Below are 72,089 nucleotides of genomic sequence, written 5' to 3'. Positions count from 1 at the left end.
CTAGGGGTCCTTCTGACTTTTGATATGCCCAAATATTAGCCATTTAGTCTCAGTCGTCCATCTGCAGGATGATAGAGATAGATTAATAAGATAAGGCACGCATGTTTCTACGACTTGCCTTGCATCCAATCCGCAGTCCTTTCCCAAGTATAGGCCTCCCACGTAAGGCTAGACTATACCTCCAGGTTAAGAAGATATGGCTTGTAGAGCCGTAGCCTTTCAGATGGAGTGTGGGCTTTTACATATGACAATGCTACCCACTGAACGTTTGTTATCCTTGAAAGCACGTATGTTCGCATAGGTCTTGTCCTTGACCATTACTCAGTGGCTTGTACCTCGCCTTTCATCCAAGCAACCACCCTCTACAGCTTCTCTTTCTCGGATTGTACTCTAGCCTTTCTTGCCTTTGTGTTTGCTCATCTGACACTAGATGAAAAGTCCGTTCTTACACCCTGTGCTGAGATGATTCTGTCAGGCTTTCTATATGGTGTCGTTCATCCTTTCTTTAGACTAACTATACTTTGTAGACCTCTCCTCCTCATTTTTCACCAAACTGTTGAGAGAAGATCATCTTTGCCTTCTATTTACCGAGGAAAGGCTCTATTATTCGCCTCCCCTTTGCCCTCAAAAGGCTGTCTATCCTCATACACTAGCATGATCCTCACATCCTCCCCTCCTTAGAATTTCATCCCCAAATTTCGGTGAAGACCATCCCTCGATATGGCATACAAAGGGAGGTCATCTCTCACATCCCAAAATTTGGTGAAGACCAAAAGCCCTTTGCTGTTCTCAGTCGACTCTGACTGAGGAGGAGACCTACCCTCACCTAGATTCCTCAGTGGACCCACATTATCTACGACTAGCATAAGAGCTTCCTCCTCTTGTCTCCTCTGTGGGCTACTTCTGACACACTCATCAGTTGTGCTCTCTCACATCCTAGCTCCTTCACTGGATTCAACACTGTAGGTCTTTTGTGAATCCCCACCTTGTCCTTTTCTCGCTCATCACGCTCTGACACTGTCCGTTTCTCCACCTTCATGTTGTGGTTGTGATGTTGTGGCCCAGCATCTCTGTTATTAGAGTTCTAGCTGTGACACCAATATATTCCACTTTGTATTTGACGGACTCTAAAGCATTAAGACATGCAACACAAGGTTACATGCCCTTGTTCATGACAAGTAAAGATGCAACGAATCTAGCATGCATTTAACAACATGTAATATTTGCAACTAATATTTTTTTTTAAACCATACTATGTACCAGAAGAGACATCTCCCAAAAACATAAGCATACTTCATAAAATCCACATAATAGATGTTCAAAAGTTACAGTGTATGTCCAAAAGATCTGTAACATCACCATTACTAGAGACAGTGCTCCTTAAGCAAATGTAAATACTACTAATATAGATTAGGCTAGTTCTTCGAGTAGCTCACACAACTCGGCCAAGGAAGTCAACATACTATCGATGAAATGGAGCATCGAGGTTATAAGCTCTACGTTGTTATGTTGACGCCTAATCGACCTCCTCCAATTGATTGTCGGTAGTGTTTTCGGAGGGAATGATAGTTGGGACTACTAGGTGAGATTTGATTATAAATCTCAATAAGTTAACAATTAACTTTAACTAACAAGTGTACAAATGCATGCAAGATAGTAAAAACGTGAATGCTAACATGAACACAATTAAACATGATGTGACTTCGCAAATAATGTGACGTGAACAGATATAAAATGGAACTAACGTGACTGAACTGACATGACATGAACTGGACTATATGTGAAATAATGTGACAAGAAAACTTAACATGATGTGAACTGAGACTAAACCAAGCTTGAAACTGATCATGAACTTGGAATCTTTTTTCCAAAATAACTACTTGATTAAACATGAACTGTGAATGTTACACAGGTCACCTTGAGTCATGTGCTCCTGTCAATACTGCATCACATCACTGGTATTATGCATCAAACCATGGGTATCTTCACCCGCTGCGAGTATGTAATGTACACATTCCGTGACAAGTATCTGCACCTGTATAGTACGTATAACATGAACGTGAACTGTGATTGACATCATCAATGTTGGTGTAAAAGCCTACTAGAAATTCAATGGTGGAACTTCTATAGGTTTTAGGAACCTCAAGAAAACTCTATAAGTTTTCATGAATCAACCAATAGCGTAGGTTTTGGTTTGTCAGCATAGTTAGTATTGCCACTCACTATGGGGCCAAAAATGTAGTTTTATTTAGTTTAGGTAGTTAGAAGTGTCAAAATTAGATACGATCTACTCCATTACTCGCATTTGAATATTTAGGATTTTATGGCGTAATAAACTCATTTTCAGTTTTCAGACAAAATGCTTATTTGAAAATGCATTTTAATTATTTCGAGGCACTTCAGAGTTGAATTACAATAAAAAAAATTTGTTCTATTAAATTTGTATGTATATTTAGGATTTTACAGTGCAAAGTTTATTTTCACTTTTTTCGGAGTCGCTCACTAGTAGCACCTAGTGCAGTGTTTTCAAAATCACAGTGTAGAATGTCTAAATTAGGTTAAAGAAGTTTTATTTGAGCACTTAAAAAGATCTTAGCCACATTTGATTAATAGTATTGGACACTTGTAAAGATTTTAGCCACACCTGATTAATAGTGTTGGACACTTGGCACTAAGAGGAACCATGAGATGGAAATGTGAAAGAAATCAAGGTGTGAGATCATGCCACTTAAGTAAAACCCTATTCTATCCGACTACCCAAATTGTGCCAAACCAAAAAGGGTTTCAACCCTAGTGAAACCCTAAATATTTAGAATTCAATTAAAATCCCAAAAGCTTGAAGGAAACCGAAACCCTAAACGGTTACCTCAAACCCTAAAGTTTGCCTCCAAACTCTAAATGGATCCAATTTTTAGCATTGTGTTTAATCACTTGCTTAAATCACTTACACATGCTATTAATCCCTCAAATTTATGATATGACATAATTATTAAACCCTTTAAATCTTTAATTTTTAATTGGACCCAGAAAAATTAGATTTGGGCTTGATAGCATCTCAAACCCTAACCAAACCCTCTTTCAACTCCAAAATGAAGCCCATTAAGTTAAGGCCCATTACACCCATGAATTTTGGCCACCTTGGCATTGTTTCTTGAGGAATTTTCCACCCAGTCAAGGCTGACCACCCTCTTCTCATAGTCATTTGGTTGGTCAAAAGTTATTTTAATCATGGAAAGGTCAATCCAAGTGATAAACGAGATAGTATGTTGTATTTTGGAGTTTGTGACCAAGCTAATGGATAGGTCCAAAAGTTCTATGGAATGTTGCTAAAATTTTTATATGAATATGTTTTAAGGATTTGTTACATGATAAAAGCTTTTGATGGAAGGTTTTCTCAAATCTAAAACTTAGAAACTGGAAGGAGTCAAATCGTTTTTGTTTTATTAAAGTTTGGATCTTTTGTGGTTTAATCTTACTCTAATGACTTTGATAATTTTATTTGATGATCCTAAGACTTTGATCTACATTTTAGGATGTTATTTTGAAGATTTTAGGTGTTGATATAGGAAGATATGATTTTTATGCAAGAGAATACTTGGTTAGGTCAAAAGTTCGATGATTTCGGCTAGATCCCTATTTAGGTTTATTTTTGGCCCTGTGGTTTTAGGTTTAATACTTGGATCTACTTTAGGTCATATTTCTAAGCCATATGATGTTGTTGGTTTGAAGTCTTTATCAAGGTATGTCTTAGATCAAGTGTTTGATCAAATCAAAGTTGAGAAAACAATTATGCTTTAGTCTAAGTGTTGGAGTTGAGTACTTCAAGTGAGATTTTTTATTTTTTATTTTTGGTGACTTGTATGTGTTGATTCAAAGCAAGATAATTCTTAGGAGTTTGTTATGAACATGTAAGAAGAAATTTTTGAATTTTTTGGAATTCTTGGAGATGTTTTGAAAAGAAAACCTTGAGATTTAAGGATTTGTATTTTAGCTTAAAAGTTTGGATCTTTTTACTAAAGCTTTTTATGTTTATGTGAAGTAGATTTTATTGGATGTTTTAAGCATGATTTTAAGCTTACAATTAGGGGTGTAACCGGTCCGGTTCGCTCCAGTTTTGGACAAAATCTAAGACCGAACCGGTATGTACCGGTTTTTCATTTTTCAAAACCAATTACGCTCCGGTTACCCTCCTAAACCGGTACATCTGGTTTTACCGGTTTCTGGTCCAGTCCGATCCGGTTTTCCAGTTTTTTTTAAATGTAAAAAAAATATAATAAATTGTTACTTTTTATAATAAAATATTATTAATAATTTAATATATATATATTATGTTTAAAGCATAAGATCAATTAAATTTTCATCTTTAAGATTAAACTTTTATTTTATAAATTATAATAACATTATCTTAGATATAAATATATTAATAACATATGATCAAACAAAATACAAATGTTCATATTTAAGATTAACATTTTATGTTATAATTTATAAATTATATTATGAAATTATTTCATATATGATATATAATATATAATTATATATTATATGTAAAACTTATATATATATAAATGTTTTGTATAATATATAAAATTAATTAATTTATATATATTTTTCAATTGGTCCGGTTCGGTCCGGTCCGGAAACTACGGAACCGAAATCGGACCGGTTCCGGCCGGTTTTCATAATATAGGAACCGGTTCCGGACCGGACCGGTTCAAAATCGGACCACCCGGTCTGGTCCGGTTTTCTGGTTTAAATTTACACCCCTACTTACAATATGAGGATCTTTCTTGCAATTTTTCGATTTGAGCATAAGTTTTGAAGTCAGATGAAATTGCAACGAAATAAAGATAGATGACTTTTGGAGTGTTTCGGCCTGATGGTGTTTTTCATAGTTGTGATTGGTTTTAAATTTTTCTAAGTTGATATTTGAGTTTACGATAAGATTTACATGAGGAAAGTAACTTTTGGTATTTTTGGAGTTAGGATGTGAAATCCTAAAGTTAGAGGTAAAATTGTCATTTTTACACATGTAGAGAATAAAATGGTCATTTTACTCTAAGCTAGAATTTGTTCATGTTACTAAGTTATTAGTGTTGAAGTTTCTAACATTTAAAATCTCTACTTACAGTTTCTAGTGCTTTGTGCTTTTTCCAGTAAACGTAATAATCACAGTAAGTTAGCTTCTAACTTACTGTCAAGTTACTATTTATGCATGTTGGTAAGAAAACTATTGTTTATGTAATTATGTTATTATATATGCCATGTTACTACATGTTTATTTCTTATACATAATATTCTATCACGCAATTTTTATCTATTACACATTATGATATGAACCCGCAGAAATGGAGTCCTTTGAACCCACAATCAATTTGAAAAGTCACCCAAGAAAGTCAATAGATGGTGAATCTAGACCCAATGAGAACTCATTTCAAGAACCTAGATTATATTAAAATCTAGACCCATTGACTGTCTCAAGAACCCAGATTACAAGGAGGAACGCCACAAAGGTTGTGATTTACCTTTGATAAATTCAAAAGTTCAATCAAGAACAAGAGGAGTAAAACTCAACTCACAATTAATAAATTCATCAAATTTCATAAACTGCTTAACATGATGCTACAAAGAGTATTTAAAGCAAAACCTAATTAAAACCCTAACCAAAATAAATCTCCTTCTTCCAAAAATGTCCCTTGAGTGAATTGTGCCACATCTATAGTGCGGCTACAATATTCACTACAGTAACTTCTTGAAACTCTAGTTCAATAAAATAATAACTTTCCCAACATGCCCTTGCATAAGCCTCTTAAGTCCTTCCTATAATAAACCCATTTATTCTAAACTAATAAAATAAGTCATTTAAATGAATAAAACAAGTTGAAAGCCTTCAAGTGCCCAAAGCCTTTAGGTCATGTTGTTGCCCTCTTCCATAGCTTATCAAATGAATCAAAACTTGATCTTTATCCTTCATACCCATCTGGAATGTTGGGCTCTTGCTAAACTTGTCTTAAGTAGATTGCATCAATCATTGCATTGCCGCCTTGATCTTTTTGGCTTTTGACCTTGTAATTGGCCCATTTGGAAGTTGCAAATGATCTTTAAGACTAGGTCCATCTTGGTTCCTATCATTCCCCCTCTCCTCAAAAGGATTCGACCTCAAATCTCAACCTGGATCAAAGGGAAAAATGTTAGTAACATTGAAAATAGCAGAAACATAATACTTACCTGGAAGATCCACTTGATATGCATTATCATTAATTTGTTTAAGAATTTGAAATAGTCCATCCAAGCTACTCCTATCATCAATTGGTAAAGGCATTAAATCTAAAGGAGTAAATGAATTAAGTCTATAAACAATTTCAAAAAGTGAAAATTTAGTAGTAGCATGAACACTCTAATTATACGTAAACTTAATGAATGACAAACAATACTCCCACAAATGTTCATAAAACACATCTAAAGTCTTCCTCAAACTTAATGAATGGCAAATGATAGTCCCACAAACGTTCATGCAACATGTCTAAAATCTTATTTACACCAAGATGACCACTCCGATTATATGCAAACTCAATGAAAGGCAAATGATAGTCCCACAAACGTTCATGCAACATGTCAATGAATGGCGAATGATACTCCCACAAGCATTCACACAATATGTCTAAAATCTTCTTCACACCAAAATGTCCATCAAACCAAATCTATGCACGAGCAACTTATGCAAAAGACTAGTAGGCTCACAAAGACGATTCTCTTTTAACAAATACCAATCTAGTTTATAAAACTGATCAAACGATGCTTTCTCACGTACTCCATACACACTAGCTAAGTCATCATCATTAACATACAATTTCTTATCATATTCAAGTCTCAATAACTTTGCATCTAAAATGATGACAATGACATATCTTATTGTTAAAGCATCAACCACAAAATTTTTCTTTCATTATGTGTACTTGATTACACGAGGAAATGTCTCAATGAATTGCACCCACTTGGCATGCATTCTATTCAACTTAACTTGTCCCTTCAAGTGCGTTAAGGACTTATGTTCTCCAAAGAAAGGTCAGGTAGGGATTGTCACACCTGGCACAAAATCAACATAATGCTCTATCTCTCTAATAGATGGCAATCCACTAAACACACTGCTAAGAAACACGACCTCATATCCCCACAACAAAGAGACAACACTAGGTAAAGATACGTCAAGTTTGTTAGTATTAAGACTCGCCTTGGCGTAAAAATTCACTTTTCTCTTTGTTTTCCTCTCACTTTCTTCACTCTCTCTTTTCTTACCACACTCTTTTATCTTTTTCACTCTCTTTTCCCCTTTCACTCTTTTTTCTTTTCACTCCTTTTTTTTGTCACTCTATTTTCCTTTTCATCTTTTTTTGAACTCTCGATCTGACAATTGTTTTTTAACTTATCCTCTCTTTTTCTTGAGGTCTCAGCCTTAACTTCATCTTTTTTCTCTCTCTCTCTCTTTTTTCGGCCTCACTATTTCTTTTTTTTCTCAATCTCACATTCACTCCTGCTTTTTAGCTCAATCTCTTTTTTTACTTTTTCTTTTCTGATCACTCTCACTTTCACTCTTTCTTTTTTTATCACTTTCATTTTCACTCTTTCTTTTTTGAGCAACCTCACTTTTTAGTTTCAATTGGTCCCCATGGACTTGTGTTGGAGTTAAAGGAGCAAGTTTGATTTTTTTCCATCCATTTCAAAACTATACATGTTCCTTAATCCATCATGCTTCACTTTTTGGTCATACTGCCACGGTTTTCCCAACAAAATATGGCTAGCATGCATAGGCACTATATCACAAAGAACCATATCCTTGTATTTCCCAATTGAAAAAGAAACTAGCACTTGTTTACTTACCCTAATCTCCCTAAAATCAGTCAACCACTGTAATATGTATGGTCTATGGTGTTTCAATGTAGATAAATTCAATTTTTCAACTAAAGTATTGTTAGCCAAATTAATACAACTCCTTAAATCAATGACCATACTACATACCTTGTTATTGATGTGGCATCTAGTATGAAAAATATTCTCGCTATGTTGCTCTTTATCATTCATTTTAATATGTGTATTGAGTGTACGCCTAGTAACAAGAGAATCACCATACTCTTCTTTCTCATTCCCATTTTCAACACTAGACTCACATCACCTCCTATCTCTCCTGCCCTGTACATTTCTAATTACTGCATCTTGATGATCCATTCTATCCCTCACTTCACCCAAGACCAAGTTCAACCACTCAAACTGTTGTTGCATGGCTTGCAACACAAAGGATGAGTTATCTATTACTTTTGGTGATGAGTCACTTCTATGAGACATCGTAATGTGTTGCACAAAAAGAATGTTAGTGAACAACCCCACACACTCCCTTACGTTTTTACACTCGAATAATGGCACTCCACTCATGTTTCACTCTTAATTGATTTTTTCTCGATAATAGTCTCACACCCTCTTGCCTTTTACCTCAATAGTTTTCCCACTCAAGTTCTTTGAGAACTAGTTGAACTAAAATCAAGACAATACAACCTTATATTATTCCAACCAGTAATATAAATCCAAGAAAGAAGAACAAGAAACAATGAATGAATAAAATGACACGAGACTCAAGGAATTTACACGAGGGAAAGAGTAATTATAAAATAAGATACCAACTAGAAAAATGTATTCAACCCCTTTGATGACTAAGCTTAATCAATAAATATATTTCCTTCTCTTTGTTGTATCTATGTAGCAACCTTTGAATAAGCTACCTTTCTTCATCTTCTTCATCTTGTTCTTCTTCTTCTTTTTTCCATTTTTTTCTTTTCTTTTTCCTTTCTTTTCTTTTCTTTTCTTTTCTCTTTTTCCCTCTAATTAAATCACAAACATCGATACTCAATTGTGAAAATCAAGCAATTGAATTCAAGCACACAAGAATTGACAATGAAATAGAAGAGAATCAATGGAACGACACTCCAAGCAAATTGACAAACTTAGAGATGCAAGGAACCCTAGAATTTTGAAATCCTAGGTGATGCAAATTTCAGCCAAACCAAAAATCCTAAGAATTTCAGCAGCCTACTTTTTTTCTTTTCTTTTTGCAACCCTAGAACAACGAAGCCCTAGAATCAAAATTAAAGATGCAAGAATTAAAAGATTGAATCAGACCTGATTGGAAACCTTGCTCTGAATATCAAATTATATGAACCCGCAGAAATGGAATCCCTTGAACCCACAATCAATTTAAAAACTCATCTAAGAAAGCCAAAATCAAGTCAATGGATAGCGAATCTAGATCCGATGAGAACTCATTTCAAAAACCTAGATTATTAAAATCTAGATCCATTGAAAAACATATCTCAAGAACCCATATTATAAGGAGGAATGCCACAAAGGTTGCGATTTACCTTTGATAAGTTCAAAAGTTCAATCAAGAACAAGAGGAGTAAAACTCAACTCACAATAAATAAATTTATCAAATTTCATAAACTCCTTAACATGAGGCTACAAAGAGTATTTCAAGTAAAACCTAATTAAAACCCTAGGCAAAATAAATCCCCCTTCCAAAAATGCCCCTTGAGTGAATAGTGCCTCGTCTATAGTGCGGCTACAGTATTCACTACAGTAACTTCTTGAAACTCTGGTTCAATAAAATAATAACTTTCCCAACATGCCATTGCATAGGCCCCTTAAGTCTTTCCTATAATAAACTCATTTATTCTAAACTAATAAAATAAGTCCTTTAAATAAATTAAACAAGTTGAAAGCCTTCAAGTGCCCAAAGCCTTTAAGTCATGTTGTTGCCCTCTTCCATAGCTTATCAAATGAATCAAAACTTGATCTTCATCCTTTATACCCATCTTGAATGTTGGGCTCTTGCTAAACTCGTCTCAAGTGGATTGCATCAATCATTGCATTACCGCCTTAATCTTCTTGGCTCTTGACCTTATAATTGGCCCATCCGGAACTTGCAAAGGATCTTCAAGACTGGTTCCATCTTGATGCCCATCACATTATATTTTGTCACGTAATGTTTATCTGTCACATATTATGTCATGTCATGTAATGTTATCTGTTACACTTTATGACATGCCATAAAATATTCATCTATTACACATTATGCCATATTACAAAATATTTGGCTAATTCATGCTATGTAATGTCATTCATCTCATGTACATGTCACGTTACGTTACGTCAGTCTATCTATCTTTTTGTTCCATGTCACGACATGTCTCAAGTTCAAAGTATGTCTCCCAAAATAGTATATTCTAAGTCTAGTCATGTTACGTCTACGTACTGTCATGTTATTGTTCAAGACATTATTATTAAATCGTGGTAACCCCATGATACAAGACTACTCTATTATGGTAACCCCATGAGATAAACACATCATTATCGTAACCCATGAAATAAGAACATTGTGGCAACTTCATGAGACAAGGACATCACGGTATCTCCATAAGAATATAATTCTATGTTCAATTTCACGTTAAGTTCAAGTTCAGTTTCAATTCACGTTTAGTTCAAGTTTCAGTTCAGTTCACATTCAGCTTTATATCATGTTTATGTTCACGTTAGTTCAACTCTTCTCATGTCAATTTATGCCATGTCGAGTCTCAAGTTTAGTCCATGCTCTATTTAAGTCATGTTAGTTCATGCCATGTTATATGTCAAGTCACGTCATGCTTATTTATTTATGATTTTGATTATGCATTCATGTTTTTACTGTCATGCATGCGCATCTGTAAACTGTATATCAAGTTTCTTGTAAACTTGTTGAGATTTATAATCAAATCTCACCGTGTTAGTCCTAATTACCATTCCCCTAGAATGGTAGATTATGTGCCAGGATTAGGAGATGCAACAGGTGATCAACTAGAGGCGATCGACTAGACAGCTACAACACGACACAAAGCTCAACACTTCGATGCCCCTATTCATCGATAGTATTATGGCGTCCTTGTCCAAGTTGCGTGAGCTACTCGATGGATTAGCCTAGTAGTTACCGTAGTTTTGGATGTACTTAGGGAGCTCTATCTGCAGTACTATTTATGTTACAGATCTATTGCACAGGTATTGTAACCTTTTGGATATCAGTTATCATGTGAATTACATAAAGTATGTTTATATTTTCGGAATACATTACTTCTAGTACATAATATTGCTCAAAGAAAAAAATATATGTTGCGAATATTGGATATTCTTAGTTGCATGCTAGGTGCATTGCACTTTATCTGTCAAGAATGGCAGTAGGTAACATTGTGATTCTTGTCCCAATGCCTCAAGTTCTGTCAAATCCCAAGCGAAATTTGTGGGCGTCACAGTTGGCACTTAACTTCGCTTCGGCGACCAATCACTTAGGCTCCATTCAAAATCTATTGACTATACTTTGTCAACCCAGGAAATTTCACACAATTTTAGACACTCTAGTGTGAACATTGAAGTTCCATTAAGATGTTACCTCATCGTAGCACTTAGAGTCATGATAAATATAAAAGACTCAACTGACTTCAAAATACTGTTTTTCGTGAAGAACTCTAAACTCGTGACATGACGTGGCATGAAATGAGATGACAGATGACACAACTTGACATGACGTGATGTGTACATGAGACTAGTGATATGACATAACAATGATGCGTAACAAATGAACATGGCATATTGGTGACGTGCAATAGTTAAGCATGGCGTCTTAATGTGGCATAATGTGCAACAGATAAATGTGTAGTGAAAATAAATCATGGCATGTACATAGGCATAGATAACATAAATGATGGTCTCTCTTACCGTCAGACGCACATAAATACCTTGAAAGTAAGTTAGAGGCTAACATATAGCGACTGAAGCATGACGAAAATTAAGTGTGAATAACAAGAACTGTAAGGAGACATTTCTAAAGGTTAGAAACTCCTTACTAGTGTACTTAGAAAACTTAAAAAACTATTGATTAAGAGTAAAATGACCATTTTACCAATACTTGTTGGAAAATGACCATTTTATCCCTAACTTAAGGATTTCACATCCTAACTCCAAAACGCACCAAAATTTATATTTCTCATGTAAATTTTGTCTTAAATCTAAATATCTAATTAAAAAAGTTTAAAACACAACATAACTACAAGAAACCAAGCATGGGCCGAAACATACTAAGACTAAAATCCTTGATTTTTGATGCAGTTCTTTTAAACTCCAACTTTCATGCTAAAACCAAATCATGCAACATACAAAATCATATCTTATGCTTTAATATCATGCTAGGACATTAACAGAACACAAAACCATAAAAACCATAATTCCTTCATGCTAAAATATCAAGTCTTTTAACCATAAAGAACAACTCTTGATGTTCTTGGTCTATCCTTTTTCAAATCAACTCCAAGAACTCCAAAATTTCAAAAACATATTCATAACAGAACCATAAATCAGTCCTAAGAAATAGCATGTTTGAACAAATAAGGGAAAAATCACAAAATGTCAACCAACACTATCGGCTTGCACATTTTCTCCAAAACTAAGTACCACATGTTTTGGTCTTTGATCAAACCAACACATCTGACTTTTTCATGAAGTAAACCATCAATAAACAACATCATATGCTTCATATTCAAATACTAAGATTTATTAAAGTATTAAACTCAAGATCACATGCCGAAAATTGCATAGAAACACATCACAACCCGTGAGCCTCAAGTTTGTGTTTCAATCGAACCTCAAAATGCATAAAAATTCATTTCCTCAAGATCACAACCATAAATCTTAAAAATAAATTTATAACACATATATCATAGTCATAAGAACAACATATATGAATATCAAGACCATAGAAGCATGCTTTCATAACAAAAGATCTAGGCTTACTCAAAACAAAAATTATTTTTACACCTCCACTTTCTAACTTTCTCATATCATGCAAAAATCTTAGTAACTACTCTCAATATGCAAATAATTTAAATTGAAATTCAATTTTAATATGTTAAATCTAAATGATTAAAATATCATAACAATATCGTTTCAAGAACATCATAAACAAAATCAAAGAATCACACACTATCTAGATTATCGCCTAATATGATCTTTCAATACTTAAATAGGTGTTACACTAATCAAAACTCCATGAAAAATCAAACAAAATATACCAATGGAATCTAAACTCAAAGAGGAACAATTTCTATGAAGCGTGTTTTGTGAGAATAAACATAAGAGGCCTTTGAGAAATTCAAGGTAGAAAGGTTAGAAAAGCTGTCTCAAACTTTTGTTTGAGTTCTCTCCAAGAAAGTATTTCAAAGTGACAAAAGACTAAGGAAATGGCCATTGAAAATACTTAGACTACTGGATGGGTTGAGAGGAGATGTGAGGGTGACCTTTTGCTAATGGGTTGTCAGCCAAAATCAAGGGCCATAGCACACTCTTTTGTGCCTTATTGCTACCATGTGATGGGGAGTTGGTGAGGTGGCCTTTTACCTTCCTATAAACCACTATTTGGGGCTGACATGGGAAGTGAAAGTACACTTATGGCAGTGGTTTGGGTGGTGCAAGTTTGTAGACCTTAATGGGCCTAAACCAACTGGGCCTCATTTGGGGTTTCAATAGGGTTTGGTTTGGGATTTTGGTTTCTCTCAAGTCCAAATCTAATTTTTCTTGGTCCAATAAAAATACTATGGCATAAAAGAATGGATGAGGGTGCAATGATATGAATTTTAATGATTAATAGCTTATGTAAGTGATTTAGTAAATTGATTAAACATAAGCTAAAACCAGCTTCATTTAGGGTTTGGGAAACCATTTAGGATTTTGGTTTCCACAAAGCATTTCAGGTTTCAATTGGGTTCCAAGTATTTGGGGTTTCACTAGGATTGAAATCCTATTTGGTTTGGCACAAAATTGGATGGTTGGATGGAATAGTATTTGGCCTAAGTGGCATAATCACAAAGCTTAATTTTTCCTTCATTTCCTTCACATTTACATCTCATCATCTCTCTTGGTGCCAAGTGTCCTATACTATTCACCAATTATGTTAAGGTCTTGCGAAATGTCCAAATGAAATTTATCTAGACTAATTTGGACATTCCACACTATGATCTGGAAACAACTAGATTGCGTGCCACATGGCACTAACACAAGAGTTACTATTTACACCAAGAATGGCTAAAATAACTTTGCACAATAAAATCCTAAATAATCCTACGAAGGTAAGAGTGTACTTCATTTTGCGTATCTCAACTACTAAGTGCCTCGAGTAAATCAAAACATGTTTTTGACAACTATTGTCCAGAAAATGAAAATCATTTTGTTGTGTCGTAAAATCCTAAATATTTATATGAGATTAATAGCCTAGACCATTTCTCATTCTCACATTCATAAGTGCCTCAAATAAATAAAAATCATATTTCTTATATCTAAGTGGATAAGAAACTAACTAGGCTTGATTCATGAGACCTTTCTGGGGCTTTCACGATAATCCTAAAGCCTAATCAAATTCATTCACTAAATTTATGGCAGGCTGTTACACTAGTCCTCCTAGAACTTTCTTCATATCAGTGGAGTTCCTCCATTGCTTGTCGACGTTCAACCTTTAGACTCGTCATTTCACTTCGTTCTTCCAGGAATTCGTGCATTATTTCTGGTGGTACTATTGCCTTCGTTATGTTCCTTTCTCTCGCCCCATGGTTATAGTTCTAAGGGCTCTAAGTGTTCTTGTCTAAAGAAGTAAATTGAAAGCTTATTTATAGACTTGCTTTTTTCCTCAAATTGTCTGAATTACCCTCGCCTCGTCCATTATAGCGCACTTCTTAAGGCTCAAATAAATATGGGAACTGCTCCAGCATTATCCACTCACTTTCCCACGTATGATGTTAGATTGTAATCTGTGGTCCTTCTAGTCTACAATTCTTACTAGTTATCCTTGTACCTCTTTAGGTACCTTCACCTTAAGCACTAAGTGCACTAAATAAACTTCAGCTCCATTCACCAAATCTTTCTTGGCTTGTAACGAGAAATTTTTTCCTGGCATTGATTGTAACTTACTACCCTGGCATGCTCTACCCTCCATCATAGGCACTTGGAATGCTAATGTTCCTTGCCGGCAATTAATACTTGCAAAATGCCAAAACAACCAATCCATACCTAGGAAAATATCAAACCTAATTAGTTGAACACTATGAAATCTGCCTCCATAACAACTCCACCTACTTCTAGGGGACAACTCGCAACCATCTTGGTACACAACACTACTTCTCCAGTTGGCAGTGCAACAGAGACCTTTTGTTACATTGGCTCCACCCCAAGGTCGCTTATTCTAGCGAACGTAGTAGATACGAATGACTGGGATGCACCCGAGTCAAACAAAGTACTCACGTAGCATCTGAACATCCTAATTCACCATGAAATAATTAAACAAACTCGACTCTTATGACTCTACTCCTAGAATTTCTTGCTTAGTTAACTAAGGTCTGGGATTCATTCTTGTGATGACGCCCACATCTTGAGTGCATCTCCATCGACATCTCCTCGTACTGCTTGGCTTTGGTCTCCTCGTCCTCCAATAAGGCCGGTCCTCAGAGCTTGAATTGTTTAAGGGAAATCCTTAGAGAAATGTCCTACCCGTCCACATCTATAGCATGAGAGTGAGGCTCTCCTTTATGAGACCTATGACAATGAATGCACACCGATGCGCTGGCTGCCAAGCATACTCCGGGAGTAGTTTGTGGGCATACCCCTGTCCTTGTTACAAACTTCTAGGAGGAACCCAATTTGCTTCCTTCTCCCAAAAACGTCCTTTGATTCTAGCCTCTTATAACTGTGAGGACCCCACCTAATGCGAAAGGGACAAATCATTCATGGAGTTGAAGAAACAACAAAGATGAGAAACACTCCAATGGTCTAAGAAATCAGCAGCGAGAGATGCAGAATGCAGCTTGTCCAACATTTGGGCGAGCAAGCACCTTGTGAGAAGCCGGCCGACATGTTCAAAAGCAAGGTGGGGCGTATCGACCACAGTAGACGAGCTAGAAAAGTCATCCACCGTGAGGATGAGAATGAGGTTCTAAAGGGATTGATGAGCTCAAGCAAGATATGAGCTACCTGCCCAAGGTGACTTTCAGTCCTCTCCTCACAATCTCCGTGAAAAGGGAGTGGTTCTTTGGGAATGGTTGGCTGGGGTTGAACGTGATTATAGTCGATTGAGGAAAATCATAGCACACAAAGGCATGACTCTACTATCCACTCAGGAAGCTACTTTTGCTTGTGGCAATGGTCTAACAACAACCCAAAATCATTTGGGAGATATTTCCAAGGAGTTAACCCATTTCACCTATTATTATTTTTTTCTTTTAAGCACTTTTCAAATGGCTTTCGATGTTATGAACTTATAAAGCTTTCTTACTTTCAATTTTTTCTTGTATGGTACTTTGAGCTTATGCAACTATTACTATTTCTTTACTTGGACCAATTTCGACATATAATCCTAAACTTAGAAAGTGGTTTTTATAGATCAACTCTAAGCTTAGAGCTCGGTTTTCATAGATTGACTCTTAGCTCATTGCTTTCAAGCTTAGAGCTCAGTGTTTTGGACTTGTTTCGCTCCCTCACTTATGACCTCAATCAACCTTATCAAAGAAAGTATGGGGGCTTGGTGTGTCAGAGACACCTCCAATGTCTAAATCGGTGTTTTCGACTGCAAGAATATGGAAGTAAATATGGTGAGTAAAAAGTTACCTTGAATCCTCAACTTATGTCACTTACAGACGAGCATTAAACTGATGAAGATATCTCATAACCACCTAATCCTCCCCAATGATTTCTATAATGTCGAATATGAAGTTTAGAATGGATGCTAATCTTAGAAAGGATTACCATAACAGGCGAGTATCTCAGACGGTTATCTATTTATGGAAGGTTTTCAAATATCCTCACGATCGCACCACTATTTTGTTATAAATAAAGAGGGGCTTACGATCACCTACTGGAACCCTCATAGAATCATCGCCTGTGTCCCCTTACTCGTTATTTATTGGGGTCATGGTTAGTAGTCACGGTCCTTTCCAAGACTTTATTAGCCAAAACGTTGGGGGAAATATTGTCCCTCTAGTTACCCTGCAAATTTTTGTTACATGGTATCCACTTTTTTAGGGACTCAGTTGTCGCTAAGAATAAAAAAAAAAGACTTTTCGATGCTCCGTTGGAAAGGGGTGGAAAGAGATCTCTCAAGGAGAATAAGATTGTCTGTGAAATGAAGGGGGTTGGTGATCATTTGGGTTCTGAACGAGTCTTCTCGCCCGTCGATTGAACAGCTATGGCAAGCCCAATCTCCATCGAGCATTCATGCATTAGTTCAAAGAGACTCATCTAGCTCAAACAACTTTGATGATATCTTGAAGCAGGCTAACATTGATTTAGCGATGTCACTTGACTATGAATTACCTTTGCATGTCCACTCACCATCTTTGGCCCTTCATTCCACCCCACCAGATGACTAAGAACAAGCCAAGGCTCTGGGCCAAGATGAGGTGGAGATAGAGATGATCATTTTTTTTTTTTTTTTTTGGCTCTTCTGAACCCAATCCTGAATGAGATTCAGGGTCCCATTCTTGGAGAGCCTTTTGAGGAGGCTAGGGACATTTTTGTGATGTCGTGTGACTTTGCCATTGTTAGCCCAATGGTCGTTGAGGTACATTCGCAGCCGGTCAACGATGCTTCTTGGAACGACGTTGATGGCCTCTGCCCGTTAGGGGGCTTAAGGTTAGCTCCCATGAGCAAGGGGCATACTTCCTCAGGATGCCCTAGTCCTTCTAGATCCCGTCCTCCAGTCGGCTGCAGGTATTAATGAAGTCAAAGCCAAATTCGTTCGTGAGACCATGAATAAACTTAGGAATTTTCATTCTCTAGTTAAATTTCTTGATTTTTTGTTAAACTTCCTCCCTTCCTAGCCAAGGGCTGATTGGTTTTATATGACAGGGAGTTGATCATCTAATGTCTTCGATTGTAGATAGTCTGGCTGAGTTGGAGAAGGAGGTTTGTATGCTATGGTCCTTTATAGTTCGAGCCTACCAGGAGATCACTAAGCTGCAGACTGAAAGGGTTGAGGCCTAGGTTGCTTTTTCTCAAGTCAATGACTACTCCCACTCACTTGATGAGTATGTAGCTAGCCTCCACGTGGATGTGTGCAACCTTCAGGGAGATTTGGAAAAGTCGAGGGAGGTGGCGTCTCGCAATCATTTCGTGATTAGAATTCTAGAAAATGAGTGGGATGTGGGGCGAGATCTATTAGCTCAACTAGAGAAGGAGTTGAAGGAGACCAAGAAATATTATCACAAATACGTCGATGCGGTGGCTTAGGCCGAGGAATCTCATCGAGATCTAAGCCTAAATTGTGACTACCTGAGAGTTCAGAAGGAAAATTTGGATAAGCAGCATGCGTCAATCCTGAGAGAGAGGGAAAGGCTGGGGGAAAAGTATGTGATGCTTAATGACTCCTGGTTCCACACTAAGAGAAAGATTAATTCTCGTGATCAATGGATTACTGAACTGGAGTCCTAGGTTGCCTCCTCTAGGGAAGAACTCGTCCAGATCTCTTCCCAACTTGTGGTGGCCAAGGTGGTTCGCAACAGGGCTTGGGGTTAGGGATACAATTTGAGTTTGGATAGAATAAGGGAGTACTTGGCGGAGAGTCCTTAGGCCAACTTGAATGCTTTTGACTTGCAAACCTTCAAGCCCGATCGCAAGTCTCACAGACTGCTCAACTCCTTGAAGATTTGATGCCCGATGCTTTTCCTTGCCCTACTCCCAATTCCAACCATTAACTTCTTGTTGCTACGTTTTAGTGTTTGTTGTCAGTTTGAACAATCTGTTAGATGTTTCGGCATTCTATGTTTTGAGTGATCTCTTGGATATTGTTGATGATAGATGAATCTCTTTAATTGGTTCGAACTATTTTGTTATTACTTAGTACTTGCTTGTGGTTGATTTAGTTTCCTATGTGCTCTATCTTTCTTGTTTGGCGAGCAACAATGTGCATTAGTTTGCCCCTTAGGCCATCGTGCAAGCTCCAAGACAAAGTGGCGGGTTACACTTAGGTGTGGGTCTATTTCGCTCATTGTTTTGGTTTTCATTTTGTTCCAGTTTAAATGGCTGGAATTTTCTATAATGGAACAGTAACTGGCACGGCTTAGCTGGATATTCCATACCATCTAAAATTTCAGCCTTTTTGGCCTATTCCGGTGTGAACTCCAACCTTCGCTTGGGATGGAACAGAGACTTGGAGCATTGGGACGAGCAACACATGGTTACATACACCTATTTATGACAATTAATATTCAATACATCGTAGTATGCAACTAGCAATATTCAATAATCGCAACAGCCTAAGAGTGACTTGTAAAAAATTTATGCTTGAATAAACTAAGCATCCCAAAAGATGTATTAACCATAAGTAGATATTGCCTTACTTAAGAGGTCAACAGGCATAAGTTCAAAACATAAAGTGGTTAATACAGAAAAATACATTGTGATGACCTGAGTTTGTCTAAACATGGCCCATAGAATTCATTCTTAGTTGCCAAGGCATTTTAAGAGCCTTAGTTACTTTGGAAGGCCTTTGAGTCTTTGATTTAGTGATTTGAATCCAAGAGGGGAGTGACCCTAGATTGCCTTGTAATTTTCGGCCCTACTTAGAAACCCAGGCCAATGGCTTTGGGTCCATGGCCCAAACCTTAGCCACAAGTGCCATGTATCATACATTTATTGCACTATGAATCTGGTCTTGATAGTGGGTTAAGGGGGAGAGAGAAGTGTAGGGAAACACCAAAAGGCGGCTTGCATGCCTAAAACCTTGTTTTGGCCTTATTTGAGTTCCAAGGTAGATTTCTTGGAAATGGAAGCCTAGGGAAGAGGAATGAAGTTTCTCTAGAAAAGATGCATGGGAAACCGGAAAGGGCGCATGGGATTTCGGATTCTTGTAAGAATTTGCCAAGTGTCGAGCATGCGTTAAGCTTTCTAGAAGATTAGACGAAGAGACTCTTGTATCAAAGAACAAATATGCCCATAGGATTTCGGCTACTACATTTCCAATGCACCTCTTCACTTGCCATTTCTCACTTAGGTTATTTTTAGACCAATGGCACATGAGGAGTCATCTTGGGAAGTGGAAGAGAGAGTGGATGTCTAGGGCAAGGCACACACCCATGCCACTTGTCATACATGCCAAAGGTTGTTTGTTGGGAAATGGAAGAGGCATGGGATGTTTTATAAAGATACCCTTGAAGAGATATTCACTTGCTTAAGGAAAAGAAAGGCATAAAGGGGAAAAAAAATATTTTTGCCAAGGGAGAGGAAACCCTACATGCCATCCCAAGTAGTCCCTTCCCAATGCAAATCCAAGTGGAGATTCTAAGAGTCTTTTCGGCAAAAGAGAAAAGGGAAGGAGAAACCACTTGCCACTTGTCATCCATGCAAGGATTTTGGAAGCAACCAAAGAAGAAAGTGAGGAGACTACTATAAAAAGGAGGGAGTACATGCCTATGGGCTTTTCCCTTGCCATTTTTCAGAATTTGCATGAACTCTCACTCTCTCCACACAATTCTTACATGTTCACTTGAAGATTCTCGCACTTTTTTTCCAACCAAACAAGGAGATTCATTTTCAAGAGAGAATTTCACCACCATCAAGAATAGACAAGGTAAGAATCGGTTTTCCTCTTAGTCTTGCACACACAACTAACTTTCTAAACTCAAAATGAGATTCAAATCTAATAGGATTTCGAGAATGGTGAAATACACACACTTTCTGCCCATTCTTATGAAAGAAGGTTTTAGGATTTTCAAAGAACCCTTGAAGCCAAATGGCAGGGGATGTATACCATCCATGTTTTTCGATTACCTCATGTGTATTCATCTTGTTTCAAGTCTTGTTCTACTTCATGAGTGAAATGAAGGTGGTTTTGACCCAAAAACCCTAGAGGCCGTATGATTTGAGATCAATGGATGCCCTAGAAATCCTCACACACTCAAGAACATGAAATAGGATTTTTTTCTAGGCACTTTCTAATGAAGCACATTCAGATTTACAGCTTGCTAGTATTTCCTTACGTGGATTTTTGTAAGTATACACTCAACTTACTCTTGGTTAATATTTGTATATGATTATGTAAATCCGTTCATTATTATGTTTGCTTTGTTTGCTATTTCTTGTTTGTTTGAATATTCTTATGTGATCTTCGAAAATGAATATTACATGAATGGTATGTTTGGTTTAAGATACAAGAATGTTCTATGCATGTCTCCATTCTAAGGAAAATAGTGTTGTCAATTTTTGATACATGATGATTCAGCTATACTATATCTTAGAAGTTTCGAATCTTGGCCAAATACTATGATTTTATGTTTCATTTCATTATGCTTTGATTTCTAAGCAAGTATGTTTGAAGAAGAAGCATGTTCAAGTGATGATTCTTCATGTTTTTACACCTATATGTTTCGACCAAGGCCCTTTCTCATGATTTCAAGTATGTGTTTTGATATCTCTTGTGATTTATGTTACCAATCCATGAATTGAACATGTTATGCTTGGTTAGTTCATACATGGCATTTCATATGTCATATGTCAAGTGTAAGTACGCATATTATAAGTCTCATGTCACATGCATTTGGAGAAAAGTGTTTTCAAAGAAAAGGGTTTAAAGGTTTTATCATGACCCCAAGTGTTAGGGCAAGGGAATGTCCTAGTGGAACTTCTCTGTCCACTCTGGAGTGCTTAAGAATAGAGTGGTAACCCCTGGGTTGACAAAGTATCGTCGACGAGCCTTGAATAGATTCTTTTCAAAGAATGTCGAAGCAAGGAAGAGTCTAACGCTAGTGGATGCATAAGGCATGTAACCTGACAAAGTAAGGTCCAATTGATATGAGTCTCTGTTATGATGTATTCATCACGGTGTAAGGATCATGGATGGTGAGGTAACTAGTAGGAGCACGCGGTGCTAAGGGGAACCGTGTTGTGTCCACCCTCCTAAACAAGAATAAGAGCTTATGTGATAAGGATCACTCAATGAAAATCTTGTGATATGTTCTGATAAGGCAAGTTCTTATTAACAACATGTGAAGAAGAAAAGTTAAGAAGTTTTTTCTAAAAAGTTAAGTTTTGTTACAAGTTTTTTGAAAATGGTCAAGTCATATGTCAAGTACATGTCCATGCCCGCATTTTATGATGTACGTCTTATATGCTTGTGTTAACTGTGGTATGTTATGTAATTACTTTCTGAGATTTCTTGAAATTTCATTGTGGTAGTTTTCACTACAATTCCCTAATTGGAATGGTAGAAGTTATTACAGGTATAGTAGGCAACGCATATGACCAAGAGGAAGAGAATGGCACCTTCTCCTCCAAAGAGGATCGTGCCTAAGATGCCTGCAAGTCGGCCTGAGCCCTCCATCCTGGAGTGACTAGAGGCCATTGATCGAGAGATCTCTGGAATACTTGAGTTTATTGCATAATTCAGACAGCATAACAATCGGGTCAAAGATAAGACCTTGGAAAAGCGTGTGAAGCCCGAACCCTCTTTAAGAAAATGGGAACCTAAGTTATTTTGTCGAACTATGTTTTGAGGAGGTCCCGTGTTTTGAGAGATTTAAACTATAATCTATGCTTTTGGGGTGCTATATCCTTATGATACATGTTTATGCTTTTTGGACAATGTTGGGATATGATGTTAGTACGGTGCTATGTGCTTTGCAATTGCTTATCGCATTGCTTAGATTATCCGACCTTTACTATTTTCCTACTGCTACGTTATTGCATACTACTAGTGTACTTAGGTGCATAGCATATTATCTGTCATGTACGAGAGGTGTTACATGTCTCAGCATTTCAGTCACCGTCCAATCCCAAGCGGGGCCAGGGGGCACCATATACATCCAAGTTCCATGGTCAAATCAAGTCTCTCATCTGCTTTATGGTATATAGAGCCAACACTATGAATGTTAATATCAAGTCTAGCCTCTTCTACAGATCGGGCTCATCATCAACCATCTAAAACCACCAGTTCATCTTGTTCATCATATGCTGGTCCTGACACAACTTCTACCATTCCTAGGGAAATGGTAGTGTATCATAGTGAGATTCCTTGAAATCTCAATAAATTAAACAACCAACTTGCATAGAGATAACATATGCATGATTAATGATAAATATAAGATGCATGCAGAAAATCTATATTTGTCTCTCATCCAGATTTCTCAACATCTTTCAGAAAAACTTTTATGGACATTTTCTTATAGATCAGTTCATGCTTCATCAACATGTGGTAGCAGCACGGTTCCCAATATGCACCATGAGCACCTACCGGTAACCGTAGCATAACGTGAGTTGATACTACGTCATCAGAGCTGCGCAGATAATATTCAATGCATTGATCATACTTATATACTCAGGCCATCTGATTTAACCGTAGTAAGAGTATTCATTCATAGCGGTATCCACCAACATTAGGCACCATATTCATATGACAATGCCCTGGAATCCTTTAACGACGACCCAGTCGATGTTCGTTGATTGTTCTTCATCAACCTAGGGGTTACCACTCTATTTTTGCTCACTCTAGAGTGGATAAAGGAGTTCCACTAGGATAATCCACCATCCTAGCACTGGGGTCTTGACAAAACATTTTCATGCTATGCTTATGACAAAATGTAGTATATGATATGTGCTCATTTGATAACATGTGGTATACTTGATGCAACAATGATATTTTCATATGACATGCTAAAATAGTATAAACCTAGCATGTTATATAAACCAATTTACCAAATGCCCAATATATCATATGATATTTCATGCTAAATGGCATTTATAATATGAATGTGGGATTTAAGCAATAATCATAAATAAATTATCAAAGGGTAAGTTAGGAGTTAACTTACAAACTTCAAAGGTGTTTAGGAAATTAGTGCGGTTGTAATGAAAGTTATTCAAGTTAGTAATTGCATATCTAAGGAAGATGTTCATAATCAAAAGGTTCAAACCATATTTACGAAATTTCCCCCACAATTTCCCAAAATTGTCATTTAGGCTCTAAACTTTCACTATTTATAATTTGGCCCCAAATTTCACCAAACTTCACAACAACATATTTTATATGTTCTAAATCCATATATGACTTTAATATTGCAAGAATCAAGCAACTACTATGACATTTTCTACCTAACCATGCTTTTGGTGACCATTTTTGTGATTCCGAGACTATTGGTTCAATATATCCATGTGTGATCAAATTCCATCAAGTATAAATCTACAAATTTGATCTTGGAACATGTTTGTAACTTAGATTCATGCCATACTAGTTTATCCCAACACTTATACTGTAACGCCCCAATGGAAGGCCCTAACAACATGTCCTATACTCTGAAAGGACTAGTCAATGATACAATTGGAGCCCCATTGGAACCTATAAAGAGCAAGAACTTTTCCGTCCCAAGTAATGTGGGATCCCATACACCACCCACACTTATCCATATCATATGGGGTATCACAATCTACCCCTCTTAAATTCTCGATGTCCTCTTCGGGCCTGTCCATTGTAGGTGGCATGGCTCAAGTCCCACATTTTTGGTTGAGATAGGTTCTGATACCATTTGTAACGCCCTAATGGAAAGCCCATGTTGCACACACAAAATACACAGTCAGTTGATGTATTCAGACAGAAAGAGGGCAAAAGGGTAATAACACCCTTCATCTACTTGGTTACTCATGACCCAACATTTCCTTTTTAAGTAACTACAAACAACAACAAAAAAATAAAAACCAGAAAAGGCCAAAAACGTGAGCGACGGTAAGGACTAACCCACGGAAAAAAAATCGAGGCAGTGGCACCGTGGGAGCGCGACGGATGCTGGGCTGAGGTGGTAGTGTCTTCCTCAGTGCCGTCGCACAGGGAGAGAGAGAGAGAGAGAGTTGCAAATGAGGGAGCAGTATGTGAGAGAGGAAACGGAGGGAGAGTAAACCGAAGGGGGAGACACGGTGAGGAGGTGATAGTGGCTTACCTAGAAAACTAAGGTGGCGTGCAGCGAACTGGGGGTGACGGTAGTCTTCACCGGCCGTTACTGTGGGGTCACAACACGGATGAGCTTTTGGTGGAGAGTGATAGCAGCTGCTTAAGGTGGCTGAACTGCTCTATTTTTGGCTATAAAAAACAAAGGAAGACAAGGCTTGCAACAGAAGCTACGAGGCATTGGGTGGCAGCTTCGTGTGGCTGGGCATGGTGGTGAGGTTTGGACCGAGGTTCACAGTGGAGAGTGATGACCGAACGATTTGGGTGGCTGAGGCCTGAAGAGAATAGAGGAAATAAATTTAGGGTTAAGAAAAACTTAACATATATATAGGCAGAAAATAGAACAAACCTAAAACAAAGGGAGGGGAAACGTGCATGAAAAAGGAAAGATGGCGTGACCCCGTGCGATGGATGGCATGAACTCGTGTGAAGGAACCTAGAAACGTTTTCCACGTACATGGGTCAGGCAATGAGCTGGGTCTTACATCATTCCCCTTATAAAAATTCCGTCCTTGGAATTTGTTGTAAATTGTCAAAATTCCCATCGAAAAGTCGTGGGTACTTATCTCGCATTTCTTCCTCCAATTCCCAAGAAGCTTCATCAGTAGCATGATTTTTCCACAACACTTTAACCAAAGGAATAGTTTGAGTCCGTAACACTTGTTCTTTCTTTTCTAAGATCCGAATTGGTTCTTCCGCATAAGTCATATCCTCCTGAATCTAAAATGGTTCAAAGTCAATAATGTGCGTCGGGTCGGGAATATATTTCCTCAACATGGAAATATGAAATACATTATGCACTCTCGTAAGTGCCGGTGGAAGTGCTACTCTATAAGCCACTAGTCCAATCCGGTCAAGAATCTCAAATGGCCCAATATATCTTGGGCTCAACTTGCCCTTCTTTCCAAATCTCATAACTCCTTTCATCGGTTCTATTCTAAAAAATACTTTATCTCCAACCTCAAACTTCAATTGGTGGCGACGTTTGTCCGTATAACTCTTTTGTCCGCTTTGAGCTGCTTTCATGCTTGCCTGAACGATATTTATCTTCTCTGTGGTCTGCTGAATAATCTCTGGTCCCAAAAGTTTCCTTTCACCTTCTTCTTCCCAATACAATGGAGATCTACACCTTCTACCATACAAAACCTCGTAGGGTGCCATTCCAATGCTAGCCTGGAAACTATTATTATAGGCAAACTCGACCAATGGTAAATGTTGCATCCAAGTTCCCTTAAAATCCATCACACATGCCCTCAACATGTCTTCCAAGATTTGAATAGTTGTTTCTGATTGTCCATCTGTCTAAGGGTGAGATGTAGTATTGAAACTTAACTTAGTACCCATTGCGTCCTGTAAGCTTCGCCAGAACTTGGAGGTGAAACGAGGGTCTCTATCTGACATAATGGATACTGGTACCCCATGCAACCTCACTATCTCCCGCACATACAACTCAGCTAGTTTGTCCAGATTATAAGAAACTTTAATGTGCACAAAATGAGTAGTTTTTGTTAAGCTATCCATGATCACCCATATAGCATCTTGTTCGCTCAATGCCCTCGATAGGCCTGTCACAAAGTCCATAGTGATATGCTCCCACTTCCACTCTGGAATCTGGAGTGGTTGTAATAGTCTTGTTGGTCTCTGATGCTCCGCCTTCACCTGTTGGCAAGTTAGGCACTGTTCTACAAATTTAGCAATTTCTCTTTTCATGCCATTTCACCAAAAAAACTCTCTCAAGTCCTGATACATCTTGCTACTCCCTGGGTGAACTGTGTATAAGGAACGATGTGCTTCTTCAAGAATTACCCTTTCAAGTTCTTCATTAGCTAGCACGCATAATCTACCCCTAAACCCTAAAACTCCATCCTCGGAAATGCTAAAGTCAGATTTGTCCCTGTTCCCGACTTCTTCAACTAGCTTCACAAACCCTAAATCCACCTTCTGAGCAGCTTTGATTCTATGGATTAAGGTTGGTTGAACTATCAAACTAGCCATGAAAGTACCCGTATCGCTAGTGATGACCTCAATACCAGCTCTTTCCAGGTCCATTAACAACCTATGTTGAGTGGTAAGGGCTACAACTGTCAGTCCCATAGACTTCCTACTTAAGGCGTCGGCTACAACATTAGCTTTGCCTGGGTGATAATTGATGGTACAATCATAATCCTTAATCAACTCGAGCCATCTCCTCTGCCTCATATTTAATTTCTTTTGGGTGAAGAAATATTTCAAACTCTTGTGATCTGTATAAATCTCACACTTTTCCCTATATAGATAGTGTCTCCAAATCTTAAGTGCAAAGATGACTGCCGCAAGTTCCAGATCGTGCGTGGGATAATTCTGCTCATACACTTTTAGTTGGCGTGAGGCGTATGCTATAACCTTTCCATGTTGCATCAGTACGTACCCCATTCCAAGCCTTGATGCATCGTTATAAACTACAAATCCACCCCTAGCAGTGGGGACTGTTAACACTGGAGCTCTCACTAATCTCCATTTCAACTCCTGAAAGCTTTCTTCACACTTTGTTATCCACTCAAACTTATTATTTTTCCTAGTGAGTGCTATGAGAGGAACCACTATCCTGGAGAAATCATCAATGAATCGACAGTAATAACTCGCCAATCCCAAGAAACTTTTAACCTCATGAATATTCTTTGGTGTCGGCCAATTAACCACTGCTTCCACTTTTTCCCGGCCCACTGAAATGCCATCTTTTGAAACTACATGCCCCAGAAATGTGATTGAATCAAGCCAAAATTCACACTTCTTCAATTTAGCAAACAACTTTTTATCTCTAAGTGTCCCAAGTACCAGCTTCAAATGTTCCTCAGGCTCAATCTTGCTTTTGGAGTATACCAGTATATCATCAATAAAAACAACTACAAACTTATCCAAAAATTCATGGAACACCCTGTTCATCAAATCCATGAATACTGCTGGGGCGTTAGTCAGGCCAAAAACTCATAATGGCCATAATGAGTCCTGAATGCCGTCTTAGCTACGTCTTCTACCCTGATCTTCAATTGATGGTAACCCGATCGAAGATCAATCTTTGAAAATACCTGAGCACCCTGGAGCTGATGAAACAAATCCTCTATACAGGGTAGCGAGTACTTATTCTTTATGGTCACCCGATTAAGCTTCCTATAGTCAATACACATTCTCATCGATTCAGCCTTCTTCTTCACAAAAAGGACTGGGGCTCCCCAAGGTGATACACTGGGCCTGATAAAACCCTTATCCAACAGGTCTTGCAACTGCTCCTTGAATTCCACTAATTCAGATGGTGCCATCCGGTAAGGTGCTTTCGAAACGGGTGCCGTGCCTGGGACTAGTTCGATAGTAAACTCTACCTCCCGCTTAGGTGGGAGTCCAGGAAAACCTCTGGATATTCCCTCACCACAGGTATCTGCTCTAACTTCAACTCCTCTTTTGGTGCTTTTACCACGCAAGTTAAGAATCCCTAACAACCATCTCGTAACAATTTCCCAACTTGAACGGCAGATATGATGGGTGGATGCATCCTCAGTTTCAAACCTGTGAACCGAAATTCACTTTCTTTTGGGGGTCTAAATACTACTTCCTTTTTAAAACAATCTATGATGTCGTGGTAGCAAGCCAATCAATCCATACCCAAAATCACATCAAACCCGATCATGTTAAACACTATCAAATCTGCTGGCATCAATCTTCGCTCAATTGATAAAAGACACCCTGGTATTATCTCATCACAGACTACCGAATTTCCTTTTGGGGTCGTGACCACTAACTTGGACTTTAGCTTTTTGGTTTCTAAGGTGCAAAATCAAGCATAAGTCATGGATATAAACGAATGAGTCTCTCCCGAATCAAATAACACAGTGGCATTGTTAGAAAACAAAGAAAGAGTACATGTGGTCACAATCAACATCATTTATGAACTAAAATTTCCAAGTCTTAACCTCAACCCACAAACTAAAATCTTAAAACATAACAAAGAAGTCATACCCGTGATCACATCATTCCTATCCTCCACCTCTCCAAGTGTCAGAGCAAAAACCAGTGCAGGCACCGTTGTACGTTGGATGTTGCCTCGTGCTGTCCCTTCTGCCCTAGGTGGTGGTGGCCTATTACTATCCAATTGCAAAGGGCAGTCCTTGAGATAGTGACCCGATTTGCCACAACAGTAGCATAGTCTCGCTTCCTTCCTACATACTCCAGCATGTACACGATTGTAAGTTCTACATTGATATGCTTGTTGGGTGCCTTGGACCAGCCTTTTACCCTAGCTACTACCTTCATTCCTCTTTTTCCACACTCCTTGGTTAGTGCCAGATTGATGCCCCGATGAAATAGTCATCTTCCTCTGATCTTGCAATGCAACGCTCCTTTGAAGGCTTCGTTCAAAAACTGTGGCCTTATCTACCAACTCTGAGAAATTCAGAATTTGGAAGCCCACTACTCATTCATAAAGTTTTTCATTCAGCCTTGTTCAAATTTACACGCCTTCTTTTCTTCATCAGGAATCAGATATGCAGTAAAACGGGATAATTCAATGAATCTAGCTACATACTGGTGCACCATCATGGTTCCCTGCATCAAAGGGGCAAATTCCATTGCCTTATCCTCCCGGGCCGAGCTTGGGAAAAATCACTCAAGAAAAATCTGCTTAAAATGTGGCCAACTGAGTATTTCTGTCCCCCTTCTTCTCGAATAGTTCTTTTTGAGATCCACCATCTTTTTGCTTCACTGGTCAGTTTGAATGTCGCATATGCCACCTTTTGTTCATCTGTGCAGGTTAGCACCCGCAATATCTCTTCAATATCTTGAACCCAATCTTCTGCTAGGGTTGGTTCGCCTTTCTCATCAAATGAAGGGGGTGCATTCGATTGAACTGTTCTATGGTACAGCCTCCTTCATCATAGTTGCATTGGTGACCCAAGGGATTCTGCGCGAGATCATCTATTAACTAATGAGCTGCTGCTCGTAACACTTCGGAAGCACTCGGGTTTGCTTCCCTTTCGTTCTCATCTGCGTTCAAGTCCAACATCTTTCATTCTCGACGACGAGGTGGCATCCTGACAAACTAACTTGGATTTTTAATGTCCGTTTAAAAAATTATAGCATTCCTATAAACATAAATAATTAGTGGTGACCGTAAAAACAAAACATATATATAATACCTCAGAGTTATTAAGGTACCTACAATAAAGAGGAAAGAAGTACACGTAATAATAGAAATGATTAATCTCCAAAGTCTAAAAATTTAGCTCCATCAAATCTATTTAAAAAGTCTCTAGAAGTAGATCGAACCACCAACAACAAGAATTCAACTCATATACCCGTAAAATCCTACACATCATAATCATTCCTAAAGTCTGTAACTTTTAAGCAATCGAATACCTATAATATTCTACTTTATAGTCCGCTCCAATATCACATCAAATCTGAAAATGATTGCTTAAAGCCTATATGTACTCTAAAATCTCACAGACTTTAGTCTGCAGAACCTCAAACCTGGCTCTGATACTAATTGAACGCCCTAATGGAAGGCCCAAACCACATGACCTATACTCCAAAAAGACTAGTCAATGATACAATTGGAGCCCCATTAGAACCTTATAAAGAGTAAGAACTTTTCCTTCCCAACCAATGTGGGATCCCATACACCACTCACCCTTATCCATATCATATGGGGTATCACATATACATTAAATAACACCAAATCATGTTTGTATATTTCGGCCTATGCTTGGTTCTTATACCTATGTTGTGTTTTAAATTTTTCTAATTAGATATTTATATTAAGGAAAAAATCTACATTCCTAATGTAAATTTTGGTGATTTTTGAAGTTAGGATGCAAAATCCTTAAATTAGGGGCAAAATGATCATTTCTCACATGTAAAGGGTAAAATGGTAATTTTGCCATGAGTCAGTTATTTTATATTTGTAAGTATATTAGTGCGGAGTTTCTAACCTTTAGAAATATCTCCTTACAGTCCCCGTTATTTTGCACTTCATTTCATCACGCTACAATCATTGTAAGTTAATTTCTAAGTTACTTTTAGGGTATCTATGTGTATGTTGGTAAGAAACTGTCATTCATGTTGGTTAGGTTATATATATATACACACACACACACACACACATACATATATGTTAAGTTATGATATACCATGTTTTATTTTCAAGTATGAAATTATTTGTTACATGTTATATTACGTCATGTCATGTTTAACTGTTGGACACCAAGTTATGTCATGTTGTTAGTCATGCTTACACGTTATGTCGTGTCATCTGTCATTTCATTTCACGTCACGTCATATCACGAGTATGGAGTTCATCATGAAAAATAGTATTTTTCAAGTCAATTGAGTCTTTTGTGTTTATCACGATCCTAAGTGTTAGGATGGGGCTATATCCTAGTGGAACTCCATTGTTCACGTTGAAGTGTCTAAACTAGTGTGAAACTTCCTGGTTGACAAAGTATCATCAACAGGGTTCAAATGGAGCCTAAGTAACTAGTCGTCGGAGCGAAGTGGGGCACCAATGCTGATGGTGCCAAACCACAGTTCAATTTCATATTATATGCACTCATGCAAGTGTTGATACCTATCACAGGATGTGCACATTACATATTCGCAGCAGGTGTAGATACTCATGGTGTGATGCTTATGTTAACATACTCACAGCTAGTGCAAATACCTACGACGTGATGCGATATCGGCAGGGACACAAGTCTCAAGGGGACCTGTCTAGCATTCACAGCTCGTGTTTAATTAAGTAATTATTATGGGAACAAGATTCCAAGTTCATGTTCAATTTCAAGTTTAGTTCAATTTCAGTTCACATAATGTTTATTACACATTCAATTCAGTTCAAGTCAGTTCAATCCATGTCAGTTTAGGTTATGTCAACTCATGTCATGTTAATTTCCAAGTCACGTCAAATTTAGCATTCATGTTTTTATAGTCATGCATGTGTCTGTATACTGCTAGTTGAGTTAATTGTTAACTTGCTGAGATTTGTAATCAAGTCTCACTTGGTACTCCCAACTACCATTCCCTTCAGAATGGTAGATCATGTGCTAGGACTAAGAGATGCGACTGAGGGCCGACTGGAGGAGGTCAACTTGGTGTCAATGCAACGATACAGAGCTCATTGCTTCGATGTTGTGTTTTATCGATACTATTTTGGCTTCCTTGGCTGAGTTGAGCAAGCTACTTAATGGATTAACCTAATAGTTATATTAGTCATTATTTGTACTTAAGGAGCATTGCCTCCAGTACTCATGATGTTACAAATCTTTTAGACATACATTGTAACTTTTGAACATCTGTTATCTTAAGATTATGAAAAGTGTTTGGATGTTTGGGATATATCTTATCTAGTACATAGTATTGCTCAAAGAAAAAAAAATTAACCACTGCGAAAAATGCACATTGTTAGATGCATGTTAGTTGCATTACATCTTTATTTGTCATGAAAAGGAGCAAGTAACTTTGTGTTGCATGTCCTGAGGCTTCAGAATCACCCAAATCCCAAGTGAAATCTAGGGATGTCACACGCAGAACCTAGAGGATCAGATGGATGGCCATGATTCTCACTCTAGTTTTGAAATCTTTTGTCACAATCATGCTCTATTTCGAGAGCATAATGTTCGGGAGGAACAACACGAAGACCTAGGCTTCATAGTTAATTTGCCACAATTTCCTAGTACTCTGCATGCTAAAAGTTTTATTAATTTGTTGTATGAGGCTGAGTGGATTTACTACTCTAAGGAAGAAGTATTTGAGGATGAACATTCTTCCATAGAGTGGAACTTTACACCGATCTACAATACATATCCTGGTGAAGCTAACCCAGTGGAGGAGATAACCTTGTTTATTGAAAACATATAAAATTTTGAAAAACAAATGGTGGTGAGGTTTTAAGGTTTGGAGATGAAACAATTTTTGTGACAATTAATTATGTTGATTTTCTTGGCGTTGTGGTTTTTTTTTTTTTTTTCCCAAAGCAAAAAATATTGATTTTTAGATTTGAGATGTGGGAAGGAAATTTGATTTTTGAGATGTTTAATATCATTTTATTTCAAGCTAGCAAAATCCATTTCTATTTTGCCATGATCATTGGGACGAAACTACAACAGAGAAGAAAGATGAGTTTAATTGGACATCCAAAAAATCAAAGTAAGAAAATTTAGAATTCGAGGATGATGCAAACCCAGTGAGAATTATGCAAACCCAAACTGATATAAGGTATCCGGGTCCATACGTTGAATGTGTTGAAGTACCTTAAGAATGTGAATCTATGCAAAGATAGCAAGAAAAGCATAATCTTCTTTGGATTGGGACAATATAAGTTATTTTTTCCTCAAATCATCTATATAATTCATTCTTTTGTTCTTAGAAAATATTTTATTTCAAGTTTTAAAAGTGATTCTTATTTTGATTTTGGCAAAAGTTTTTGCAGGATTCTTGTTTACCTACGTATTTAATTTTTATGCAATAATTAAGATTTTTCCTTTGTTAGAAAATTATCATAATTTTGGATTTTGAAGCTATTTAAGCCTCGCTTGTGGGCTTCAAAAATAATTTTGAATTTTCTCTTTAGTTAATATATTTCAGAGTTTCTCTATCCCTTGCATATTTTCTCAATCTCAATTTCTAATTTATTGATTAACTACCATCAAAATAATTATAATTCTACCGGGCGCAAGCCAAGCTTCTCTTCTTGAAACCCAAAGCTAGAATAATCCTCTTATTGCTCTCCCGATCATTCCCAATTCCGTTGTGCCTTCCAATTTGAAAGGTGTGGCTAGGAACACCATCAAGGCCAGTAAAATCCTTCCTGAACAGAATATACTCCCTGTTTGGATAAGAATGTATCAAATGGACCTTCATCAGTTATTCTTGCTACACCTTACGTTCCCCCAACCCGATAGAGGCCCAAACTATGGTGCCCTAGAAACAGGACTTCAGCTTCTTCAAGCCAAGTTCACACCTATACTTTTGATATACATGATTCCTTGTCCACCATTTGCAACTACTTTCTAACGAACTCTTGAGAGGTTGAGGGAACCTTTAAGCTTCAACTATGTGCAAATGTCTCTGTGACCATTTGGCAAAGGTGACTTGTATCACTCTGCTTTTGCCTTTTCATTTTCCTTTCCTCAACATAATTCTTGATGCAAATAATACATTCTTTCACAGAAATCATGGACAACAAAAGGTCTATTCTGAGACTTTCAATACTCTCCTCACAATCTCCATGAAAAGGGAGTGGCTCTTTGGGAACAGTTGGCTAGGGTTGAATGTGAGTGCAGTCGATTGAGGCAAATCATAGCACACAAAGCACAACTCTGCTATCCACTCGAGAAGCAGTTATTGCTCATGGCACCTATCTCACATCATCCCAAAATCGTTTGGAAGATATCTCCAAGGAGTTAAAAGAAACAAATGATTGGCTTACAACCATCAAGTCTAAGAAGGCCATCTCGAAAGCTCAGCTCGGGTCTCTTCAATCGAAGGTGACTTGTTGTGAAAAACGTTGACAAAAAAAGTACAAGCAAATCAATTACACGACACAAAATTAATATGGTTCAACAACGTGCCTACGTTTACAAAGCTGCAAAGGATTTATCGTTCTGAGGAAGCATAAAATACACTTTTGGGCGAAATCTCAATGTTAAACCCCTAAAACACATATACTATTAATTAAATACATATTTATAGTGTCACACGGTGGAAATCTTAATTTTCACTTTTCTATGTTATTCGCTCAAGCAGAGTGTCAAGCGCGCCTCGAGGGAACTCTTTGTCTAATGTTCGCTCAAGCGACCTATCAAGTGAGACTCGAGCAAACTCTCTGTGTTACCTTCGCTCGAACTACCTGTCGGGCGAACATCGAATAAACATTAACTTAATTAAAAGCATTGAGAGGATTTAAGATAGAATATTATTTAAACTAAACTTTAGTTTATAAAATAATATTCCTTCATCATTAATAAAATGATGAAATCTTATTTAATATCTTTAAGGGAATAAAGCATTTAATTAATTTAGAGTTTTCAACATAATTCAAATCCCATAATATTTTAAATAACTGAAATCATTTTATTAAAATGATTTCCTACAATTATAATATTTTTGAAGCTCTTCAAAAATATTATAATTGTCTTATTTAAAATTAAGCTTAGTTCAATAACACTGAAAATACCTCATATAAATATTTCAAAGGCATTTAAAATATTCGAGGGCTTTAAAACACTGGGCTTACTTTAAAAATCACATAATATCTTTAGAAACGCGCCATCGAGATTTGACACGCATAACGAGGCTCACAGTCAAATTTGCTTACTTCAAAAAGAATGAGCGGGTCGTTACATTAGAGCCTCATATCAAAACAGAGACCATGTTTAACCCCCGTGGTAGGGTTGTGCTATCCCCAGTAGTCAAACTAGGCAAATATCAGAATGTGAATCTTCCCCTTATTCTTCTTGGAGTCCCGAGTGTACACACAGGAAAGACCATGCAGAAAAATCACTTTGTTGCCAAAGTGGGTGCACTCAAAAACAGAGATGTCGATACCAACAATATAATAGAAACCATAGTTTTACACCCATGGTAAGGTTAGAGCAGATCAAAAATAGAAACTAATACAAAATCAGAATATCATGCCAACGGTCATCAAATGCCACATCATATCAAAACGGAGTATTGAACAAAATCATATCATCCTCACATAATCAAAGTAGATTCAAACCATCTTCAGATAATCATGCACAAATTTTCATATTCGCTCTTTTTACACAGTTCATAAATGGAATGTCAAAAATAGGTCATATCTACACCAGTCATGACAGAAAAATATTTTTCTCTTCTAATACGGATTTCATGAGTAATGTAGATAAAATGGCCGATGTTGTCTTCAAGTTTTATTTTCATAACAAATATGCATATTTTTCATAAAATCAACCACAGTTCATTCGTTTTATGCCAAGTCTAGCATAGGAACCCCGTTTACCTAACTCTTCAATTTTTCTAAATATCCTCACTATAGCGTCAATCAAAATTGATCATCACCTAGACATAAATAATACATACTAAAATTAATACGAAATAAACTAGCGCATCTAAAATAAACATCACAACTATACAATGCTACAATAATAATTTATATAGTTCCAATTCTTTTAACCTCGTTACTACTAAAGCACAAAGTGACTTCCCCAACACCGCCTATTTAAGGCATTAACACTAAAATTCTCTTTTCAGCCTAACCCAACTTAAAATAATATAACAGTTTCTTAATTACAATAAAATCAAACCCAACCTATAAGCAAGGCCCATGTGAGTTCAAGCCCACTTAAATATAGTTTCTATAACAAGGTACAACCTATTTAAAATCAGGTCCAATTACTACTGGCAAGTCCAAAATATGATCTCTACCATGGATTACCATTAAGGGTATAAACGTAACTAAGGGCACTTTTTTTGTTTTTGTTGTGATAACTTAAAGGCATGTATGTACTTTACGGAAAGGCAAAGGCCAACTAATTTGCAAAGGATAAAATGTTCACTGGAGAGAAATAGGAGCTATGCGAAGGAGAATTACTGAGGAAGGGCAGAGGGTGGCAAAACCAACTGGAGTGGCACACGATGATGGGAGGTGTCTGGTCAAAAATTCATGGTCGACAGTGGAGATTGATGGAGAATTAGTGTCCGAGAGACAATGATAAGTGGAGTTATAGTCATGTTCTTCCAGCAAGGAGGTGTAGTGATTGGTGGCCAATGGCTTTGGGTGTCGTGGCTAGTGGGGCAACTCATCTTCAGTTCACGCTCTACAAGAAATAGGGCCTTTTGTGGTGATAAACTTCGCCACAAATGACCCCAAAAATCATTGCAACTTCGCCACTTTCGTCGCAATTGTTGACTCACTTAAAAGTTTAGCCAGCGAAACACAAAAATCATGGTGGAAATTATTTATTTGCAGCGATTTTTTTCGCTGCTAATATTATAAAATATGCCGCAAATATCATTGGGATTTCAGTGTTATACTACTGCAAAAAAGAATTTGCAGGGTTTTATATTGTCGTGAATACAAAGAAAATTACCGTAAATAGCTTCATATTATTTCCAGCGATTGCAAAAATCGCCGCATTTAATATCTTTCCCATCGGTAACAATCGCCGTAATAATTATTCACTGAGATTAAATTCACCGAAATATATTTTTTCCAGCGTTTTGAAGTCTGTCGAGAATTGTTCAATGGCCTTAATTCGCTTTTCTCGGCGATAAATGTTCGCTGCAATATATAATTTACGGTCATTTCTTGTCACCGAAAAATAATTTTTGGCATATTTAGTTTTCCGCGTATAACTATATTCGCCACAAAAAAGGTTCTGTTTTGCAAATCTTATTCTCAGCGAACTAGAAATCGCCACAATTTGCATTTTGAGCCTGGTACCAATCCAGTTTACAAAATGCACCATTTTGTTAGGGTGCCTAATTTGCTACTCCAACTCATTTACAATATAACCAACTAGTACTTTAATCCAATACTTGTAATTAACCATAATAGCATATATACAAATTCAAGTTTCCATCCAATACATCAGTACATCAGCCCCTTTAAGCTAGGTTACTATACACTGGCATATGGTGCATTAATGGAAGGAAGTTAAGTACTACAAATGGGAGCAGCTAATGTCTCTTACAAGCTTTAGAGTACAGATCAAACATCCACAATACAAATGTACCAGTTAAAACAAATATGAAACAAATGGTGGGTAGAGTTCATCCGCAACTTCGCATATCGATCGCTGATTTACGATGACCTGGTGATTGAGCTGCAAAGATCCACCTTCAACGAATAGGGTTATCAAGTATATATACACTACCTTCTACATCCGCTGCTGAAAAGACATATCCAAGGTAAAAACCGGTATGTGTGCATTTTTCTTAACATAAAGGGGCTGATGAACAATAGCAGAAAATTTTCTGTGTCCATATTATTTAAAACATTTTTTGACATTCAAAACCAAGAGAGGAAAAGAAATCATGTACATGAACCATGATGAATTCTAGCTAGCTAGCCAATTGTAATTATGAACATTTGAGATGTAATTAATAAACTCTAATAACTAAACGAGAATAATTATGCCAAAAAGATATATATTTCGAGGGTAAATTATCTCTATCAGTACTGTGGTGTTGATTAATTAACATGGTTTTTCAAGTCTTATAGTTAATTTATTTGAATTGATATCAGTAGGGTATATATTTACTCTATATATTGTTAATCTATTTAACAAAGGTATTAAAATAGAATTACTTAATAGGTATTCAAGATGATGATGATCTACACATGATGAAAACCAATTGTTAATTAGATCACGTGGTACATTATATTTGATTTCCACATGCATGCTAAGGAAGATGATTCCAAATGTGCTTACAATTGTTCATGAAGGATTTTTTTTTCTTTTGTTAATTTGCATCTTCCTCAATCAAGGGCAGCAGAGCTTTGATTAGCTAACTAAGTCATGTGAAATCTTAATCTCCAATTAGCAACTAGTTGTTCTTCATCATCGTCATCATCAACAATTAGCATCTAATTAAAGAGGAGTTGGAAGTTCAAAAACATGGGTTGGAAGTGTCGGGATAAAGATGACTCCCATAAATTTATGCCAATTAATTGTTGGGTACTTGATTTATTTAATTAGTCAATCAAGACCACATTATATATTAAAGTACTCCAAAACAACTCAAAAGGGAAATGAAAGAATCTCCGCCATGCCATGCGCATGATCGTCATGATCAGCCAACCCCACCCTTGCTCTTCAAAAATTAGTTATATACTTCTATTCATCATCTTTACTTTAAACTTTGTTAACCCCTAGTAAACTTGTAGCAACATAAACAATTTCACATACCAGTTAATTAGAAAGCATATATACATTGAGTTGAAAAATACTTGGCCCGGGTTCTTGAATTTGAAGTCTGCTGCTACATCAACTTAAAAGATCGCCACTGATGTAAAGGTCTACCACATCATTGACTCCTACATCAATTAATTGTTAGCATAAACAATGTGTATTTTATAACTAAAATATTGGATCTTACAAATTTGAATCTATTTTTAGATATGCACTAACTTATAAACAACAAAATTGATGATCAATCGATCGAAATGGCTTACCCTTCAAGAGTCGATCTGGCCAACTTCGTATGAGCTCATGCCATGGCAAATTAAGCAAAGATAGCCTAGCTTTGGTATCTAGTTTGTCCATTTCCTTGGTTGAGACATTTTCAGCAGAAATGTCGACCCATATAGCAACTTAAAAGCTCATAAGTAAAATATAGAACCACGCGGACAACACAACACAAATCTCAAACTCAATCAAGTGCTCCAAACTTCTCTAACAACTTCCTCATCACCCCACCACCTTTCCTTGACAACTATCGGCCTGGCCTGCTGCATTAGCTTTACGCGCTCCTCAGGTACATTATCTGAACATCAAAAACCCTCCACGTGCAGTAAATGGGATTCACCTATATGGACAAAAAGAGCTTGCATATAACATATTGTTGTTTCAGTCCTACCCCAGTTTATATGCTTGTAATTATGAGAGAGAGAGAGAGAGTGAGTGAGTGACTCTCCTATAATTACATAGGAGGGCAGAGCAGAAGCAAGCACTCGTAGAATATACCCCAATAGCAAAGCTAGCAAATATTTGTACGTACAAACCTATGAGTACCCAATATTCTTCCAAGAACACCATAATGGCTTCTTTTTTCTTGATAAAGCTGTATGCAAAAGGAAAATGCAGGGAATGACATGTTGATTACCGTATAATAACAAGGGTTTGAAAATAAGTGCTTTTTTTCCCACCACCTTAAATACCCCAAAAAATCTTTGTTATAATATTTGCCATTTTTAGGGAGTTAGTGAAGAAACATTATAAGTTGTCTTGGAGGAACAATTTTTTTTTTTCTATCCCATTAATATATAATGTTCAAATATGCTCACATAAAATTCTTAAAAGCCATCCATTGTTGCTTTCTTATTTGACAAACAGGGGGATGGCGTGCATTATTAATGTTCCATTTAACACCCCTGGATCATGAAGGACAACTTGCAATTGAAAGGGGCAAAACAATTGTGTTCAGTCCCATGTGAATGTGACCCAAAGTAGGCCTATCTATACTTGAGCAGAAGCACAAATTTTGTACTTGTATATCATGTATAAAAATTACAAGAATATCATGTCATTTGGATAGAAGTGCAACTAGAAGTAAATCACATAGGGGAATGAAGACATCACCTGCTCGTTCAGCCTCCCATGAATTTGTGCTTGGGATCCATCAAGCGTCAAGCATAAGACAAAAACTCGTAGCACATACCATCACAACATGTCAAGCATTAGGAAGAAGATTACAAAATTCCAGGACACGTATTAGGCTCTGGCGTAAGCCGACCCCTCCCATTCATACCATGTACATACATGGTATGAATTAGCTTGTGCAACAAGCAACCAAATGTTGCTAAGCATGTCATTGCACCCAATCGATATGTATATTGAAGGCAGTGGCGTAGATAATTACATGTTTGACTCATGTTCAGTGAGGCCTAACATCATCTCCTAAAGTTTGTACATATTATCATACCTATTTAAGGATATACTTGGGCCAAAACATTTGCTTTCCCAACCCAGCTTGCTCCCACAAAACATTTAGATATAACCTCCATTTGGATATATATATATATATATATATATATATATATATCTTGTCAATCCACCATCTTAGGCCAAAACCGCACCCAAAAATACCACAAAAAAACCTTCCCATATATTCCAACAAAAAAGAGACTCGTGAGGGACGGGTACGCAGCGAAGATGGCCCTCAACATACGATCGGTTTCGTTTTGTCTCTCCATCATAACCTGCATGTTTGCCTTCATTGACTCCATCTCACTCTTGGAAGCTTCAGCCTATTTCTTACGTTTTTCAATCAAAGCTATATACTTTCTCTCTCGTGCCAATGAGCATTGTCTTGTAGACTCCAGGATCACCATCTCTCTCAATCCTCTTGCATAACCCGGTCGATGCCCAAGTACCTCTCTGAAGACACCCGCTGCTGCTTCGTCAGTTCGTTTATCTGATTCTAGAGTGTAACACCCCGATTCCCAAAAAGACATTTTAGAATTTTTGGGAAGACAGTGTGCTACTACTAAACTTGAACTTAAAAGCTTTTCTTTTTAACAAAGCGCCAAATGCGAAAGATTTCCATAAATAACAAACTTCAATAAATACTGAAAATCCAAAATAAAGTCTGCGGAAGCACTTCTTTAAAAAAATACGGAAGTCTCATGTGCTTATCAAAATAATTTATATAAACTATAAACCATAGAAATAATCATAGCATAATCTGTCTAGGCCTCTGCCTCACCTCCCGGGGTCAAGTCCTGTTCTGCAGTCTCATCCTCATAAATGTCATCACCTGTGGTAGTTTAAAAATATAAAAACAACTAAAATGAGTCGAATACTCAATAAGCAATACATCATACAGTAAACATAATAAACATAAGGTTTCTTGAAAAACGTGCATACTCACAAATACATATATAATTAACATGAACATGAACATGAACATGGACTTATATTTTCATTTATCATAGGCCGTTACCCATTGTTGACCCTCGTGCGTTAGGGTTAGCGAATCTAAGTAGATTTTGATTCCGCCCGTGGTCGCGGGTTGTGAAATCCATACATAAGGAAGACATACTGGATACACTACCAGCATGCATGACCTGGCAATGTAATATGCCCATAACATAAGTACCGTCTTCATATCATAACATAGGCCGTTACAAATTTTATCAAAATCATACTTGCATACTTGTCATTTCATAGATTTCAAAAGAAATCACATACATACTTGTCATATCGTGTCATAGATTTCAAATGAAATCGCATTCTTTCATAAATATCGTGATACATATTCTCTCACATAAATTTATGACTTTTCATAGATAATCTTATGCATAACTCTCACATAAATTCATGCATTTCATAAATAATTTTATGAAATAACTCTCACCTAAAATCATGCATTTCATAAATAATTTTATGAAATAACTCTAAAATCATATATGACTTTTCATAATTATTTTAATGCATAAATTATCACATAATATCATCAATATTCATAAACCTTTACATAAAATCATGACTTTCATAAAATTTCTTTAATGTATAAATCTTCACATAGAATCATGCTTTTAGGTACGTAAAAAGGGGATTCCAATGGAGGGCATACATGCATCATATTTTATAAAAAAATATGCCATTTACCTTACATACGTGTAAGGGTATGATCATGTTACTTACCTTGCAATGCTAATCCATTATTTTCGGCACATAATCGGTCGCCTATAAAATAAACACATAATTTGCATAAATTTCTAATTAAACATGTGATTTTATTTAAAACCTAAACTACTATAATATTCTATATTTCCTAAACCTAGATTCTTCTTAACACTAAAATATTCTCATCTTTTAATCCTAAATAGGCATGGGTATTTTTGGAAAACAATACAAAGGGCATTATTGTAATTTAACTAACACACTTAAAATGATTTTACGGGCTGCATGCATTCGGGTTGGGTTTTACGCGGGTTGCATGCATTCAGGCAGGGGCTTACCGAGAGAGGAAGAAGCAGTCGCAATGGTGGGTCAAGTGGCTGGGCATGGCGTTAACTCCGACGAGTGGCGGCTATGCAACTAAGAGTGAGAGAGAGTTATGAGAGAGAGAGAGAGAGAAACTGAATATTAGAGAGATTACGGGGAGGAGGTTTATGCACCACGCAACATGCATGGGGCTTCGGGCGGTGGCGCTGGGCGTCACTGGCTGGTCGAGGCTAGATCTCCGGCGTCGTCTGTTACTATTGAGGGTGTCGTCGTGGCCCAATAGTGGCCGAATGTGGCTCTCGGTTTGGGCAAGGATATATCCTCTGTTTCAGTGCAGTAAAACAGAGTATTTTGTTGGTGTGGTTTCTTAACGGCTGGGCAATGGTGGTGGAGGGAAGAGCTACGGTTGCTGCGTGTGGGAAAGCTATTGGTTCATGGTGTGCTATCGTGTGTGTGGTTGTGCGGTGGTTGGTTGTGTTTGGAGGTGGATAAAAACCGAGACTCTTTCGGTGACGGACTTGCCGGTTGAGCGGTTCTGTGTGGTGCCCGTGAAGGCTTGGCTGAGTGACGGTGGTGGAGGGCAGTGTTATGGAGGGTGTCGACACGTCAGGTGGCTTCCGTTCGGGGTCCTTGTGTTGTGCTAGAGGGGCTGAGTGTGGGTTTGGTTTCGGCTTGTGGAGGAGGCTGGTGATTGTTCACGCTGAAAAGAAATTTGGCTTGGGTTGGACATAATGAGCCTAGGTCTATATATAGACTAGTGAAAACCCTAGTGAAGAAGGAGAAGAAATGTGCGTGCATGGAAGTGGATTAGATTTCGTGCGTGTTTGAAATACAAAGAATAAAATCAGGTAGCTAGGAGTTATATTATGAAGAGGAAAATAAGAATAGTGATCATGGTTGGACTTAACACACACGTGTTTGGAGTAAAAAAATAAAAAACAAAAATAAAAAAAACTACCAAAATAAAATAATAACAATGGAGCCTTAACTCTAGGTTTAAAAAAATTCATCTTATAATTCTCATATGGGCTTTAACTCATTTATTGAGTTTAAAAAAAAAAATCTCTGTAATTTATCTCTAAAAAAATATAGGATCGGGTCATTATATAGAGTATCCAGCTTTCCTACCATATCCTTATGCAATAGGACATAATAAACCGATTATGGACTTTTATGTCCTAATAATGCATTTTTAAGATTCAATCTGTTAAATTGAACCATCATTGCGTTTAACAAATAAGATTTATACTACAATATACTCACATAAATGTCTTCGGTGGCAGGTGTCACAAATTTATCTTTCTTCTTGGACAAGTGGGTTTCCTTGTAGAAGTCCACCAAATTTACATTTTCAGAACGCTACATGTGTATGGTATGTGTGCATGTGACATCTCGTATTTTAGTGTATTTTTATGGAATGATTTATTATTATTAATTCAAAAATTCATTCTCTTGTTTTAAAATTGTTGGATTTTTAGTTGGTTTATTTTTATGATTTTTAATTTTGTGAAAATTTTTTTGAAGTGTTTTCTTAATATTATTTATTGTTATGCATTTAAATTTCTCTTTATTCTAAATTAGCTTATTGTTGGGTTTAATTATTTATTTTCATTTTAATCGCTACGTTTGAATTATTTTATTGTACTTGTTGTTTTGAAATCGTTTCCGTTGGATCATTTTTGTGACCCAAGATGTGAAGACTGGACCTCATTTCTTTTCCTCAATGTTCTCTTTTCTCTATTTTTCTTTCTTCTTTTCTTTCCTTTTCATCTTTTTCTTCCTTCTCCCTTCTGCTTCCCACGCGACTCACTCCCCCTCCCTCTTTTTCACGTGCGCTTCTCCCTCTCCACCCAACCGCCGCCTCATGCTGCCGCGTACGACACCGCCCCTCCCTTCAGCTCCCCACCGGCCAGCGACACCATCCCACCAATCTCAGCCCCTAACTCGCCGCCGATAGCCCCCACGCACCACACCAAGCCGCGGCGCTCTCTTCACTCCAGCGCCGTAGTCCCGCCACCTCCGGCCACCATTTCTTCACCACTTCATCCTCAACCTCCTAGTAACCCAATGCACCCAACCCTAGCTCTGATCCGTCACCGGTGAAGCACAACCAACTCCATTTCCGATTTGGGTATTTTTGGTCTTCAACCACCCTTTGTGCCACCACCCGCGACCAACCACCACCACCACCACCACTAGCTTCACCGACATCCCTAAGCCCTATCCTATCAATCTCAGGTCTTTGTTTGCACCGGTTCAAAAGTGGGTTTTTGAGACCCACGGCCACAGTGCATTTTGCACTGTTCTGCAACTGTGTTCCCACTTCTTGCAGTTCTGTGATCCTTCAAAAATTATATTATAGCACTGTAAGTATTTTCCTAAATAACTTTCATGATTTAAATGTATTTTTGCACTAACTTATTTTATCTGTGAACTGGTTGGTTATGCCGGACTGAGTCCGAAGAGTTCGGGGGTCAGATGGATTGTGGACAGAGTTGATTGTATGTTTGGTTTGTGATTGGATTGTGTTGACATTTGTTGGTTGTTGGATATTGGTGTCGTGTCTTGTTCATTGCATTTGCACGCATGTTCATGTTTGTAACTGAAAATTGGGTTTTCGCATGATTGCATACATGTTCATGTGTTTATTTGAAAACTGGGTTTTCATGTGAGAAATGATTTTGAGTATGTTTGAAATGACTGGATTGACTGGTTTGAGAAAAAGGGAAAGAGACTGTAGGGATGGTGGTAGAGTCCCGCCTGTGATTCCCGCCTACGGTGCATGCGATATGGATGGTGCTAAGCAGGGATGGTGGTTGTGTCCCGCCTGTGATTCCCACCTACAGTGCTCTGATATGTATTCATTATGTGTGATAAGTATTCATTGTATGGAAAGGAATTGTAGGGATGGTGGTAGAGTCCCGCCTGTGATTCACACCGACGGTGCACGCGATAGGGATGTGGTAAGCAGGGATGGTGGTTGTGTCCCGCCTGTGATTCCCGCCTACGGTACACGCGGTAGGGATGGTGGTATAGTCCCACCTGTGATTCCCGCCTACAATGTCCGATAAATGGTTGGATTTTGTGTATATCATTTTCTGGGAAAATGTCGGATTATATTTTTGGCTAAAATGAGATTTTTGGTGTGTGTTGGAAATAAATCATTTTCGGAGAAAATGAGGTTTTGGGATCTGCTTGTTGGTTGCATTAATGCATTTTTATCCCAAGGGTTGTTTGGATTATTACTTACCTGTGGTACCATTTTATGGTATCGCAGGTTTTGATGCAGATGTGGATGACGAGCCTTAAGCTTGGCTCCATTGGAGGAGTGATCTGGGATTGCTCCCGTATATCGAGATTCGTTTTATCAATTATTAAGTATTTGACTTTGTAACATATTTTGGAGTAACTGTATAACTTTTTAAAGATGATTTGTTTAGAATATCTGTATTTAAACTTCTGGTACTTAGATGACTTATTTATATTATCCGTTACAATTTTTATTGTGCACTTTTGCATGTTGCACACACTTGAGTACATTTTGTTGGGATGCGTGACCCGAGTTGTCATCATCCTGATGTCACGATTCTCATATTTTTTGTACATGGGAGTCGGGGCGTCATAGTGCATGTTACATATTCAATCAGATAATGACTTACATATGGCATGGATAGTTTAATCACTAATAAATGACTAACCAAGCAAATGCTATAAAAGAGTTATCGATCATATATGAGAGAAAGCATGGGGATATAACATGCCCTTTCACGAAAATCTACCTCCTAAATTTAACATTATGTGAGTGTGTGGTTACCATGATATGAGCTTACAATTGGGAAATGTGTTGTGTGGGGAATAATTTACTTCAAACCTTATATCTTATGTTCTAACATCCTTCCAAAGGATTTGCGACCTGTTGTGTGGTTAATTTTCAGCATCTTTCTATTCTCCCGATTTTTACTTAATATTTTCTACCATTGAAAACCATCAATTTAAACTTAAGTACACAAAGTAATAAATATCCAATCAGGTTAGGGGAGTTATTACCCAACTTGTCTGGGTTGGATTGAACACCAAGAATGCTTACCTAGAAGGCCTTGCTACCCCATCGTTCACAGAGCTTAAACGAGACGAGCAGGCTGACCAAACTAGTCCCAGTCCCCAATGCCTCGTCATGGCTACCATATGACAAATATATCTTATGCAGTTGGTGGTGGAAGGTATTAAAGCGCTTACGAAGCTATTTAGTCACAGCCAATCAATGGTTCTCTAAGTCCCAATCTATTTCAAAATCACCCTGCATAGCCCATTAAAACTCAGGGTGATCACTCATGAATTATTATATATAGTCTAAATTTTTAATGATCAACATCAAAGTATAAAAGTCTTACCCGAACACGATCGATTAATTCATCCTTATGCGCTTGGGCTACATCACTCCATCTAGGATAGCTCATGCTGCAATGATGTTTAATGATCTAGCTTAAACATGTTGTAAACATATTTGCATTCTCGCAACATGGTGCTATTTCTCCAGTATTTATCTTCAACAACATTTTTCCATGCTTACATAATTTTTCAAATTCAAAACACTTCACCGGCGCGCATCTACGTCTCATCTGTGCCTGGTTGGCTACAAGCACTGATGAGACGTCCTCACCTGTATGACATAATAACAATAAGGTAGCATTAGGGGTCTCATTTGTTTAAATCAATCTTACACACCAATGATAAAACTCTTAAAATTGACCCGCATCAAAGTCAATTATACCGATTTGATTACTTTGAACTTGCTCCAGTTGTTCCCTCAGGGAGGGTTCTCTGTTTGCCTCGAGTACTAGACTTGGGTTCACACAAGGAGGCTCCCATGATTGGCTTGGAGGCTGCATAGCATTATCTGAACTAGCGTCACTAATGCAGACTCTGCGTGGCCTGGTGCACTACATCTGTATGGCACAAATCTCCTGGGACGGGTTCCTCGTACACTGGGAAGTGATCTACTTAGGCCGTTCATGCTCCTCATTCACTCCTAATAGGAGAGTCGCTATGGAATGTTAAACCGTCCTTTTTCCATCTACATGAGATTCAACAATAGCAAACGTGAATTACATGAAGCTATTTAGATGAAATATAACCACGACAACCATGCAATAAGATAATGCATTAAAATAAATATTGTGAAACTATATATATTAGTGCATGTACCCTCATTACTACGAATATTTCAGGGTTTGGCATATATAAATCAAAGAAAAAAATTAGATGAGTTTATTCTTAGCTGCAGTTTGCAACCTAGCATGCGATCCAATCCATGAAGGCTACCTCTTTCAACTGATGCGGTGTTCACCTGGTTTCCAATGGTTGGCATGCCTATTCTGACTCTGATTCTTCATCGAGGGATAGGTCCTCTTCATCTAAATATTTCCAATCACCATAACCATCTCCGGAACCAGATGGAACCATTCAGTGATCAATAAATTCTATTGAATTGTTGCATTCACCACCAACTGCCATATGAACTCATGCATCAATGTGGATAGGTTCTATATTAGTCCTACTAAGTGGAGTTGATACTAGACATGCATCACAATGTAAAAGTGGATAATCAAATGATGGCTCATTTTCTTGATAGACATCATCCTCACTTGATTTTCCATCAATATCGTCCATAACCCTTGGCACTGGTGGAATGTCATACACATTCCTATTATTATACTTCTGCATAACATACTAGTTCCCCTCCGACCTTATATCTCTAATGTAAAAACACTAGGAAGCCTGGCATGCCAACACAAATGGTTCATCCTTATACCAAGTTATGTCCATATTGACACTAGTTATATGATCGTCTACTCGTACCCCACATTTCTTATCACCAACATCAAACCAATCACAACTAAACAAGTACACTCGACGACCTCCCATGTAGTGTAACTCCACAACATCATTAAGAACACCATAAAAGTCTACATTATTAGTATCTTCATCACCAATTACCAACACCCCTGAATTTTGTGATCACCGGTGAAGTTCAAGCTACTTCATATGGAACCGTTTACCATTTATAATGCAGGCAGCATATGATGCAACCCAAGGGTCAGAACCACAAGCTAACGCATACAAATCAGCAGACACATGTGGTGGGCTTCCTGTACGCTGGTCCTAAACCAACAGGAATACCAGGCTAAATTGTGAACTTATACTTTCATACACATAGTCAAAAGCAAGGTCAGGTTTATTATAAGTAGATAACTAGCCCAATTGCTAACTTACACGTTGCTTGAACCAAGTTGGAAACTCAGTTTGATTCGTGCGATAGAAAGAATTTGGGTTTGACTCCTTACATTTTTCATTGTGCTCCCTACATTTGGAGAACACAATGGGCCAATCAATATTAGTTATTTACGTAAAGTCTTATGGATAGTAGTAGGTCGTTTTGAAAAAGCACGAAGAAAGTCATGATTGCTTACTCGAGATAGGGTCCAATCTCGGTACAGTTGTTAAGCACGTACCACAGGGCTAAGGTACGGAGTGTATCTTCTAATTGCACATTACGGGCTATACCCAAGGGACGAAGTTTCTGGTTGAAATTTTTGAATCCATCTATAGTATCCTCTTCTCCACCATCAATGTTGCGGTCCACTCGATTAAACTTCGTCTCAACATCTTGGAGATACATCAAGCAAAATGTCAAGCACTCGATGTAAATATAGGCTTCTGCTATTGAATCTTCTGGATGGGCTTTATTCGTAACATAACGCTTGAATTTGCCGAGATACCTTTCGAACGGGTACATCCACCAATATTTTACTAGACCTCTGAGTATGGCCTCACCCGATTAATTGACAGCTAGGTGGACCATAATATCGAAAAAAGAAGAAGGGAATATCATCTCTAATTTGCATAGAATGGTGATGATATCAAGTTGAAGCTGGGATAAGCGCTTCACATCCCTTGTTCAGGCGCACAAATCTTTGAAGAAATTGCTAGGTTCAGTCAAAGCCAATGCAATATCACTCCTTAAGAACCCCCTAACAGCAATAGGAAACAATCGTTGTTAGAAAACATGATGGTCATGGCTTTTGAGCCCAGAGATTTTGCAATCACGTACAGAAACACAGTGCGTGACATTAGCGGCAAACCCATATGGAAATTTAACCTCAGTGAGCCACTCACAGAATTTATTCCTTTCACCTCCATGTAATGTGTACGATGCATGTGGCATTGTAACACGTCTACCTTCATGCTTAAGATGTAATTCTTTTCTGAAGCCCAAGTTCTCTAGGTCACGCCGAGAATTTATGTTATCTTTTGTTTTGCCAGGAATATCCATTAAAGTGCCCAATATGCTATCGGAAAATGTTCTTCTCAATATGCATAATATCTAGATTATGTCCAAACCGCAACATTGACCAATAAGGTAGCTTGAAGAAGATGTTTTTCTTTGTCTAATTCATCTGCAATGTGTTTTCTCTTCCTATAAGATTTTTCAAATTGGACATCTCCAAGCATTTGTCGTTTAGTTAAGAGACCCGTTCCTTCAATCCAATTTGGTGGCATGTGATGATCTTCTCTACAATTGAACAATGCTTTTCTCGTCTTCCAAATGTGACCTACCAGTAAGAGAGGTCAATGTCCCATATAACAATGTTTTCTGCCATACTTCAACCAATTGGAATCTATACTTGCATTGCAAGAGGGACATGCCAATTTCCCTTTTGTTGACCACCCAGAAAAATTCCCATAAGTAGGAAAGTCATTAATTTTCCACAATAAGGTAGCATGCAACATGAACATTTCCTTAGTGGAAGCATCATATGTAGGTACCCCATGTTCCCAGAGTTCAAGCAACTCATCAACTAATGGCTGCAAATACACATCAATGTCATTCCCTGGTGATTTTGGGCCAGGGATAGTGAGCGATGTCATGAAGAATTGATATTTCATGCATAACCACGGCGACAAGTTATACTGGACAAGAATCACTGGCCAAATGTTATACGACTTTGCTAGGTTGTTGAAGGGTTTGAAGTCGTCGCTTGCCAAACCGAGCCTAACATTGAGAGCATCCCTAGCAAACCAACAATGGGCTTGATCAAATGTCTTCCAGGAGTCAAAGTCAGCAGGATGTCTCATACTAGTCTCATTGGGTACCCGCTGCTCCTTATGCCATCTCATATCACATGCTATCTTGTCTGTCACAAAGAGGCGTTGCAATCTTGGCTTCAAAGGAAAATGCCGAAGCACTTTTTGTGGGATCACTAGTGACCCATGTGCATTTGGCATCCAACGCGAAGCCTTACATATAGGGCACTCATTAAGATTAGCATATTCCTTCCAAAATAAAATGTAGTCGTTGGGGCATGCGTGAATTTTGTGGTACTTGAAACCCAAACCTCGCTCCAATGACCTTGCCTCCTCAAATGAACTATGCAATTTAGCATTAGGAAAGGTAGACCGCAGAAGGCTTATGAGCATATGAAAAGACTTGATTGACCACCCACCAAGCATTTTAATATGTAACAACTTCACGACAAATGAGAGCTTTGAGAATTTAGTGCAACCGTCAAAAAGAGGACGTCGAGCATCCTCTAATAGTTGGTCAAAAGTTGAGTTTGGGGAGGGATGTGGTATGGATGGCTGAGTTGGTGATGTAGTGTTGTATCTCCGAATGTGCCTGCCTGTATGTCATCAAACATACGGTCCATGTCATCAATGTACTCGTCTTCAACTCCAACCCCGGGATCTGTGTCGTCGTCAATGATGGGGAGTGTTTCCTCCTACCCATGAAATATCCACTGGGTGTAATTTGGATTGATCCTTTTTTATGAACAAGTGAGTCTCCACCTTAAATATAGGTAAAAAGAGGTTATTACAACATATACGACAAGGACACTGAATGCGATCACTTCCCATGGAATGGATTCGTGCCATTGTGAGGAAATTTTTAACCCCTTTAGCATATGCAGGTGATACAAGTCTATCACCCAAATTCATCCAGCTTTTGTCCTTCTAGATAAAAAGAAGAGTCATCAAATTCTTTATTCAACTCGGTGAACGATGATATGATAGGTTATTACGATGTTCTACTAGATAAGAAAGTGTAAAAAGGGATTTATGAGGTGCGAAAAAGTTGCCACTGGATTTAGCACGAGGAAATGATCATGCATGTGGATTTTAGACTTGCTTAATACATATTATTATCAATTTATGATATGTAGTACTTGAGAAACCCATAATTTCTTTAACAATCTTGTAACCTAACATGATCATCATGAACTAGTAGATATGCATCAAACTCAGCATGACATATGATTTGATAGATACATATATATAACCTCCAAGATTAATATGCAGGACCTAGAAAGATAATGCAATCAAACTCAATCCATGTTGTTAGTTACAAGTTGTTGCGATGTAAATTAATCAAATTGGGAGATGAAGTGACAAAAACATGACAAGTATGATCCCATGCCAAACCACCCAATCGTCCCACTTCCCATCCAATTGTTTTGTCATTCTAATCATAGACAATTATAAGCATTGAAAATACAAAAAGAAGGCACCCAAACACTGAGATTTATTCACATACTTTAAAGGCAAGGTCATCAACTATTAGTAACATATACTTGTCATTGAAGTACTTGAAAAAATCAAAAGACTAATCTTGTACTTGAATAAGGAAAAAATAGCTATAAACTTGTCATGGTTAATCAAACATAGATGTGACTTTAGTGCTAGGAAAGTTTTCAGCAATTGATTAAACTCATCATGGTATTCAAGATCATGCTCCCACAATTAAGCAAGTTCTTACCTTTTCTTCTTCCCAATGACCAATTGAAAAGCTAGGGTTGGCACCCATTTTTAAATGTAATTCATTTAGTGAATCAATTTATTTATATATTTTTATAAGAACAAAGGTTATAAGTAGCAATTAAACTCATTGCCCTTGAGGAGTGCTTCATTTAGTGATCAATACATTAGCTTATTGGACAAAAAAAAAAAAAAAAAAAAAAAAAGGGTAATGAATAGTTGATTACCGTAGTGAACTGTTTGTGGAATGGCAGTAAATTATTAGTATTCACTTACCAAACACTTTGATTAAATTAGCAACTTATTTTCTCCGAAATTAAGTAGTGCTCAGAGTCCATTTGTCTTTTATTTAAGTACTAATTATTAAGACATTATTAATCCAAGTCCTAATATTGCACATATATAACAACAAGCTGCTAGCTCCCCTAAATGTTCGGGAGACATCATATATATATGCACAAGATATATATATAAATATATATATATATATAATATGCATGCATATTAATGTAGTGATCATCAATTACTCACCATCAATTGAAGATCGTGATCATGATCTAAACCCTAAAACACTTGTGATCATAAATCTTAAACACTCAGTACGTAGAGTGCTCTTAACAAAACATACAAATATTTAGGTGAATATATATATATATATATATATATATATATATCCCATGAAGGGGAAACTCGTGAACCCAAAAGCTAGCTTTAGATAAATCTTATATACATCAATCGAGAAATTAAGGTATATGAACAAAAACCTAAGTTAATAGTTGGTTTAAGCTGTAAAAACTGGTATACCAGACACATATATACATTGGGATTAAGGAATTCATTAAATGGGGGAGAAATTTTGTTCACATATGAGATTTGGGTGATCGATAAAAGCAAAACGTACATGCGATTGAGATCAATTACGAGACGACTTTATGGTAATGAATTTGAACACTAGGATGATCAGCACAATACATGATCAAGTAGTACTTTATAGATTAGGCAGGGCATGGGTTTTGTCGGTTACTGTTAACTCTATCTGGAACAGAGTTGTGCACGACAGATCTCTTAGACTTCGGTCTTTAGAGATTTGCTATCTGGATTAGACCATGTCAGCCACGAAAGTGTGCTGGGGAGCTATTAACGTTTGTAACTGACTTATTTTCAAGTCAAAGTTGTATGTCTTTTATTATGAATGGAATGCAGTCCGTTTTCTATCAAAAAAAAAAGTAGTACTTTATAAACTGACTTGAGTTCGTTAACAACAACTAATTAATTTGGCATATCTTCATCGATCTATGATCATGCATGCCCTTGAGGAACTCACAAATTCTCTTAGATTTAGTAAGAACCATGCACATGCATATATAGTTGAATTAGAAGCCATGCAGTAGTACTTCATTAATCGTGTTGCAGAATTTTCACACAAATCATGATTAAAGACCATCATCTGCATGATCATCATCATGATCAGCGTTCATCCTTACAAATGCCACATGGTGGTTTTGGATTCTTGATCTCCAAACACATGACAAGAACTTTATATACATGACCTAGCTATATAATTAACCAGTTGTTCTGAACAATATATATATATATATAACAACTTGAATATCTCACAATTAGTGATGAGTAACAATTCGTCGCAATTGTAACCAAAGAAACCTTATTATTATTTAGATAGCATTATTCTTTAGCCTTCCAAAACATACATTTTTGGGAAGTTTTAGAAGAGATTTCAAGAAGCAAACGTGTTTATATGATCTTCCCTAAAAGATAGGTAATATATTCTCATCATCACATATGTATTTAAATAAACAATTTAATACCATTCCATTACATGATCACATAGACTTTTGAAATCAACTTTTCATCTCCTAGTGAGAAGTACTTTTTAATTAATGTAGTTAACGAATTATTATTGAAATAATTCAGTAAAACTTTGTCAAAGACAAAATGTAAGGATAGCTTGTTCCAATTAGTGCTACTGCATGGGTCCCCAAACTTTAAAGTGAGACATTGGGGGAAAAAACTATCACTCCTTAGCCACATCGATATGTAATCTGATGCAAAGACAAGTCACTACAACAGAAATGGTCTTTTGGGACGAAAATTTTTGTCCCAAAAGACCCCAATTTCATCCCAAAAAAGTTTTTGGAACAAAAAAAATTCATCCCAAGGTCGTTCCAACATCACTGTGCTAAAAGGTATTTTGGGACGAAAATCACCATTTCATCCCAAAAAATATATTTTGGGATGAAATTGAAAGAAACCGTTCGAACATGTTCGAACGGTAATTTCTTTTTGTCACGGTTGAAATTCGTCCCAGAATATCGTTCGAACTGAAACAATTTTAAGCTCGAACAGTAGTGACGTGTTTGAACGATTGCGAAATATGTTCGAACAAACATAAAGTCGTTCGAACGGTATGAATTTATCTTTGTGTTCGAACGTTAAATGGTCAGGTCGAACGGTATATGGGTTCGAACGGTATAGGTTATGTTCGAACACGACTGAAATAAATGACTTTCGAACGTTGTGTGATCGTTCAAACTCTACGAACATAAATTTCGTTCGAACATTATGTTAATGTTCAAACGCTATTGTCGTTCAAACATAGAGTTCGAACGTTTTATGTTCGTTCGAACGAAATCTCTTCAATTTAAATCAATAATAGAAAACCAAATAGATATTCATAATATTTGAAAAAATACATTAGAAACTGTTTAACACTCACAAAAATGTTATAATAAGCGCAAACTAAATAAATAACAGTCGAGACGGGCATTGTTCGTACATAAATAGATAATCCTAAAATCTGTACGTAAAAAGCCATCAGTTGCTTGGAGGCTTGTACTGTTGCATAAGCTGCTGCATTTGGAGTTGCATCTGTCTTCTGAACTCTTTTTGTTGTTCTTCATGTTGTTTGAGGCGCATTTCCATATCTGCTTGTTTTGCAAAGAGCCTCTAACTCATGCTGTCTTGCAGTCAATTTTTCGATTCTGGAATTCGCATTCTCTAGCTCTATAGAAGTCATAGATGCATTCCCAGAAGAAGAGGAAGAGGGACCAGGGTTTACACAGCGACCCAAACCCCTCAAATATCCTGAACTTTGACCCAGGACTTGTGTAAAAATATCAATATCACTTGTTGATAAATTTTGATCTGACACAGATTCAGCACGTAGGGCAACCATTTTATCCTAGACATATATAAGATAAAGAATTACTATCGTCATAAATATTCTAATATATTTAATTAAAACAGGTTATAATACTTACATAATTTTCACGAGCATCAGGATGAGTCCACTCTCCATTACAATCAGTGTGCGATGCAGCATATAATTTTGTCAGATCATAATTAATATCTGAATCTTGCTACAATAAATTTATTAAGATATAAAGTCATGATGATTCATCCAAATAATTAACTATATCCAATAAAAAAATAGCAATACCAATTTCTTAGAAAGGCGATGGAAAGATCTTGAGCCTGCATGATGATTAATCTTCAATTTTGATCTATTTGTTTTGTTTATAGAACTTCACTCCTGCAAAGAAATTGAAAATATTATGAAGCAAAATGACAAATAAGACAAGTAAAATAATTAAATTTAATTATACCTTATATGATGGATCCTCAAACATGTCACAAAGTTTTTCCCACTCAGAAGGTCGAACATCCTGAAAAGGATGTTGGCGTGCATCTTCCTTCTGCTCAAACTTATTATAATGCTCATGACAACTCACCTTATATTTGCGAAATGCATTACCCATAAGCTCTTCCACAGTTTTACGCTCCTCTCTCCGACCAAAATTTAATTCGAAATCATCCTTGAAAAAAATAGTCACAAACACATTATCATTTATAATATTCTAAATTTAAGTAAAATATAGAAATTTATTCTACTAAATCAATGTTTTAAACATTACCAAACAACGCTTCTTGATAAGCTCTTTAACATCTTGGGGGACTTTCTTCCATGAAGTCGTTGCCAAAGGTGCATAAGTTCGTGTAAAACCACCCACACGCGATGCAAGCCAAGCTGCTAGTTGTCCTTCGCCCCCGGTATGTTTGTCAGGAATGTTAACCTTGATCTTACCCACCTTCCGATATTTTTCCAACGTCACCTCTCTAGTGGTGCCTCGACCTTGACGAGATTGTATTGTAGACTCTATAAAAAATAACATTGTAATCAATTTCATTTATATGTCTATTATAGGACCTTAATTAATAACTTTCATGAGTATTAGATTTTTACCTTGTTCTATAGAGTTAATCTCTAATGGTAAGTCTGAAGGAGAGCTAGGAACAGATGGAGATGGGTTGCGAACTTCCTTCCTCTTTGGCAGCATAATTTCAAACTACTAATACATTCAATAAGTAAAATATTTGTCATCAAGTGTAATGTTAACACATAATTGGTCAATCATAATCTGTATCAGTTTCATTTGACAATTCGCTCTCATCATCTGTAGATACTTCAGATGATTCAACATTTTCCTCAATTGTCGCATCAACAATTTCAGCCTCAATATATTTTCTATTTAATGGAATCATCTCATACTGGCTCAAATTCACAAACAAATTTAAAGCGGGTTGACTCTCTTGGTATGCTTCTTGAGTAGAGGAGTCATATTTTTCTTCATCTTGTCCTTCCGCCTGAGGGATAATATCATATATATTTCTTGGAGAATATTTTTGTACTACTCGCCATTGATTTCCTAACTTCGGGTCATCTAAGTAGAATACTTGATATGCTTGAGAAGCCAAAATAAAATGATCATCTTCATACCATTTTTTTGATGTATTAACACTCAGAAAATATTATTCATCACGGACTCCAGTACGAGGATTGCTTAAATCCCACCAATCACACTTAAATAGATACACCGCAATCTCTCCCAAATATTTCCCAATTATATCGACAATAACCCCATAGAAATCAATATTTTCTCCATCATGACTTCCTTCGACTAGGACACCACTATTTTGGGTTTTCTTATAACAATCTCGATCCATTGTGTGATACCTACTTCCCTGAGAAATACATGCAGAATATCGAGCAGCGCGTCTCGATGGGCCACGCGCCAATGCATACACTTCATCCGATATATCATTTGGATTATTCGCATGCATTTGTACAACCTACATATTGAGTAAAGCATATACTATATCAAAATTAAAATTAATATTTTTTCATTGGTTATTGAGTAACACATATATAATATCATTACCCGTTCTTCAAACTATCTCGAGAACTCCTCTTCATGTTTCTGGTTTATATTATTTACTCCCAGTTCCTTGAGCACGTTAATATGATAACTGAAATTGATGATTTCCACAAATTTTTTATATTCTTAGACTTTTTTAAAAGTAAATGAGGGAATTTAAATTAAGAAAAAGTTAAAACTTACTTCAAGTAGTTCTCTATCTCAGGGCAATTGTTCAGCACGTACCACTGAGCTTTCTCGAACTCTCTTCCACACAAGTCATAACCACACACTGCACCAATTGGACAAACTTGTTGGGAAAACACAGAAAACACATTCCGTTGCCTTGCTCGATCAACGTCAAAGTTTCTTTCTGGCCGATCAAACCAAGTGTCAACTCCGTGGAAATATTTGGAACAGAAGGTATGCCACTCATCGTCAATATATGCTTCTGCAATTGATCCTTCTGGACAGGCCTTGTTACCCATTGTACGTTTCAACTTTCCAAGAAATCGTTCAATGGGATACATTCATCTATATTGAACTGGTCCTGCAAGCCGAGCCTCACGTGGCAAATGAACGGCTAGGTGAACCATGACATCGAAGAATGATGGTGGGTAAATACTTTCTAGCTTACACAATATTATGGCAATTTCTCGTTCCATTCGATCCAAAGCTTCTATATTCAATGTCTTAGCACATAAGTCTTTAAAAAATGCACCCAACTCAGTCAAAGCCACGCGCACATCTCTGGTCAAGTACCCACGGATACCACTAGGCAAGATACACTGTAAGAAAACATGACAATCATGACTTTTTAATCTAGTTATTTTCCAATCATTTGTTCTCACACACCTAGTTAGATTCGAGGCATAACCGTCCGGTAATTTTATCTTCATTAGCCACTCACAAAATGTAACCCTTTAATTCCTTGACAATGTATACCACCCAATCGGCATGTAGACAGACGAACTATTTTCTTGCAATTGCATTTCCCGTCTTATTTCCAACCGCTTCAAATCCTTCCTTGAGTTTATTGTATCCTTTGTTTTTCGTTCAATTGACATCAATGTTCCCAATACGGATTCGCATATATTTTTTTTAATATGCATAATATCAAGGCTATGCCGCAATTTTAACTTCGACCAGTACTGGAGTTCGAAAAATATACTCTTATTTGTCTAATTCAACTCATTCGTAGCTCGTTTTCTCTTTCGTTGTTTTTTACCAAATTCATTACATCCAACATCTATAAATTGTGCAAGTACATCTTCGCCAGACAAATATGGTGGAGGTTGGCCCCATTCAACAGTTCCATCAAACATTCTAGAATTTCCACGCCATCTATGGTCACCAGGCAAAAATCGACGATGACCCATGAAACATAATTTCCTCCTGTATGTAAGCCATTCAAATTTGGTATGTTTGTTACAAGTTGGACATGTCATTTTCCCTTTAGTACTCCAACCTGACAAATTTCCATAAGTCGGAAAATCATTTATTGTCCACAACACTACAGCATGCATCTTGAACGACTTGCCTATTGACGAATCAAATGTAACAACCCCATTCTCCCACAAATCTTTCAATTCTACAATCAATGGCTGTAAGTGTATGTCTATATCATTTCCCGGTGACCTCGGACCTGGGATGAGCAAACTCATCATGAAATATAGATCTTTCATACACTTCCCTGGTGGTAGATTATACGGCATAAGTACAACTGGCCAAGTACTATGACTAGTACTCATGTTTCCAAACGGATTAAATCCATCTGTTGCTAACCCAAGTCTTACATTACGCGGTTCTTCAGCAAACCATGGGTGTTCCTGATCAAATTCCTTCCACACCTGGGAGTCAGCAGGATGTGACAAAATATCATTGTTCCTTGCTCTGTCTGATGAGTGCCATGTCATGTCTACAGCCGTTGCGCGTGACATAAATAATCATTATAATCTAGGTATCAATGGAAAGTGGCGTCCGACCTTTTGTGGAATATTTGCCTTGTCCGATGTCCATATTGACTCATGGCATATAAGACACTCGTTCAACTGCTCATTCTCTCGCCAAAATAATATGCAGTCATTCTTACATGCATGTATTACGTTGTAATCAAATCCGAGTCCTCATTTCAACTTTTTTGCTTCATAGAAGTTACGAGGTAAAGTATTGTCTATCGGCAGTGCCTCTTTAAACAGCTCAAGTAACATATTGACTGCCTTAATAGATAATCGACACATTGATTTTATGTTAAGCAATCTTACTGTAAATGACAACTTATTGTGTCTTCTGCATCCTGGATATAGCTCACGCTGTGAATCATTCCACAAGCGTGCAAAAGTGTTATGGCCCCCATCATTTGAGCTTGATGTGTTCGTGTCACTTTCATCCATAAACATTCCCGCACCGATGTCACCTAACATTTGCTCCATATCCTCATCGTATTCATCTCCAACAATCTCTGGTTGTACATCTTTATCGATCTCTTCTTCTTCATGTGGAGCCTCAAATGAAGTTGGATATGGTTCGCCGTGTAAAACCCAATCAGTATAACCCTTATCAATACCTTTGACAAACAGATGCTCTCTCACCAAGTCTATCTTATGAGAACGCAAATTCCTGCATTCTCTGCATGGGCATTTGATACGTCCATCACTATCACATGTACCTAATGCAAACTCCAAGAATTTCTTAACACCTTCAGCATATACATTGTAATTCTGACCCAATCGATCGTTAACTCTCATCCAACTCTTATCCATGTTGACTATATTCATTACAAACAATCACATGTGCATCAGCAAACAACCATGTATCATGTACCAATCAATGAGTATGCCACCTTTCACCGGGTAGTTGCTCCTATCCCGTTCGGGATTGTAAGATCATAGTCGCCAACCTATGATCTATTATCTGTCACGTCCAACAAAAATTTCGGCAGAATCTCTCCATAGTTCTCCAAATATGCTCGTTTGGTTGTGTGCACTGACGATTAACACGTCGTTGCACTATCACCGAAACTGCATATCCAGATAACAATGGATAAATCTACCAAAATCATAATGTTGGACGACAACAGATATAGTTCTATAGTTTGCGAGAATGATCTTACAATTTCAAACTGTCCACTCTGGACAATTCAAGAGTTATCAATCAAGCATTCATCAGGATTGATAATTCTCAAACGGGTCTAAGGTTTATTTTGATGAACAAACAATGCAAGATATGTTAATATATGTCAAATAATAACAACATATTATTTATACAACAATACAAAAAAACATAATTAGTAGGTATTATTTCAAGATTTATTCCAGATTTTAATTTAAATATTAGTTTTATTAATTTAGAATTAAGTATTTAAGTATTATTAAATCTTAACTATTTGTATTTTAATTTAAAGATTTAGTAGTATTTTAATTTACAAACTTCATTTTATTAATTTAGAATTAAGTATTTAAGTATTATTAAATCTTAACTATTTGTATTTTAATTTAAAGATTTAGTAGTATTTTAATTTACAAACTTCATTTTATGAATTTAGAATTAAGTATTTAAGTATTATTAAATCTTAACTATTTGTATTTTAATTTAAAGATTTAGTAGTATTTTAATTTACAAACTTCATTTTATGAATTTAGAATTAAGTATTTAAGTATTATTAAATCTTAACTATTTGTATTTTAATTTAAAGATTTAATAGTATTTTAATTTAAATATTAATTTTATTAATTTTATTAATTTAGAATTAACTATTTAAATGATAGTAAATCCTAATTATTTGTATTTTAATTTAAAGATTTAGTAGTACATATAATTTACAACTATCCGGAAATATTTATATTCTAAATGTAAATACATTGATGTAATGTTTACGTTCGAACGATTCTAACCTATGTTCGAACATAATGAATACGTTTAAACGGTAATCCTAAACCGTTCGAACGTATTCATTCCAGTTTTCAGTCGTCTTCAACAATGCCGAAAACCCCATTAATCACAAACTCACAGCAACACAAACAACAATATCAAAGCATACAAATTTCTAACATTGTAAAATATTAAGTTCAAACCATGCATGAGAATATAAAAGGTATACCTGAATTTTTGGAGATGAAAAGGGAAGGATGGTGATATGTCGTGCGAATAAGCTCCACTGCAAGTAGTAATCCGAGAATAATTGAGTGAGATGGAAATCTTTTTGAGTTTGGGGGCTAGTTTGAGGAAGAATACCTTTGGTACGCGAAGGGGGTAAACTTCGGGCGACACTGAGAGGGCGCGCGGGAGGAGAGCGACAATATTGTGAGGTTCTGTCGTATTTTTGCAGAAGATTTCATGTTCTAACGGTTATTTACTAACCGTTCGAGCGTGAAAATATTTAGCGGGAGAAAATTCCCTCCTAGATTTTCACGTTCGAATGTATAAATAATATGTTCGAATGTTATTGAATCATTCCCGCTCAAAATTATCCGTTCGAACTTTTATTTTTAACTGTTCGAACGGTATTGTAAATGTTTATTAATATTTTTTTTCATTATACTTTGAATAAAAGAACAACATTAATATATATAGACATATTAGATGATACTATAGTTTAATTAGCGGGATATGTTCCCACCACTGAAAAAATCCATTCGAACTATAACAAATTACGTTCGAACGGTAGTCCATCAGTCTTTAATTGGTGGGATGTTTTCCCACCATAGCAATAATCCATTCAAATGTTATTTTATACGTTCAAATGCCAAATATGTGATCGAACGGTTTACGAGTGCCGTTCGAACACATCACCTTTATGTTTAAATATAATTTTTTTCATCATTAAATGAAAAGTAATATAAGATCATATTTATTAGTTATATATACTATCATATATATAGTAATCTATACTAAATATCTTCTGATATAGTATAGTATACTAGAGTATACTATAAACATGTAAGATGATATCTATTAATAATATATACTATGATATATATTAGTAATATATACTGTAATATATATTAAACTGTACTAAATTATTATAAAGAAAAATATATTAGTAATGATTACGATATGATATATAATAATCTATACTATATATGATATATATCGTATCATATATATTATCCTATATTAAAGTATAGTGAAAAATATTAGATCATATGTATTAGTAATATATCCGGAGAACATATATATAGCCTCAAATATACTAAGGTCACATAATAAATTATAAAGAAATTTATAAGATAATAGTATATTAGTAATCTATACTCTATATATATATGTTGTATAGTATCATATATAACTTATATAGTAAAGTATAATGGAATATATAGTATGATATATATTAGTTAAATATAAACTCATATCATATAGTTCTATATGCTATCATATATATATATATATATTACAACCTCATATATAACACTTTGATGGTAAAGTATTATGATATATTACTATTATACTATAAAAAAATACATATAAGTTATTATGTTTTCATTTAAAGAATTCTACTATCATAATATATATTATAATATATTATAATATTACATATATATTACAGTATATATAATCTACTATAATAGTATATATATTATATTAATTTATAGGATTATAAATATAATATACATTTAATATAATTTTTACTAAACTTAAAACAAATTATGTTCGAACGTGAAATATTCACGGTCGAACGATTTTATATTATCGTTCGAAGGTAAAATATTAGTTTTTATATTACCGTTTGAACATTAATATTTAACGTTCGAACGTTTATGCACACATAAGTTATCGCGGGCAGAGATTTCTCTCACGCCGCCATCCCACCATTTGAAAAGCGAGAAAATGTTTGAACGCACTACAATCGCCGCCGTCTGCCGCCTTAATCAGTACCTACGTCAAACACTCTTCCTCCCAAGTGAAGGTATGCATTTTCAAACTCATTTTACCGTTTATTTTATAATTTTATGGATTTATTCGTTTTTGTTTTTAAAAAATTAGATTTTTTCATCAATAGTCACCGTAGAACATCATAAATCTACCGTAGAATGTTTAGAAATGAAGAGTACTACGTATTTTGTCAAAGAAACCACGGAATCGATGCTATTTTAGGTGTTTTCATGGCCGCTGAGTTGACTCAGCCATGGCCGAGTTAGATCTGGTTTTCGTTCGAACGCGTTCGAACGATTTAACCCTTACGTTCGAACCATATATTAAGCGTTTGAACAGTGTTCAGTTTCCGTTCGACCATATATTATATTCATTCGAACGCTTTATATCAAATTCGAACTATTTTGTTTATATTAGATTATTAAATTGTTTTAATCGTTTTATTGAATTATTCTATCAATTAATTTATTAAAGTAGATAATTTTATAAATCATTCGTCGTAATTAGATTTTATCACTAATGTTGAATATATATTTTATTTTTAAAATTTCAGGTTCATAATAATGTCTTATCAGGGTCGTAAACGTGGTAGATCAGAAGAACTTTCCATCCAAACAGTTCGAGAGAGAACTGTTTTACTTGAGCGACAGGTAAAACTGTCTGATTTTGTAGCTCTTATATGGGAGAGTTATTCCCTCCCATCAATATTCAATGATCGTGGTTGGGCACCAATCTTAGATCAGCGAGAAGAAAGAATGGAGCTCGTTTCCTTCATTTATATCGTTACTGAGTTTTATAAAGAGCTCGGTGCTGCCAGCCCAGACGATGGAGGGGCATACCGGATCTGTGTCCGAGGAGCTCCTATTATATTTTCAGCGGACGGACTCGCTGCATATCTGGGTATTCCTAGGCTTCTTGATGCCTATCCTAACCTGCCGCCTAGAGAATCTGATCCTTCAGGTGATGCAGCTATGTCTCAGGACGAAGGACCAGATTACATAGATGAGATCAATACACTTGCTGATCATGAGGTCAGGGACTTGATTGTTGGTCCAGATGCTCCAGTGTACGATGGGACGAAGAGTATTAGGCAGGCAGATTTATATTCTTTCTTCAAAATTATGAATTTGATCATTGCCAACAATATTGACCCACGGCAGCACAAGACTGAGGTCGGCATGGATCGAACGAGATTTATGATACGGGTCGCTCATGGCATCCCGATCGACCTCGTTGGTTATATATTTGAGAGGATCCGATCAAAGGCACTGTTCATTACGACAAATATACTGCCATTTGGGATCCTCATCACTTGTTTTTTGCTACATGCCGGGGTCATGTCCGAACCTGCCGAGCGTTCCCGATTTTCGATGGCACCGATCAATAGCACCACCCTGTCAAGGAGCACGGGACACTCGAGATTTCATTTTCGTGGGGCTGTTCCTGACAGGGCTGAGATTCAGAGAGATGCACAGCCAGGAGATACTGAAGTATCGGGTGGTGAGATATCTACACAGGCTGAGGCATCACGCACATCTATTCGCGAGGAGATGGCTGACATATTGCGTGCTGAGCTCGGCGTACACACATAAGCAGTGATTGATGCAGTGCATACTACCATGTCTGAGTTGCGTATAGAGATTATGATTGCCGTCTCTGGGTTACGTACAGAGGTTAATGAGTTACGTACATCGATTAATGCCAATAATGCAACTCAGGTCATGCTCAGTACTCGGCTGACACAAGTAGAGATACAATTAGCTGCAGTCGAGGATGTGTGTAGAGACCTCGCATCACAGTAGTTTCTATTTTTTATTTATATTTGCTTTTATTATAGTTATGAACAATATATATGGTGTTTTGATAATTTACTTTATTTGTAAATTAAATATAAAATCTTTTCTGAAGTAATTATTGATTTATATTATGTGGTGTATGGTTGATAATATTTATTTAACTAAAAAATCTTATTTAACATAAAAGAAATCATTAAAATATTTTTAAATTAATTACATAAAATTAATTAATGAATTTTTATATAAATATATATTTTTTATATTTTGAGTTTCGTACCGAAATTAATATTATACATTCGAATGTATAAATGTGGTGCTTGAATATGTTCTAACTAAATATATTTCGTTCGAACGGTTAAGAAACCTTCCTGCCAGGATTTGCCACCAAATATTTTCCATTCGAACGCAACAAATAATCGTTCGAATGTTTGTGAACTTTAACCGCCATAATAAATTAATTCTCCGCCGAATTTTACTGTTCGAATGTATTTTTTTATGTTCGAATGGGAAAAAATTTTTGAGACAATTTAATTCGTCACAGAAAATTATGTTCGAACAGTTATTGTAACGTTCAAACGGTTTTGTAAAGTCATCAATTTTTTGGGACGAAATTTAAATTTCGTCCCAAGAAATGACATTTAGGGACGAAATTTTTTTCATCCCTAAATAATTTCGTCCCAAAATCTCAAATATATTGTAGTTAGTGGTCCATGTATTTGGATTCCTATACTCATCAATTAAATATAAGCAAATTGATCAACAATTCATCATCCATCATCCCTCTAGAATGATAATTTTAAACCTAATAATGCAGGCATAAGATGCTAATGATGTTGTATTAGGTATAAATACAACATCATTGGGTTTAATTTTTTGTGTCCGTAACTCAATACCAAGTTATATTTGATTGATCAGCTATGGCTGTCTTCTTAGAGAAAGAATAATAATAGAAAGAGAATTTAGTTTTCTCTTTAGAACATTAATGGATCAACCAAGCATTCTGGAGTTTGCGAGAGTCAAAGAAAGCGATGCATAAATTAATATTCGTGAGAAACACATGATGAAACACTTCCTCTCGCTTGCGGGATTGTCCAACGTGTGTGCTTCTCAAAACCTAAGCATAAATATTATAGCAAAACATCCATGTTTCTACTTGATCTAAACAGTTTCATTAAGAACCATGAATACATTGAACAGAGTAATTTACCTTGGGAAATCGACTCCAACCAAGTGGATCAGGAGATGAAGGGAAGAAAAATCGACTCCAACCCACTTTGATTAAGAAACAGGCTGACGATGATGAAGAACAAAGCCTTAGGGTGTTGAAAAAATGGAACTTTTTTCACTGGTGTGGCCTCGGCATTAGTGAGTGAAGACGCCGATTGGTGGGTTTTCGGTGGGGTGGAGCAGAGTAATTTGCTTACGCAAGAATCACTGGATTGGAGCAGCGCTGATGTTAGTGGTTTCATTCAGTGGAAGGGACATAGCAAAAATTTTGAGTGGGCTTTGCTTAACATGCAGCTAGAGAGAAATGGGGAAGAAGAAGTTGGGGACGATGGTGAAATCGAGATTTGGGGGGAAAATCTAATATTCTGTTGTTTTGGTGCCGTGTACATTAAAATGACAATTGTAGCCAAATTGTGCGTCGGTATAAGGTTTTCACCTTTTGCGGCGGTTAAATTCGCTTTGATTATCATTAAAATCGTTGCAAAAGTTAAAATATATTTATAGCGAATTTTTAATGTCGCAAGTGTGTTTAAAATCGCTGCAAAAGGTAAAAATAAAAACAAGCGTGTTGTAAGCCGCGTCGACCACGAAATCACCGTGAATAATGACTTATTGCAGCGATATTATTTCTAGCAGACCATAAATCGCCGCAATAGAGCCATTTTCTTGTAGTGACGGAGGCAACCCACGAGCTGGTCGACAATTTTTGTGCAGGGCGAAGCTGGGCTGAGGGGTAAGAGAATTTGCTCTGTTTTTTACTTCCCAAAATAGAGAACACGGTGGAGCGTGTCTTACGACATTATGGTTGCTACGGTTTACCGTCGGTTGCTCGTTTGTGGAGGAGAGGCTCACAGTGTAGACAGCGTTTCTCGATTTTGGCTTCTCAGGTGCCACCTAGTGGGGCTTTTGGTGGTGGATTTGTTCTAGCTGTGGGCTATGGGGAAGAAACTGAAAGGATCTAGTGGTGGGTGGCCTTGTCGTGGCTGCGTATGGGCTTTGGTGGTGCAGGTTGGTTGTTGGCGCGGAGGGGAAAAAACTGCTGGTCTACAGCAGACGAGAGAGACTAAGAGAGAGAGAGACAGAGAGAGAGTCCATGAGAGAGTGGGAGAAATGGTGATAAGAGAGATTCCGTGGGGAGTGGGAGAAATGGTGAGAAGAGAGAGAATTCGTGGGGTTGGAAGAAATGGTGAGAAGAAAGCTGACAGGAAAGAGAGAAACACAGGGAGGAGAAAAACTGTCAAGGGAAGGAGGAAAGGGAACATAAATTTATTTATCAAAACGACGCCGTTTTACAGGCAGGTTGGACTCTTCCACGGGCCTGGGCCAGGATTGGGTATGGGTGTTACATATTGTAATACCCAAGTCCTTACGTCATTTTTATTAATTCTTTAAGTTAAATATTTTGAGATAAATATATTTTTATTACTTCCAATTATTTTATTTTAAGATGAGTATGTCTTATTTTAAGATGAGTATGGTTTATTAAAATAAATCAAGGCAATTATTTTTAAGACTTTGAAATATTTTCTCTTAAGCCGTTTTATTTTTATTTATTTAAGAAATGACCCAATTACACTCTACCATTGGATTGGTAGGTGAAAAGCATTCTTGATGTGGATTGATCTCCACCATTCATTCTCTACCTTTTTGGACAAATTTGATTAAATCCCTTTGACTTTTCTTTTCCCTTGAAACCAAAGCTTTCTCAAGAAGCCAAATAAATCTCCTTTACAATAGCTTTTACTGTAGACTCCTCCATAAGCCAAATTAAATTCCCTTTCTTCTCTTACACGTCAGTTCCAGGGGACAAGAAACAATTTCCCTTCTTCCTCTTACACCCACCGATAGCTAGAACAAGGAAAGGAAGGAAATACTTCTAGCCCTCACCATGGGACAAACCCTCCTCTCCCGTTCCATTTCTCCTCCAATCTCAAGCCAAGCTTCAAAACTTAGCTATGGTTTAATCAAGTGGGTTTCTCTTGATCGATTATTGATGTTCGGTTTTGGACTTCTAGCTAAGGGTTTCGTGTACCCTCTGTTTCCCTAAGCCGAATCTATCTCCATCTTCCTCATTTTCGTGCTTTGGAAGGATTTCACCAAAGGTAAAAAGCCTAAACTCGACCCACTTGGTTTTGTTGATTTTGGGAAACCCATTGAGTTGCTTTAGCTTGAATCTTAATTTATAGTTGTTGTCTATGTGTTGACAAACATCAATGCTCTATTCTTTTGGCAAAATCGAGCATATTGAAACTGTTGTGCCGTGTATTCTTCTACCCTTCGAAAATGGTATATTTCCTATTTAACTTGGTTAGCCTCAAGTGATGATTGGTTGATCTTTGATGTGTACATGTAGATGTATAAAGAAACTGTGTGTGTGTGTGTTCTGTTTTGGCTGTCACAGCCGTGTGTTTGCAAGGCAAATCTTGTAGTCATTTTCTTGTGTTACCTTGAGTTAAGCCATGTTTTTAGTTATGCTTTTATTTGTTAAATTAATGAAGTTAAAGTTTACAATTTTAAACATTTCTTTCCTCAAGTTTATGGCCTAAGTAAGCCACTAAGATTTTTAAATTAAATTAGTAAGCTTACCTCAAGAATTCTTAAATTTGTTAAGAGTTGTATCTCTTTATTGATACTGTTTTCAGAATATATATATATATATATATATATATACATATAAGGTTTTCTTGAGTTTCTACTACTCTTGAGATATTAAATTGTATGATTGAGATTTGGTTAAACAAAGGATGTTTGAGACCATGAATGCACTGAGATTTGCTAGCTGTCCATGTACTACGGAAACTTTGAAAATATATTCTGTTTTGGAAGCCTAAACCAGCCCACTTTATCCTTGCTCAACTTCATCCCTTTTTGTTTAACCAAAGATAAACTTTAGTATGAAAAACCATTGAAGAATAAGTGACAAAAACCAACCCTCTTGTGGGCATTGGCCTTTTGTTAGATTTACTTCCACATGATGTTACAAAGCTGTCAAAGTACCCTTTTGATAAAATTTCCAGATTTGGGTGGTACTTCCTTGTTCCCTACTATGCTTAAATAAATCCCTACCATCCTATACATTTTAACTCATGATTCCTACCTATCCCTTGTATAGAAAATGGTAGTCTTTAAAGAGGGACAACAAGTAAGCTTCATGCTTTCATGGGTTCTTTAAATATTAGAAGGAGGATACTAAGAGTTGACTTAGTGCCATGTATGTAGCTAAAATGGGTTAAAGGAAACGTTTTAATTCCAACTTGGGAAGTTTAGTGAGCGTGTATGGGTGTCGGTTAGTAAGCTTAAAGTGAAATGAATATTGATGTATTTATTACATTTCATTGAATAGGAGTTTATTTTCAAGTTCAAAGGAACTTACTAGTAAAGCTCCCAGGTAAGTAGCTATGACTATACTTCTTACACCAAGTTCTCTTTATGAAAGAATGTCTCTCTCTCTTATTGTAAATGTTCTTCTAAATAAAAGAGTAAATGAATATAGTATGTACAAGCCCTTTCTTGATAGCCCATGTTAAGCACCCTATCCATTATAATTGTGTGTATGTGTATATGGTAATGCATGCACGTAGGTTCTAAGTCATGAGGTTTCCATACATGCTCTCAATAAACTTATTGATTATCCCTATATATAGTATAGCATGAAAATGTATCTTTTCATGAAAATGCATGTGCATCAAAGTAAGAGAGATGATGAGAATGTTTTGAATGTTTCATGCCTTATGCTTCAAATGATGCTTTAAATGAGTTTGAAAATGCCCCTATGAACTGATGCTTTTAATGACGCGAAGAAAATGTTTTAAAATGCCCATATGAACTCATGTTTTAAATAATGATAAGAAAAGCATTTTAAGATGTCCCTACGAACTGATGTTAAATTGTCCCTATGAACTGATGCTTTATGGATGCTATGGATAATGATGTTTAAGCTCATGTTTTGAAAATGATGTTCCTTCATGAATGCACTGTTAAATGAAAAGATGATGTTAAGTTCATGCTTTTAAATTACGTTTTCCATGAATGAACTGTTAAATGATGAAATGGACTGAAAGGACTGACATGAATGAAAGAAAGAAAGAAAGAACTGAATGAATGAACGTTTTATTGTATAAAAATGCGTAATGGCCACATGAATGAATGAAAAGGGGTATCCAATGAATGAATGGGTAGATTGCAATGCCGGGCAGTAGTACTGATAGTGCACCTAGTGCTGCACCCTAACAGAATGGGATTCCAGCCCGTGGCCACAGGCAAATCCATTGGCCACAGGGCCGCTAACCCTAGCACGCGGGGCGTAACAGTATGCAATGGCCTATAAAAGTGAAAAGATGAAAAGCATATTTATGCATGAAAGTATGGTTTACTTCCCAAGAATGTTTATGCATGAAAGTATGGCTTATTCCTTAAACTGTTATGCATGAAAGCATTGTTAAGAATAGCGAAAATATTTATGTATGCATGTTTCAAAAGAAAATAATAGATGCCTAGTATGTTCACTGCATGGTGTACTACTTACTGAGTATTCGACTCATTTTGTGTTAAATGTTTTAAACGTCCAGGTAATGATGAAAAGGCTGGGGAGCAAGGCATTACTGTAGAGGGAGAGGCAGATGCTTAGGACCTTCCCTAACAAGGACAGTTATGTTACGAATGATAGGTTATGTTATGTATATTTTGGGATGGACTCTGAGAGTCTCTTATGGATGAATGTTCAAATAGAATGTCCATTAGGTGTTTCCTTTTATTAAATGAAAAATTTAGAATGCACGAGTGTCATGTCCACGCCGATCGCATGTTATTAGAAAAAGAAAGAAAAGGCATTTAAGTCAGGATTTCGTCCTTCCTGGGACGGGGTCGTGACACATATAGTCCTCCATTCTCCCTCTCCATTGGTAGCAATGTTGACAGCCTCGCCATCCGACCTCGCAACTTAAAAACAGGTTAGTCCATTTGTTTCTCTAGATTATTGGCTTCTGAATGTGTCTGTCACTGTATTTGCAATCATGTAATCATGTTGTCTAGCATTTGACAGAGTTCTTTTTGATAGCATATATTTTTACAACCAGGAATAAATAAAAATAGAAAGCATATAATGATGCAAAATGGCACTGGCACACATTAACATCATCTCTTCTCAATGAAATAAGATATCAAATTTCACAATGCTCAGTCTTTTTCCCAGTTCCGTTAGATTTTTTTGTGTAGAAACACAACAAAAAACAAGCATAATAAAATATAACTTATATGGATGCTTGGGCATATTTAGACTCTAATTAATTCTGAATCAGCCGCGTGTGATATAAAAGAATATAAATGTATAAAATCTTTACTTATAAAATCGAAAAGGGAATAATGTGACCAATCTAAAGCACAAATGTATAAAGCGGCAAGTAAAGTAGAATAATTAATACAAATCAGATAAAGGAACAAAAGTGAATACAAG

At 36.7% G+C, this 72,089-nt stretch overlaps 1 long non-coding RNA gene across 1 annotated transcript; it reads right to left on the bottom strand.

Annotated features, from left to right (window-relative positions):
• Positions 1–43,824: 43,824 nt before the first annotated feature.
• LOC121261338 lies at positions 43,825–47,196 on the bottom strand. The gene is made up of 3 exons (XR_005939873.1): positions 47,109–47,196; positions 43,981–44,076; positions 43,825–43,851 (listed from the first exon to the last, which is right to left on the bottom strand). It is a non-coding gene; the product is annotated as an uncharacterized LOC121261338 (long non-coding RNA).
• Between the last annotated feature and the right edge of the window lie 24,893 nt (positions 47,197–72,089).

The sequence above is a fragment of the Juglans microcarpa x Juglans regia genome, chromosome 4D (assembly GCF_004785595.1).
Source record: "Juglans microcarpa x Juglans regia isolate MS1-56 chromosome 4D, Jm3101_v1.0, whole genome shotgun sequence".
Lineage (NCBI taxonomy): Eukaryota > Viridiplantae > Streptophyta > Magnoliopsida > Fagales > Juglandaceae > Juglans > Juglans microcarpa x Juglans regia.
The sequence above is the reverse complement of the archived record's forward strand: the minus strand, read 5'-3'. Positions and strand labels throughout refer to the sequence as shown.